The 72,089-nt window shown below is 42.0% G+C and overlaps 1 protein-coding gene across 1 annotated transcript; it reads right to left on the bottom strand.

Moving 5' to 3' along the window:
* Positions 1 to 26,251: 26,251 nt before the first annotated feature.
* On the bottom strand, positions 26,252 to 48,887 carry NPY (neuropeptide Y). Its single transcript, XM_048510482.1, has 5 exons — positions 48,642 to 48,887; positions 47,057 to 47,252; positions 41,713 to 41,764; positions 30,639 to 30,719; positions 26,252 to 26,725 (listed from the first exon to the last, which is right to left on the bottom strand). The coding sequence occupies exons 2-5, from the start codon at positions 47,250 to 47,252 to the stop codon at positions 26,701 to 26,703; spliced, it is 354 nt and encodes a 117-aa protein (XP_048366439.1). The 5' UTR covers positions 48,642 to 48,887; the 3' UTR covers positions 26,252 to 26,700.
* Positions 48,888 to 72,089: the final 23,202 nt, after the last annotated feature.

The raw sequence follows: 72,089 nt of genomic DNA on the forward strand, positions 1-72,089 counted from the left end.
CCAATCAGAATACTGTCTTTAGGGGGTGCAGAAGCCTGGCTTCTGCAGACATCAAAGAAGCAGCTACGGGAATCTTGCTTCTCTCCTCTCTACGAGAAAAAGCACTCCACATTACAGAAATCTGTTGTTTTAAGTTGCCTTTAGGATCATTTGATCAAAAGGCAGAACAGAAATCTTTGAATGAATACATATTTACTTTGAGGATAGTTTCAGAAAGTAGATGTGATGGGCTACAGTACAACAGCTAGATCCAAGTCCAGCAGCATCTTAGAAACCAACAGGATTTTTAGGGTATGAGTTTTAGAGCCTCAGAGCTCCCTTCAATCAGATTTCTGAAGCTCATAACCTGAAAATCCTATTGGTCTCTAAGGTGCTATTGGATTCAAGTGGGAACAATATATGATGGAATAAATTAAATTAAAATAATAAGTTAGGATTAGGGTTAAGACATGGGCAAGAGCTCGGGATTCCCTTAGTGTTACGTTGAGTTTAAGGGCGCAGTCTGAGAATAGGGCTATGGTCAGTTTTAGCTTTCGGATTTTTATAACAATTTTGGGAACAATATAGGACGGAATAAATTAAATAAAAATAATAAGGGTTAGGAGTTACTAACAGGGCTATGGTCAGTTTTAGCTTTCGGGTTTTTATAACAATTTTGGGAACAATATAGGACGGAATAAATTAAATAAAAATAAGAAGTTTGGGTTAAGACATGGGCAAGAGCTCAGGATTCCCTTAGTGTTACGTTGAGTTCTAGGGTGCAGTCTGAGAATAGGGCTATGGTCAGTTTTAGTTTTTGGGTTTTTGTAACTATTTTGGGAACAATATAGGACGGAATAAATTAAATAAAAATAATAAGTTAGGGTTAGGGTTAAAACATGGGTAAGGGCTCGGGCTTGCCTTAGTGTTACGTTGAGTTCTAGGGCGCAATCCAAGAATAGGGCTATGGTCAGTTTTAGCTTTCGGGTTTTTATAACAATTTTGGGAACATTATAGGACGGAATAAATTAAATAAAAATAATAAGTTAGGGTTAAGACATGGGCAAGGGCTCAGGATTCCCTTAGTGTTACGTTGAGTTCTAGGGCGCAGTCTGAGAATAGGGCTATGGTCAGTTTTAGTTTTTGGGTTTTTGTAACTATTTTGGGAACAATTAATGACTGAATAAATTAAATAAAAATAATAAGTTAGGGTTAGGGTTAAGACATGGGCAAGGGCTCGAGTTTACCGCAGTGTTACATTGAGTTCTAGGGCGCAGTCTGAGAATAGGGCTATGGTCAGTTTTAGCTTTCGGGTTTTTATAACAATTTTGGGAACAATTTATGATGGAATAAATTAAATAAAAATAATAAGTTAGGGTTAGGGTTAAGACATGGGCATGGGCTCGGGTTTGCCGCAGTGTTACATTGAGTTCTAGGGCGCAGTCTGAGAATAGGGCTATGGTCAGTTTTAGCTTTTGGGTTTTTATAACAATTTTGGGAACAATTAATGACTGAATAAATTAAATAAAAATAAGTTAGGGTTAGGGTTAAGACATGGGCAAAGGCTCGGGCTTGCCTTAGTGTTACGTTGAGTTCTAGGGCACAGTCAAAGAATAGGGCTATGGTCAGTTTTAGCTTTTGGGTTTCTATTACAATTTTGGAAACAATATATGAAGTAATAAATTAAATAATAAGTTACGGTTAGGGTTAAGACATGGGCAAGGGCTCGGGCTTGCCTTAGTGCTACGTTGAGTTCTAGGGCGCAATCCGAGAATAGGGCTATGGTCAGTTTTAGCTTTCAGGTTTCTATTACAATTTTGGGAACAATATATGACGGAATAAATTAAATAAAAATAATAAGTTAGGGTTAGGGTTAAGACATGGGCAAGTGCTTGGGCTTTCCTTACTGTTACATTGAGTTGTAGGTCGCAGGCCGAGAATAAGGCTATGGTCAGTTTTAGGTTTCGTGTTTTTGTTACAATTTTGGGAACAATTTATGATTGAATAAATTAAATAGAAATAGTAAATTAGGGATACCATTAAGGCACGGGCAGGGGTTAGGGTTAGGGTTTTCTGTCTCTTGAATCCTGACAGCCAATTAGTAGAAGCAAACAGCTTTGTCTCTCCATATGGTAGCAGCACTGTTTATCTATGGGGGTGGGGTTGTTAGTATATCCTTCTCAACATTACCTACAATTGATACAAGCAGAGCCTTTCCTCTGCCTTCCTAGTACACACACAGCCCCATATGTGGTAATAGCTCAAGTGAACAGTGCACAATTATGTAGAGTCAAAGCACGCTTCTGAAGCAATGATTATGGACATGCTGGCCGCTGAAGATGGATATGCTGCGCGCAAAAAATGCTGGTTGGGATAATCCTCTTCATTGGGAGTTCTTCCAATTCAGTAACATTCCTGTCACTCTTTTCTCTTCATTTCCTAACCTCTCTTACCTTTCAGGAGACTGACACAGTGAGATACCAGAATAACTGTCAGATCAGAAGACTCTTTCTGCAAAATGATGTTAATTTTTTTTTAATTTAGATGCAAAGCATTTCCTATATTTACAAATGGGATGTTGTTCACATCAAATCTTGGCAAATTTCTGACTGCACAGCCCTGTTGATGGGATAGTGTGCACAAATGTTACACAATTCCTTCACTGGTATTTGCTTCACCAACAGGTAACAGCACTTATATGTGTCAGTAACCTAGATTGAGGTGGGGTTGGGGAGCCTCAAAAGAATGGCAAGCTGTGGTAGATTATCCATGAGTTAGTTCTGGAATTTGTTTTAGAAATTCTCTACGTCAAAACAGTCTGCTAGAAATTTATCCATCCCTATGGATGGCATGCATGTTTGTCAGGCTCCTGATACACAAGGACAGAATATCTGATAAGGTCTTCTCTGTATACGTTATTTGTACTGTGTAAAAATGCAGTACTCAGAGCACTATAAGAAAACTACAAGCATACATATTAAACTCTGTTCAAGGCTGCATGAATGGAGAGGTAGGAGCTGCCAATCTCTAGGTGGTGGACCGCTGACAAACAGTGGTTTGATCATGACTGTAGAATGGCCAAAAGAAACTGGCTAAGACTATTCCATCAGTTCAAAGAGGGCGTGACTAAAAAAGAACTGGTAATGGAAGGGGGAAAAACTTATAAGGCCATGCTAAAATATAAGAAAAAAATGTCCATGCACAAAAAATGGCAATCTCTAATCAAGGCGGTAAGATCAAATGATTCTGCCACTTTTTGGAGATTAACAAGCCAGAATAATAATCTTAGTAAATTGGGCCTAGCTTATCCAATAACACTAACAGTCTGGGTGGAGCATTTTTCCAAACTTTTTACAAACCATCAGCCTTCTTTGGGACATTATATTTCACTGGATAACACACCTACATGGCCCCCGTCACCAAAGAAGAAGTCGCACTTATGATTTCCAAATTAAAAGCCAGGAAAGCCCCAGGGAATTACTATATATCCCCAGAGCTATTGAAAGTCAACATTGACTGGTGGGCTACAATCCTAGCTGAACTTTTCACCTATATTAACAATACAGGCTATATTCCAACAGATTGGAAAGAAGCCATAATAGTCCCTCTATTTAAAAAAGGGGTAATCACGGACCCAGCCAACTACAGGCCGATCAGCTTACTTAATGTTATAAGTAAGATATATACCAACTACCTGTGCACAAGGTTTCTGGCATGGCTTGAGGGAGAAAAGCTGTTAGGAGACGAACAGGCTGGCTTCCGAAAGGGATGATCAGCAATGGACCACTGCTTGATTCTAAACCATCTGATTGACAAATATGTTAAACTCCAAAGAGGCTCACTATATGCAACCTTTATCGACCTCAAGGCAGCCTTCGATAATGTGCCACGTGCCACGTGATCACCTATTGGCTAAACTAGCAAACACCAATACTGACAAACGTTTATTGCACATAATAATCCAACTGCATGAGAACACCTCTTTGCGAGTAAGGGTGACACAAGAGGGACATCTAACACCATCTATACCAGTACAGAAAGGGGTAAGGCAAGGATGCCTTCTAGCACCACATCTATTCAATTTTTATGTCAACTCCTTCAGGATAAGGACGTTCATGCTCCTACACTTTCTCAGGGGAAAAAACTACCCATTCTAATGTATGCGGACGATATTGTTGCCCTCTCACTAACCAAAGTAGGGATTAAGAGAGCCCTAAATGCAATAACCCAAAAATGTGCTGAGGAACATCTAATAATGAATTATTCTAAAACCAAAATAGTACATTTCAATGCCAGGTTCAAGAAGGAAAGATGGACAATCGAAGGGTATCCAATTGATCAGGTAAAATGCTTCAAATACTTGGGGGTAATTTTCCAGTATAATGGCAAACCTACAGCTCATATCCAATCCCTTATCCAATCTGCTCAAAAGAGCGCCCAAGCAATATTGAGATTCTACCATACCCAGGGGGGAGGATACATTCCAGCTGCTGTTAAATTGTTTACAGCAAAATCCATTTCACAATTAACATATGGAGCCCAACTAGGTAACATATCCAACTTTACATCTCTGGAAAAAGTTATAACAACATTCCTTAGATCTCTATTCAATACACCAAAATGTACGCCCAACACTGTATTGAGACATGAAGCAGGAATAGCTAAAGTGGAAACTATAGTCTGGAAGGGAGCCATCAAATATTGGATTAAAGTCCACCTACACCCCCAGGGCCTATTACCAGCATTTCTGTCAACATCACCATATCCAATCTGGTCGGAGAAGATTATTCTGAAGCTTAAACAGATTGGGCTAGACCCTATGCTGATGCTTGAATGGGACTTGCCCTCAGCTCTTAAGATGGTATATCAACGATTGGATGACATTGACTACCAAAATGATAATGCCTCATTTCCTGCTCTATATAGACCATTGAAATCTGGTAGTGGTACAGTAATGGCCCCCTACATTCAACATATTACCATAGCCAAATACCGATGGGCCTTTTCTAGAGCACGGTTTGACGCATTTCCATCATCTATGCTTATAGGCAGATTTGGGGAAATCCCTTGGCATTTGAGGAAATGTGTGTGTAATTCTGGGGACGTTGATTCTATGACACATATCCTGTTTCACTGAATGCTGCATCAGACAGAAAGAGAGCTCTTTATTTTACCTCTGCTTGTGCAACACAGCTTGACTCTATGGCACTATGCCTCACTGAACCCCTCCCCCTAACTTTGTTTTCTTTAGGCTTTACCTCCAAAATCGCTAGGTATTTCCCAACCCAGATCTGGCAACCAGTGGTGGGATTCAGCAGGTTCGCACCACTTCGGCAGAACTGGTTGTTAAATTATTTGATTCGCACCACTGCTGGCAATCCTATGCAGAGGTAAGTGTGGGCCAGGCAGTGCAACACCAATACACATATAGATATTTGTTCTCCTTGGATATAGCCCTTGTACAGGGCTTAAGGCTTTCTCCATAGCAAGGAATCTCTCAGCTAGCCATATCCAGACAATAGGTTTAATTGCCAGAGCAAATGTTTCTCTTACTAATAATAAAGTTTAGGATCGCTGGAGAACAGTGATTTGGTTTGATCTCAGGTAACAGAATTATATGACAATAGTTTAAAGCCACTTCTTTTGCTGAGTGTGACATTCCAAAGGATAAATTATGTAATTGAAATAACCAAGTGACCCTCTTTTCCAAGTGGTTAGTAACTGGCAAGTTTGGAGAGCCATTAATTATCTATTTGTCATCTCCGCCTACCGCTGAGGCGATGCATGGTAGATGATAGTATTAATGTGTAAGGGTAGGATGTTTAATTTGCATTTAGTGTTGCAGTGCCTCTTAATTTTTCCTCTTCACCCAGAAAGCCTCTAAAGATATTGCTGTGCTGTTCCAGAGACTGGCCCCACTAAAACTCCCCACAATCAGCTAATGAATGTTTCATCAAATTGTTCCCATTCAGAGCGGAATTATCCCCTGAAGTGCACTTGTTTCATACTGTTCTACATGTCACCTTTAATAATGAAATGACACGTGTGCTTGAAGCATGTAATTTGTATTTATCAAGGCTATTAGAACAGTGCTAGAAACCTGGAGAAGCAAGAACTCAAAAGAAAAAGTGATTCACTTAAGGCAAGACACAGGTGCCCCCTTATCAGTCTCTGCCTCAAGGTCAAACTAGACAGTGTCCTTGTGGCTGCCATGAGGACACAGTTCACATTTTAAGTGTTGTAAAAATATCACAAAGGACTGGAGGGAATCCTGACTGGGCTTGCAAAATGCCACTTTTATTTCCCCCCTTTGACTTTTCAAGCGCTGAAACAGCCATGTTGGGAGAGGAGCCATTTTGGCACCAGATAAATTCTTGGGGCGAGGGACAATGCCTCATCCCTCCCTCCCCCCCCCCACCACTTGGGGGGAGGGACAATGCCTCATCCCACCACATAGTAGTGCTGATCAGGATTGGACCTTCAAGGAATTTTTAAATAAAATGGTGGTGGTGTCCCCATGGTGACCATAAGAGCACTGTCATGTCTAGGTTAGGCCCTCTGTGGTGACACTTTGGCCTTCACAGAGCTCAGCTGCTGCTTCACAAAGGGAGGAAGCAAAGCGACATCTAGTGCTACAATCTGCCATGTTGTTCTCACACACATGATTGATCTATCTATATCTCACCCTTTTCCCAAGGATACAAGCTTGCACAAATGTCCCAGGCTCAGTTTCTCTCCCTTCGTCACTGGTTTGGGGGAACTGTCTTTAAAGATAATGGCGCCAAGTTTGCACAGAAAATTGTCCTCCCTCTAATGCAAAGATTCCCCAAGTTAGAATTGGACCATAGGATCGAATTCCATGGGCTCCTGAACAAGGTGCCCCCAGCTGTCTTCTTTTTTCCAAATCCCACAGTGTCCTGATGTGACATAAGTGCACTGGTGTGACACCAGCATGCTAGTTCCCACTCTTAATTTTAGTGAAGCTTTTGCCTTGCAGGGATTCTGATGGGCTATGCAGATTAATAGTCCTCTTGTTAAACAGAGCTACTGCCTGAAATATTGAAGAGTAACTATTAGAGTTATACAAGTGGAAATCCACAAGAAACTTACATAGATAGATGGGCAGTAGCTCCCCTCCACCCTTTCTCCATCCCCGCACCAGTGCACTGGGGCTTCATTCCCACCCACCTACACTCCCCTCTTCTCTCAACAACACTTCAAGGCATGCTCTCTCTCTCTCTCTCTCTCTCTCTCTCTCTCTCTCTCTCCGACCAGCACACCATGCCAGATGCACTCACTTTCACTCTCCCAGTGCTGTGCTGAACTTCACATGCTTTTTCTCGCTGTCTCTTTGTCTCAGTGGTATGTTGAGAATACTTTTTTTATTGGAGAGGGGAATGTTCCCCCAAATAAAGTATTGGTGCATCACTGAGACTGAAACAGAGAAAGAAAGAGTTTTTTTAAGGTGTTCAAAAATGATAGATTTTTCTGCAGACCTAGGAGGTACCTACCTATTTGAGGTGAATGTGCCCCCATCTGTGGATTTAAATATTCGTAGACAGGAGGGCACATGTGTGAGCTAGATATATAGATGTAACCTCACTCCTTGACATTCAGTAGTTGACTTTATAATAATCTTGCAGGAGCCCACAATTCCATATGTGTTTTGTTATTGAAGCAGTGGTTGGCTCTGCCTCCTGCTGCAGACATTTTGTGGTGGTTCCACCACATTGTGTTAGATTTTCAAAGAAGCCCACAGGCCCCCTGCTCTGAACACTACACCTGGGGTTACCAGCTCCAGCTTGGAAAATACCTGGAGATTTGGGGGGCTCGAGCCTAAGGAGGGTGGGATTTCAGGAGAGTAGGGATTTCACAGGGTATAATGCCATACAATCCATCTTCCAAATCCACCTTCTTTCTCCAGGTGAACTGACGTCTGTCACCTGGAGATTTCTTGTAATAGTGGGAGATCTCCAGCTGCCATCTGGACATTGGTAACCCTAACTACACCACACTTACCTAATCTCTAACCACTGTTCCACACATACACTGTGAGATGGGTCTAGTTAGAGTGACCAAGGTCTAACTTGGCCTAGAGTTTACTTTACCTTCCACCCACTGTGATAGATTTATTTCAGATACCTTCATGAATATTTATGGTTACCAACTGGCCTGGAGAAAAATGCTATGTCCCTTTAGAAGATGCTTTATGGGATGGCATTTACCAGGTGACGTTATTTATCTCTATATCATGAAAAGCTTCAATGACCCATTTCCACATATTAAACCTTTATTACAAGGGACAACACAAGTCATTTTTCTCCAGGTCGGTAGGCAACCTTTGTGAAATTCACTTTTCCTCCTCCAGGTTCTCTGGTCTTATTGCCTCATTAAGGTTATTGCTATTGAGGAACACTTTAAAAAATACTTATGAATAAAACTCCTACTCGCTATGTGCTTGATAATAGGCAATTTTTCAGAGATATAGTACTGCTCAAAAACTGGAATACAACAAAAAGCCTAGAGATGGAAACATGCAATTCTACATTTAGCCCATCCTGGCCAAATTGCTATAGATCCCAAATCTCACCCGAAGCCTTCGGGAATTTCCCAAGCTAGAGCTGGCAATCTTGCAATGACATGGTTCCTCAAATTTCTAGAATTATACTCGTGGCCTAAGGAGTCCTGTTTGTAGGCTTGCCTAGTCTCAAAGGACAAATTCCCTGCAAGGTATAGGACCCACTTAGGTGTTGTGAAGAGTGATAAGATGGTCCTCGTGGGTTATCACAAGTTTATTTACAGCTAACAATCAGACTAGTTAGAACTATAAACAACTACACAGAAGCTCTCAGTCTGGACTCCTCTAAATCTCCGTTACAACTGGTTTTTCCAGGTCTTTTTAACACTGTCCATCAATTCAAGCACTTGAAAGTACACATCCTCACATCTTCCCCCCTTTTGAATATATATTAAATTTTTAGAATTTTCTGAATAACAATATAAATAATTACTATATAAAGAGATTAATATTCTAACTTGAGGTGATGAGTGGACCTCAATGCTCCTCAATAGCACCAGGGATTATTCTACCCCATATTAGGTTGCTATTACCCTGTTTCCCCGAATATAAGACATCCCCTGAAAATAAGACGTAGTAGAAGTTTTGCTGAAGTGCGAAATATAAGGCATCCCCCAAAAGTAAGACGTAGGAAAGTTTTTGTTTGGAAGCATGCCCGACGAACAGAACACAGAAAAATAAGACATCCCCTGAAAATAAGACAGCGCATCTTTGGGAGCAAAAATTAATATAAGACACTGTCTCATTTTTGGGGAAACACGGTACTAACTATGTATAGCGCACGGGCGCTGAGGGGGGGGGTGCGCCGGCATAGTTTACGCAGGCTCACCCCCGCGGGACCATTTGCGTGGACGGTCCCGCTGGAAGCGGTGCCGGTGGCGTAGCCTTCGCACAGGCTGCGCCGCTGCTTACCTCCCGTCGCCTTCTGTCGCATTGTGGAGGCCAGAAACATGACCCCCTGGCCAGAGCGACGACCCTGGAGAATGAGGCCGGGGGGCATGTCTCCTGGCCTGCACAATGTGACAGAAGGTGATGGGAGGTAAGCAGCATTTGGGAGGGCGGGGGAGAAACGCCGGCTTCCACCCCGTGCCGTTCGCATGGCACCAAATGGAAGCCGGCGTTTGCAAAAAAAACCCTCGCTCCACGAGCGAGGTTCGAAAGCACCGTTTGGGCGGGAACCGAGCACCACTGCAGCAATTTGGCGGCAGCGGCTGTTCAAACAGTCCCCGCCAAAACGGTGTTTTATCGGCCCAACGCCGCCGCTTTTGGTCCATGCGGAAAGGGGCTCAGTCTCTAAAGCATGCAGGTTTTCTGCATTTGGTAGACAGCATGTGTGTTTTGGCAATCCTTTAGACACATAGGTCTGCTCCACACAGCCTAAATAAAACATCCTGAGGACACTAAAAAAGGTGTCCTGGGAAGACACGCCGCGCAGCTTTTTTCCCAAGACATCCTCAAGATGTCTTATTTTAGCTCAAGACATTTTTTAAGATCACTTCAAAGTGCACCTTTTCTCCCTAAGCTGCCTGCAAGACATCTCCTGCTCCAACCCCAAATCTCCTGGAATTTCTCAACCCATATTTTGCAGACTATTCATGCAGTGTACCATGCGTCACGGAGGACTACAGCTGGGAGGCAGAAATTGATGGAAATGGGCTCCACCATTACACTCACACAGGTGAGTCTATGGGTTCAAGTCACTACTAAGGTGATAAACATGGATGAATTCATTGGTTTTGTTTGTTTTACTAAAGTATCATGATAATACACTGTGTGCCAAACCTATCAATTTTTGTGGCCATGAAATCATGCAAAACTCCATCAAGCATCAAATGATGCTGCAAAAAAAGAGAGATCGTTAACAACAACAATATGAGCTCCATTTGTTCAAAAACAATTCCATATGAGTTTTGTTATTGAAGCATCAGGTATGAAAAAGGGGGGATATTCTCATGAAACAAACATTACAAGGTTGTTTGACATTGACTGTGCCTTCCACAATAGCTGAGCGAATTCAGTAAAAATGAATTAATTTTGCTTATGGCTATATAAATTATTTTTTAAAATCTTCTCTCTTTTTAGTCAAATTATATAGGCAATCATTTATTTCATGACTATGAGGGTGGTTTTCATAGGATCCTCCTCCCTTCTGTAGTATGCCATATTAAGAACAGTTAAAATGGAAGCCAGCAGATAAAACTATGCACTTTGGTAACTATTCCCGAACTGAGGGAACATGCGTAGTGGATGCAGGTCAGGTTAATAAATAGTAGACTTTATATTCTGTGTCTGAAAGAAGCATAACCCCTCGATAATAGACTAGGTGCTAGAACAGGGAGACACATGAACTCTTCTTGGAGGAATTTCAAAATATGTGGATATCTCCTTATTATTCCCAAGGATTCATTGCTTGTGTAGATCAAACCAAAGACATCCCCTATAAGCCAGTTATTGTTTTTAAACAGCACCTTGTAACGACAGGCCTGTCAGCTCAGTCATCTTCAATGGTGGTATATGTGAGCAGCTGCTGATTGCAAAATATCCCTCTTAGGCTCATTCCACACATGCAGAATAATGCACTTTCAAACTGCTTTCAGTGCTCTTTAAAGCTGTGCGGAATAGCAAAATCCATTTGCAAATAGTTGTGAAAGTGGTTTGAAAACGCATTATTTTGCGTGTGCGGAAGGGGCCTTAGTTTCATATATGCTGTCACTCTCTTTTTGCTTGCCCCGACCTCAACAATCTGCTGAATTTTAAATCAAACTGAAGTTTGCCAGATTGAAAGATTTCTGAATATGAACAAGTGTAAAATTTTCAGATCAGATTGGTTAAAGTAACTGTATTAAAGAACACGGCATTTTTAGCTTGGGTTAAATTAGTTATCCAAATTCACATTACAAGGAAACAATGGATTAAAGGCTGGGAAGACACAAAAGATCCTTGCCTTGAAACTTTACACCTCCCATGAATAATTTCCCTATTCACTGTCATTAGTCATGGTTCACTATTACTAATACAGACAACCATCCAGCAATGTGGGAATGGAAGGGAAGCCTTTCCATCTTGTAACAACATTTGCATTTGCCTCAGGCATGGCACAAGACCAGTGTTGTATAATGGTTAGAGAATCAAACTAGGATCTGAGAGATCTGGGGACAAATCTCTCTTTTCCATAAAAAGTTGCCTGGTGACTTTGGGCCAATTACTCAGCCTACCCGACCCCTGAGGATTGTTGTTGCGTTTTCTCCCATTGGAGAGAAAAATAGGATATAAATGTCTAATAGATAGAAAAAATTATAGCGTTTTTAATAACACTGGTGACCAAGCAACCGTGTGATGAGCTGTTAGACTTCTTTGCTGATAGTTCCTTACATTCTCTCACCATGCTATGCAGGAGCCAGAGCATATCACTTTGAATACATGCTAATTCCTTCTTAAACGGAAATGCCAATTTGATGCACCTTTAAGCTCCGTTTAAATCAGTGGCACAGGCATTTGCTTCTGAGCAAATGTGCATACATGTTTTCAATTATTTCCTTACAAGCAATGAGTGATTTTCGCAGTGCAAATGAAACTGATTATTGCTTGGTGTGTTTCCCCAGAAATGAAAACATAGGCATTCAGTTCATCAAGTTTTTGAAGCTTGAGGCTGGATTACAAATTAAATTTGTCTAATGCAAAAAATGAATTTTATATTCTAGCTATAGGGGTGGGGGGAGTTGACTGTAACTGAACATATTCATTTAAAAAAAGAAGGAAATGGTAGACTTTATTATCAAGAGTAGTTTAGAGAAATGTAAATACAGAGAGTGCAGAAACATTTCCTAAATCTAAACATTTAATTGCCAACAGTGAGGTGAATTTAAATGTTTGCGGAAGTTCAGAATAATATGTCTAAAACTCTGAATCAGAATCTCACAGAATGGAAGAAAGGGGCCAATACATGATGATCTGGTCGTCATCCTCTGCAAGAAACCTATACAAGTGGGCAGTGGCATAGCCACCACGGGGAAGTGGGGTGCACATCGCACCAGGCGCGCCCCTGGGCCCCCCAGCAAAAAGGTACTTTTGATATTTTTAGTGTTTTTACTTTGTTGGCTAGCAGGGGGTGCAGTTTTTAGGATAGTGGCACCAAAATTTCAGGATATCATCTGGCGACACTCCTGCTGATACCAGCCAAGTTTGGTGAAGTTTGGTTCAGGGGGTCCAATGTTATGGACCCCCAAAGTAGGTGTCTCATCCCCCATTGTTTCCAATGTGAGCTAATAATAGATGGGGCTACCTTTTGAGGGTCCATAACTTTTGACCCCCTTAACCAAACTTCACCAAACCTGGGAGGCATCATCAGGAAAATCTCCTAAAGATACCCTGAAATTTTTATGCTGCTAGCCTAAAAACTACACCCCTCAGGCCAAAAACTGAAAAAAACACTAAAAAATACAAAAAACACAAACGAACATGGAGGGGGGGGGGCAGCAAAACTCTGATTTTGCACCGGGCTGCATTTCCCCTAGCTACACCTCTACAAGTGGGGACCTGCTACAAACTTGTGGGGCAAAGAAATTTCCTCAGTTTTGTTTCTTCCTATCTTCCTCTCACTCTTTTTTCATCATGCCATCCATTCTCTTACTCTCTCCCCCATGTCTGTCATTGTCTCTGCCCTCCTACCCCATCACTTTTGTTCTGCCCCTCTCTTTCTCCCCCCTCCATTTCCCCCAGGACTCTCTTTCTCTGTTCCACTGCCAAGGCAAACCCCCTCCCCCCACCATCACTGCTCTTAGATGATTGCTTGGAGCTGCCGAGTCCACCAAAGCTTTCCCTCCCACTGCCAAAGTAGCCATTGAATTTCTGGATGCCCCCACAGCAGCAACTGCTAGGACCCTTAAAGGTAAGTACAATGTCTGCACATGTGCAGAAAACTCTTTGTTTGATTTGGTGGGGATTTAAACTCCACATGTTTTGTAACATTTTAGATTTTCAGATACCTGCAGATGGGGAGTAGTCCTGGGAAATCTATATATATAAAAATCTATCAGTGCGTTTTTCTGCTGACACGTAATCTCCCAAACTACTGGACCAATTGCTTTGAAATCTTCCCACAACGTCGCATTCGCGTACAGCCAGGTTTCCATACTGTTTCCACACCTCCTGTTGTGTACATGTCACAACTGTGCCAGTTATTGTGTACATGCCACACCTGTGACAGTTGGAACCACAGTTCTGTTCCGCAACAGCACCATCTGCTGGCCATCAAAGCAACACCCTCTGATACAAGGGAAACAACCATGCCTTCCTTGAAAACTGTTGCCATCTGGAGTGAAAAAGATGGGGCCCACCATCTGGACATGGCCCACCTGCCTTAGTGGAGGAAGGGGAAGGTGAGGGAGGGTCCGGGGTTTGCCGGACCAAACACTCTTAAATTTGAACACAACGTAGCTCATGCCTCCCAGTGTGTTTTAAGCTACTTACCTAGCTCATGTACCAAACTGGCCAAAGTAAACCATGATAGCAAGCTACGTTCCCCCCCCCCCCCACACACACACACACATAGGAACCGAAAGCCAAGTAGAAACGGATAACTTTTCATACACACATCTCTTAGGGGTGCATTTCAGTCGAACTGTGAGAGGTATTGTGTACCTGCCACACCTGTGACAGTTAGAACCATGGTATGGTTCTGCAACAGCGCCATCTAATGGACGTCAACAGGAACACACTTCGTCTGCAAGGGGAGTGAAAGGAACAGGGCTCGCCATCTGGAAATGGGCCACCCACCCTAACAGAGGAAGGGGAACGTTAAGGAGGGAGGGGGCGGGGTGCCATGCAAGGGAACAGGAGAGAGGGAGGGAAGTGAGGGGCCCCTTGCCCCTCCCCTCCCTTGCAAACATTGTGTTCGAACCGCTTTCCCTTTTCTTTCTTTTCCACTTCGCCAGACTGAAGCCACAGCAACGCGTGGCCGGGCACACTAGTAGTATATAGATGATTGATAATAAATGTCTTCCATGCATGATATTGTGACAACTCTGATGAGCATGGAACTCAAATATTCTGGCACAAAAAGAAAACCAGCAAAGGAAGGCAAAGGAAGGAAGGCAAAAACTGAACTTCTGGCTGAGTTAGATAAGACAGGCTATTTCAGCCCAAGTTTTGATGCAATTCTGAATACAATTCATCTTTTCTATGTAGATTTATATTAAACTTATGGGTACAGCACTGCAAACATACATCTTGTACAGCAAGTGTCATCTCTTTTTGTTTCTTATTGCTGGTTTGAAGGCACACCATCGTGTGAAAGTCCAAACTATAAATGCCAAAGGGTAACTTTTAACTTTTGATTGATGTCACCACTTGATTTGACAGATATTCTTGGCTCAAAAAAGCAGTTGCCTCAGTCTGCACATGACAGCTAAGATGCCATGAATAATATCCATTTTCTGCCATACAGTGCAATCCCAAAAAAAGCTACACCCTTCTAAGCCCATTGTCTTTCACAGACTTACAAAAGTATAACTGTTCAGAATTGTGCTGTTAGACTAGTTGATTTGGAATCTTGGTTAAAGCTTCAGGAATTTTGAGTAGAAACATGATAACAGAGCAGCTCCAAAGAAAAAGGAACTATCGATGCATTATAACTTGTGGCAAAAATTAATAACTATTGCTTATGCACTGATTTTATTATTTGCTTGACTATACTTTAAGGGATTAATTTAAATTACATTTTTAGCCTATGCTTAACACACACTTATTAAAGAAATTGTAACATTTTTAGCATGCCAAACTGAAAAGAAATTTCTGACGTTAAGACTATTTCCATCAAATCACAGTTGATCAATAAGGCAAAGATTATGTTTGAACATACTTACATGCATTGTTTGAGAGTAATTGTGCATATTCTTGCATGCCCACTTTTTAATTCTTTTGGGTACTAAGAACAAGTTGATTGTATTCAATTAAGCCACCAATCAAAACTGAGCAATTTGTATTCGGATCATTCTACCTGCAGTGGTACTCATGTCATGACTGCCAAGCCACATGTATTTCTTCTTTCACATACAAATATGGCTCTTCTGATGTGGCACTTGCCCATATTTTAGGGGAAAGAGCTAGGTCCTTGAGCAATGGGGCTTATGGTTGACAGGCAGTTTCTACACAGAAACAGCTGCCACCGGAGGAACAGGTAAACTGTGAACCTTCTTGAGATGCAGGAATGGAAGTAAATTTGGCTCTGTTGATTGATGGCAATAGCACATGGGCTGTTTGCAAGCCACCAAGTGAGTACCAGTATTCTATTATATGCACAAGTGGTTGCTGCCAAGGCATGTGTATGTTAAAATTAACCTCTAATGTGTAACATTATGACCATTTAAGTGTAATGAGAGAGCCCAAGAGATAGTGCTAATATACCTTGGGAAAGCACCTATCTCTGTTACCAAAGCAATAACCACATGATGTAACAGGGTTTCATTTCAGAAGGGTGGAACCGAAACACAGATTCTAAACAAAGGATAGATCTTATGCATTTCATGTGCTGCCTTGCTCAAATATTTGGGAAATGCAAGATTATTATAAAACCTTCCTACAGAAGGAGGAAATTCATTTGAATCTGGGTCATTTGTCACAGATTTTTGTCCTTACTGACATATGTATTCAAACATATATTCAAAATATATATTTAAAAGGCTGAAATAAATCGTCTTTTGCTGTCCTCATTATGCAAATAAATCACTTATAGTTCTCTCCATGGGACAGAGATAAACATATCTTACAGTGACATGCCTTTGAAGATACCAGCCACAGATATAAGTGAAACTTTAGGAGCAAAAACTACCAGACCATAACACACAGCCCAGAAAAACCACAATAGCCAGTTGATTCTGGCCATTAAATAGTGCTGTTTGACATCATACAAACTTCACAAGACACTTTTGGCTACATTTTTTTTCTTAGCAACATTATTTCCTGTGCAGGCCATCAGTGATCAAAGTGTATTTGTGGTGCAGGAAACATGTAATAAAATATGAGAATAATAATCATTTCAGCAGTTAATAACCTGAATTATTTCCATGCACTCTTCTTAAATGAACAGCTCAACACTAGCACAGAATGGTGAAAATGCTGCTCTTCTTGCATCCGTAAAAAATTGATTCTGTGAATTAGTACTATGCAATAATTTTAGTTCTCTCTTGACACTCATCTAAACGTGGCGAGAGGGATTTGTGTCAGCAAAGCTAAGAGCAATTCTGTAAGACTCTGTTAAAGACATCTGGTTCATCCTTTTTTGGCTGCTTTTATTGTTTGTTTATTTGATTAGCACCTGAGCAGCACACACAACAGGGCTGTGTATGAACATCCATGGGGGAAATACTGCCATTTGTACTGTACTGTAGTGTTTACAAAAGTGATCTGACATATGTTCAAGGTGTTCATGATCTGGACATTGAAAAACAGCTTTCCTACCTGCGGCCTGGAGCAAAAGCAAAAGCCAGGGTGAGTGTTTAAGCATCTCTAATTATGTTATACTAGCAGTAAAGCCCATTTTATGGTGAAATAAAATGGGCTCTAGATGGGGTGTGTGTGTTAATCTATGGTTATTGAATGAACTAAACCACCTGCCCCCACCTGGACAAGTTCCTCTCCTGCCTCCTTTGTCTCTGTGAGCAGGACTTTGGTGTGTCTGTTAGGGAGGTGTCAGGATGCCATTGTTGGGAGGGGGGAATTGTTGGGGATTGTTTTCACACTTGCAGGTGCTGCTTATCTGTTTCCCTGGCCTTGGAGCTTGGTGGCTGGGATGGGCCTTCAGGCTGGACTTTATTCTAACTGTCTTGGTTAACATATAGGGGTGGGTATTTGCTGCAAAATATTATCAACTGCTTTGGCGCCTTTACACCAGAACTGTCTTCTCCTGTCTCTTTCATGTCTTCAATAAAATCCTTGAACCCTTCAAGTGAGTTATTGTCTAAATGGGGGAAACTGACAGGACGGGGCTTGTGGCAGAGCCAGGCCCAGCTTGGGTTTGGGAGCCAGGGGAGGGTGGGCAGCCCACACAGGAGGTTGTTGCTAGTTGGGTGGGAGGTGGTTTGCAGCCACTGCTCTGCTGGGCCTGGCTTGGACCTGGGGGGTGGGAGAGGGCGAACAGGAGAATGGAGAGGCTTCTGGCTGGTGCAGCAGGGAAGGACGGCTTGCTGCTGCAGCCTGGCTTGTTCCTGGATAGTTGGGGGAAGTGGCAGGGGACTGATGAGGAATGCACTTCCCACCAATCTCCACACAGGACTCTGGAAGTTAGTCCTGAGCAGAGGCAAATCTATCAGGGGACCAGGGGTGCTCGTTGCACTGGGTGCATGCCTAGGGGTGGAAAATCGCCCCCCATGGCACCCCACTCCCCCACCCCAACACTTACCTTATTGAAACAGTACAGGCTGGAGAAGCGGCCTGTTTCCTTCAGGCTGAAAACTGCCTGGCGGGAACTACATTTCCCAAGAGACCTTGCGAGCCCCAAGGTCTCATGGAAAGTGTAGTTCCCACCAGGCCGTTTTTAGCCCGAAGAGAGCAGGCCGCTTTTCCAGGCTGAAGTAAGGTAAGTGTGGGGGTGTGGGGGGGGGCAGGGCACCGTGGGGGGGGGGAGCGGAAAACACAGTGTGAACCAGGCGCACTCTGGCCCAGCTATGCCTCTGGTCCTGAGTACCAATTCATGGGAAGTACAACATCGACTTGTTCCATTCCTTAGTGAATTATGTATAGAGATGTGACTAGCTTGTGGCAGAATGTGGACAGGAATCCATAGGTGCCTATCCAAATGCACATCTCTTAGAAAGTAATGTAGTATGGATGTATGCCTTCTCTGTTTGCAAAAGCATTTGGATTTGGATGTTCTCCATCCACAATCCACTGTGTTCTGTGGTGTGTGCAACTGAATGAATATTCCCATCTGCCCTCTGCTCCATTTAAAAAGGACTACCGTATATACCGGCGTACAAGACGACTGGGGGTATAAGACAATCCCCCCACTTTTCCAGTTAAAATATAGATTTCGGCACATACTCGCCATATAAGACTACCCCATGGCAGAGGCAGCGGCGACACTGTGTGGCCTCGGCCTCAGGAGAGGCAGGCCGATCGTCGCAGGGGCGGGACAGAGCCCCGGCGGCAGAGGCACCCCGGATAGCCTTCCTTGGCCTCGGCGGAGGCTGGCTGATTGTCCTGGGGGTGGGACAGAGCAGAAGCGGCAGCACCCCAGGCGGCCTTCCTTGGCCTCGGCCCGGAGGCCGACCATCGATCGTCACGGGAGGCCCGGAAGGACAGAGCAGCGGCGCGCACTCCCGGGTGGCCTTCCTCTGGCCTACCGGTGGAGAGCCAGCCGATTGACTTGCGAGGGACGGGACACGGATGTTTCCACGGAGGCTGCCTGGCTGGCTGGGGAAGAGGGAGAATGTCCCCTCTTCTCCCATTCCAGCTGCAGGCAGCCTCCGTGGAACGGCAGGGGGTGCCCCAGCCTGCACAGTCCTCGTGATGGAAGCTGCCAGCTGGAGCTCCTCTTGCAACGGAGGCTGCCTGGCTGGCTGGGGAAGAGAGGAGATCTCCTCGCCAGTCTCTTCCTCGCTCTGAATTTCTTAAAAGGGACAATTCCCCAAAGATTTGCTTAAAGGGGAAACTTTCCCCTTTAAGCAGTCTTTGGGGAATTGCCCTTTTAAGAAAATCATAGACAGAGGCTCAGGCTGACTGCCTGAAGGGCAACCTGGAGCCAGCCTGAGCCGAGGGGGATGTGTGGGGCCGGTGGCGGCGGCAGCGGCAGCGGCGGCGGGCAGGCGGGCAAGAGCCGCACAGCAAGCAGGAAAGAGCCTTGGGCTAGGCGGTGGCAAGTCCAAGCAGGGGATGGGGGGTGCCTGGCCTATAAGACGACCCCCGGCTTTTGTTAAGATTTTCCTGCATTAAAAAGTCGTCTTATAGGCCGGTATATACGGTATGCAGTGCTGGATCAGGGTAACTAGATCCATTCCTTCTTCTCCTAGCACTTACTGCCTTGCAAAAAAGCTTTTGCAAATGGGTGTGAAAAATTACCAAAAGAAGTGTGCATTTCTCAAGGGTGAAAATGAATCCATCTCTTTGCCATTTTATTTTAGTGCTAAGTACTACTTAAAATGTGTTCTCATTAATTCCATGAGTATGTCTTGCCCTTTGGATTACTGAATGTCTTTCCATTTCTACAGAGACCAGTAAAATTTACTCTTGTGCAATGCGGAATTGTAGGCTGAAGGTACATAAGCATTACTTTCCACTCGTGAATTTCATTACAGCCTGTAGGAAGAAAAAGAACTGTGAAAAGCTATATTCCCTTTGCAATAATGATGCAATGCAATTTATCAGGCATTTCTTGGATTCTATGGACTTGGATGGCACTGAAACAGTCTCATGGCACTTTAAAAACAAATATATTTGCATCAGCTAGAACACATCTAGCCAATGTATGAATAACATTCACTTGGCAGGTATGTTTAAATCCAATGTTTCAAATAATAGGGGGAAGAATTACAAAGATAGGAGGAAGATAGTTTCCCAGGACATTGATATGGATTAGTATCTTGACACATCTGTTCTCATATACATCTTAAAGGTGCAGAAGAAAGGCCTCCATTGGTTTTTTGGTCCCTTGTTGTGTACTAAGAATGGCCATACTTATAAAAAAAAAGCAGGGCTAACTTCTGTCACTATGTTTCAGAGCACAGATGTCTTTAACAGGAATTAAGGTTGGGATTAAGATCTAGCATCTACCTCTGTAGGATTTGTCAGGAGCTGTGCAGCTGTCCTTAAGATCACTTTCTATCCTCTTTAGATGGAAGAAAAACCGTGCAAATGAGATTAATCACATCAGGGCTCCCTTATTCATTATCTGCCACTTCTGCTGTCCCAATGCAGGTCTCCTTCTTTTCTAATTGCTGAGTGAAATGATCGTAATTTGATCATAACCAAATAATTGATTGAACAGGCTGCATAAACACTGATGGCACAATTGGACAATTGTGTGGTGATATGACAGTGCTTCCTTTCCACAGTTTGCATGCTCTTGCTAAGACACAAATGACTGGCAGGACTCCATGGAGAGGTGGAGAGGAGAAAGAGAAGCAAGGAGTCATTTTCACGGAGTCCTATGTTGCTCACCTGAAATTCCCTGGTACTTCACTAAGGGCATTTCCCCACTTATAGCCCCCTATGCCGCGTGCTACTCTCAGCGCGTGTCATTTCTGGCGCGCGCCCGGGCTTCCCCACGACCCCGCGCTCTGCGCAGCGTCATCAAAAGGCGCCATTTGGAACAGCGCCAGGAATGACGCGCGCTGAGGGGGTGCGACAGTGGCAGTGTCAGGGCGGCTGTGTTGTCGCCGCCCCTGTAGTGAGGAGTGCTGGGGGATCCTGCGCTACTTGCCTACAGTAGCGCGGGGCAGAAGGTAAGTGGGAAAATACCCCAGGATACTACTCACTAAGCTGCGTTTGTTGTAGAATGCAGATGTTTTCAGACAAATTAAGAGCTATGTCAAATTAATTCTTTGTTGTTAATGACAGGTGTTAATGAGTTTAGTAAAACCTGGGATTCCACATTCATTACAGTTGTTAACAGACTTAGCACCACTAGAGAGAAGGCTAGTTATTGAACGATTTCTGTACTCTTCTTGAGCACATCTGAATTTTACATGACATCATCCCATCCTGCACTTACTATGACTTTGTTTCTTCATAAATCCTGTGTGCTTGCATGTGCACACACTCCTGCCTTCTAAGGACTTGCCACATGCTTCTGACAACAGTGGGCTCTAAGCTATGATAGCTTGTGCTAGAATAAATACTGATGTCTTGAACGTGCTACAAGACTGCTGTCATTGACTAACACAGCCGCTCCTCTGACATTATGCATCCAGTGAAAAATCTACTGTGAATTATATCAGAAAATTCCCTGGGAGGTCTGTGCAAATGGAAGCATTCTGAATTGAGAAAAGAAAATTGTTTTAAAACTTTTATGTAAACCACGGGGAATATTTTTTGCAGGGAAGGGAATATAAAGACTGTGTAAATAAACAAGCACTTTAATTCTGGATTCTCTTTTCCTTTGGGGAGACATTGAATGGCAAGGTTTTTTCACAATTTACTCACGTTGTTATGGGCAGTAGTGAACAGATGCCTCTGAACTCTGCATAAGTGTAGTGCATTGAACAACCTCCCACTGCTATATGGAAAGAACACGTATAATTTATTCACTGCAGAAATACTGGGCAGATCTGGCCAATGGATGTTATTCTAACAGAAGGGAAAAGAGTCATAATCCAGCCATCCTTGGTGCCATTCCCTCCTCCCACTGGCAAATTCCTGGAGAATTGGGGGTGGAGCCTGCATGGCTTTTTGTCTGCAGGGCTTCTTCAACTTCCATCAACATGCTATATATCGTTGGATTTGGTTGAATACTCAACCTTTGTGCCATTTCTTCAAAACTGAGGAATAGTCAGGTTCTGACAGAACCCTGAAATGTGCCCTCTTCACACCTTGCAAAAATTCCATTGTGAAATTCCCCAGATATGGCAGGCACCATTGGCTTAAATGGTTTCAAAGAGGTTCATATAAATGGCAGCAACTGAGTACCAGAACATTTCAGGGTAGCAGTGCAGGAAAGCTGCTATCTTTGTGACCTTCCACAGCCATCTTGCTCAGCGTTGCTAGAAACAGAATCCTAGACTAAATTAATATTGATTTAAGCCAATAAAGCAATCCTCATGTTCCCATGACTGCACTAAAGAACGCAGTTCACATTAAGCCATTTGGCATTGCTAGATCAAGGCAAAAGCATGGATCACATGCTCAGCATTCCCAAGACTGTTGCTCTTGTTCATATTTTTTTTCTCCTAAAATGCTTTGTTTGGTTTTTGGAGTGGCCAGAATTTTTAGTACTAGTGGCTCCAACTTTGTGAAGTCTTTTAGTTGAACAAATGATGGAGCACATATTCCACAGAGAATTGCTTTATTGTTTCTCTTTATTGTCAATTGCACAACACAACATGCTTTACAGCCCTACAGATCTTAATTCACTTTGGCAGTCACCTGTGATGCATAAAATAAGGGATATCACACTAATATATTTTAGCACAGGGGTAGGGAACCTGCGGCTCTCCAGATGTTCAGGAACTACAATTCCCATCAGCCCCTACCAGCCAATTGGCCATGCTGACAGAGGCTGATGGGAATTGTAGTTCCTGAACATCTGGAGAGCCGCAGGTTCCCTACCCCTGTTTTAGCAGCTAAGAACTACGTTTTGTTTCATTTTGTAGGTGGCCAAATATCAGCCACTATATTTGATATGTTTCCCTCAGGGAAAAGAACTTCAGCACAATAATTAGTCTGAAACCTGTGTATAGATAATTGCTAGTAATAATCAAACATGGACACATTTCATGAGTGTACTCTGATGGGAAGATATTACTGGCTACCAAACAATTATGATGTATGTGATAATACATACAGGAACAAAAATTATTATCACATACATCTTTCATGCTGTTTCCTACATGGAAGTATTAATTTTGTAGGATACATATACTTGTGTGAACATCCTCCAAGATGTACAAACTTACACATTCTAGTCACATACACTATCAGGTTGATTGCTTGTTACAGTATTTACTCAAATGCAAAACTATTTTTTTCTCACAAGTATTCCATAAAATAAATAGGCTATCTTACACTCACATACAGGTTATAATTATATCTAACAATATTTTTTTGTAAGTGTATAACTTTTTAAGGGGGTTGTCTTGGATTCAGGGCTGTCTTTCTTTTGAGTAAAAGGGGGTAATATTGGCAGCATTCAACTTTTTCTATAACATAATTTCATAGGTATCTTCAGCAACCTACTAACCGGATGGTGGTAGTTCCTGTTTTTTGGGTTTTTCAAGTTTTTATTTAGGTCTGACCCCATTGTGTTAGGATGGAGACTCCCAACCTTCTTGGTTTTGCAGGAGGTTTTGGAATTTTGAGATATAACAATGGATACCATGACAAAATAGCTGCCATAGAGGCATAGTTAGGGGTTTTTCATTGGCTACTGATCTTACACTCTTTTAGGAGAATCATTACAAGACTAACAGATTCTCCTGAATTAGCCTCTTGACAAAACATGTAGGGCAATTTGGGAATATTAACTTATATATACATGAGTGTGAGTGTAAGATATATATATTTCCCAAATTGCCCTACATGTTTTGTCAAGAGGCTACTTCAGGAGAATCTGTTAGTCTTGTAATGGTTCTCCTAAATATATATATAAATATATATATTGGCCTTGGCTTATTTTTTTAAATCTCCTGTGACTGGTGAGGCTCTTTTATTTCTCCTTGTTATTTCACCCATTCTGGCCGATTCACAGATAAGGTGTTTTTTTAAAAAAAATTAAGGAGGCTGACTTTTCAGATTTGTTTGTTTTGCCAGGACACAAATAGGAAGAAGAAGTTGGTAATAGCATATCATTGCATGCACAAAAATTTGATTTTTGGTCTTAATGGGGGACCCAATTGCCCCAGTGCCACCCACATAATGTATAGGGCTAATTCTTGAATTACGGAGGCATGCAGGAGAATGAAGACAAAGTTAGTAGGGAAAAAGCCACATCATGAAGCTGTGCTCATTCTGACAAACCATTCACAGTGTTCCTATTACCACATTTGGTTTCCATTAGCCCAGCCCAGACTGTTGCTCCACCTTACCTTTCTTTCCCTATGACTGCAGAAACTGATGTATCACTAACCAAGCCAATGAAGGGCAGAAGACCAGGGTCAGCGAAAGCATTCAGGAATTCATAGGGGAGTGTATGGGTGTTTAAAGATGAAATATATGTCGGGAGACAACATTATGAAAGGGGAGCGTGTTGATGAGGAGCATTTTCTAAAAGCTGTTATTTACCATGGGTGTATAAGTTGGCTAACTCTCCCGAATGACCTGCTTTGCACTAGTTTTGAGTTCTCTGCCACAGACCATCATTGGGACCCAAGGGCCTGAGTGTTTGACTTCTTGAAAATTAGAAAGTTTTACATAATGGTTTCTAAGTTCTGTGTCTTCTAATAATGCATTATAATGCCTATATGATGAAGGCTGGGTTTAATTGCTTGAATTGTATACTTTTTCATTTTTGCATCATGCTTGTCATGAGCCAGTCCCTGGATGATGAGGGCTCTGACGTGGAGCCGGAAGACACCGTGGATCCAGAAGTGACTCCTTGTGAGGAGATGCAGGCAACAGAGCCAACCCAAGACCTGCCCTGCCAGCTGAGGCAGAGCCAGCTTCAAGCCCTTCCTTGCCAACCAAGGCAGAGCCTGATGCCGTGCAGCTGTGACAGCCAACTCAGGAGCCTCAGATGAGCAGAATAACAAGTCAGCTGCACAAAGGAGACAAAGACAGAGGCTGCAACTACAGTGTAAAAGGAGAAGTGCCCATATTGTTGCTCAGTATGGCAGAAGGCTCTGTAAGCTAGAGACGTTTGCATCTGAAAAGGACTAAGTCTCCACAGTAGCTTGGCCCCATTAGCAGGGGTCTCCTACTTAAGCCCTGCCTTGGGCTTGGTTCGGCCTAGATGCAATGAGACTGCTTCCTGGTAAGCTCCATGTACCATGTACCTTTGAACTACAGTATGGCTCTTAGCCTGCATGCCTATGCTTTGACTCTGGACTGTCTGACTTCACGTTGCTTTCCCAGCCTAAGCCTTTGACTCCTTGAGCTGCCTTGAATACCACCCTTTGCAGGTTTGCTCGACTGCCTGCCCCTCGCTCTTTAGCAAGGCCACAGCAAGCTTGAGCGAATATAGTCAAGTTTAGAATATGTACAGATCAGCTGTATTGGCTTGGTAAAACATACAGATGCGTTGCTCTTTAAAAGAAGATTAGTGAACACATGGAATGGCTGTGCTTCTTGGATGAACAGAGAATTTTCTGTCTTCATACCACCTGACTTTTTTCTCTGGCCATGAATAGCTGGATTCTGCTCCAATACAAGCATGATCAAGACCCTCTCCTCTAAGTTCAATACAATGGCTCCATCCTTTGACTTCTTGACTGGTTGTGTGTTTCCTGAACCCTCTGGCCCTGTGCCCAGGTACTACATGCCTGCCATTCATCCATTCAGAGTTGGCAGCTGCATGGGGTGGTCATTTGAAACTAGTTTTTATTAGTCTTCATGGTTTAGCATAAATTAGAAGAAGAAGAGTTTGGATTTATATCCCCCCTTTCTCAACTGCAGGAGACTCAAAGGGGCTGACAGTCTCCTTGCCCTTCCCCCTCACAACAAACACCCTGTGAGGTGGGTGGGGCTGAGAGAGCTCCAAAGAGCTGTGACTAGCCCAAGGTCACCCAGCTGGCCTGCGTGGGAGTGCACAGGCTAATCTGAATTCCCCAGATAAGCCTCCACAGCTCAGGCGGCAGAGCTGGGAATCAAACCCGGTTCCTCCAGATTAGATCCACGAGCTCTTAACCTCCTTTGCCACTGCGTAGGGGACCCCTGCTATATATTCTCATCACAGCACATGGAAATTTAGTCCACACCAAATAATAATTCTCACATTAGACATAACCTCCTACGCCATTAGTGGTGCATCATATTCACATTTCAAATTCTCAAAATGCTATTAGTGCAAATGTTATCTAGCAATAAAATAATAATCTATACGCTAATTAGTAAAATATGCACGTTCCACACAGTTTTATTTTTTATGGGCAATAATCATCATGAAACAAATAACTTGCTAAGAATCAAATATTAAAAGTCAGCCCAAAAGGCCAGATAAAACGTCAAATGGGTGCCACTTCGAACAGTTATTGAGTCGGTGCTATATTCATGCTGCTTTAGCCTAAAAGGAGATTGAACCTCAATTTGAATATAGCGCAAAACAAGCTTTTACCCATTATCGTTACTGGCCTTTCCCCCTCTAATTTAAAATGTTACCATTTAGAGTACACAAGTGATTTATTTAAATAAACATATGTACAAGAATAATGAAAGAAAGAAAAACTACAGAATTCAGTACAATGATTGCATGCACTGGGAGCTGAATCTCTGACCAGTCTTCTATCAATGAGTGATGGACTGAAACTAGGGAAAAGACTGAAGATGGGGGGTAGTTTCCATCACCACATTGTAGGATCTTCAAACCTGTAATGAATTAGGAAGGGGGAGAAAAAGACCATAATGGTGAATAAGAGAATCAAAGAGATTTTTAAGTAATTTATGTGGCAGAGGTCCCCAACATGGTCCCCTGGGTGCCATGGCCTTCACTGAAACCTCATAAGAACATAGAACATAAGAACTAGCCTGCTGGATCAGACCGGAGTCCATCTAGTCCAGCACTCTGCTACTCGCAGTGGCCCACCAGGTGCCTTTGGGAGCTCACATGCAGGATGTGAAAGCAATGGCCTGCTGCTGCTGCTGCTGCTCCTGAGCACCTGGTCTGCTAATGCATTTGCAATCTGAGATCAAGGAGGATCAAGATTGGTAGCCATAGATCGACTTCTCCTCCATAAATTTGTCCAAGCCCTTTTTAAAACTACCAAGCCCTTTTTAAAGCTAAACCTCCCTTGGTACGTGCCAAGCATTTTTAGATTGTGAGCAGTGGGGTCAAGTGGGGCTTTTGCCCAGCAAGGCTTCTGACATGGCATTGGAAATTTGATTGGTTGTTCAATTTTTAAAAAATGTTGCTTTGGCAGCAGCTGCCAGCCTGCCACCACTACACCAAGATCTTCACAGTGTAATGGAAGGTAAGCTGCAGCAGCCATTTTACGGTTGGCCCTGCTTTCTGCAGCAGCCATTTGGTGGAAGCCATTTTGTACTTGTGCCCACCATGCTGTGTCCGCAGGCTAAAAAATGTTGGGGACCCCTGCTATATATTCTCATCACAGCACAAGGAAAATTCAGTCCACACTAAATAATAATTCTCACGTTAGACATAAAGCCTGCATTAGCTAGGTTTTTTAATCCATAGCAATCATAAAACAAGGAGAGAATTCACACCAATTTATTCTCATGAAATTCATACTTCACCTGAACATGTAATTCTACATATGGTGGGCACAACATAAGCCCTCCATGTAAACATGATATATGGCCTGTACATATATGTAACCTGCATCAATATACACACACATGTAACATACATCCAAAACAAAGGCACAACAGAAGGCAAAAGCAATATAATAACAGAATGAACTGAAATACACAAGAAGGCACAGGAGAACAGGTAAGTCTCATAATGCGCAACACTGCAAGGTGAGTGTACAGAAAATTGAGATTCTCCATTATGATGGGATTTTTCATGTAAGAGAATCTTATGTGGTAGATTCTTCAAGGCCATAGGTGTTTCAAACAAGGTTAATAATGGGATAATGTGGGTTAATAATGTTAATAATAAGGTTAATAATGGGATAACTGGCCTGAACTACATTATCCCATTATTAACCTCCCAGAGGACAGAATAAGAATTCAAAATAACCACAACAGATTACAGAGTTGGGCCAAAATTAACAAAATGAATTTCAACAGGGAGAAGTGTAAGGTACTACACAAAGGCAGAAAAAATGAAATGCACAGATATAAGATGGTGCTTGGCAGATGCTGAATCTCAGCAATGTTCCCACTGTAGTACTCTAAGCGGCTGCTCAGCTCATTTAGGCAGTAAACCAGCCTAGCACACAAAACAGTGTGGATAGACAACTGCTCCTCTGTTAAGGTGTGTGGGGAGATTCTAAACAATCTAAGACCAGGGTATCTTTGCCCAAATGCATCTGCCAATTAGCTGAGGTCATTATGGGAATCCTTTCTTTGGTTGCCTCATGGACATTAATCTGCTGGAGAGAGGGCCTTTTCTGAATTGGTGTTCCAATTAGAAAACTCCCTCCAAAGGGGTGTTCACCTGACTCCATTCTTGCCAAAATTCAGGTGCCATGAGAAGTCTCCTATCCAGATTATTTTACTTTTGGGAAGCTAACCTCGCCCCATGTGCCTAGTTCTCTAAGAGAGGGTTAATAGTTTGCGACAACTTCCTTTTCCTTTTTTAAAAATGCTTTTGCGAATTTACATTTGCTGTTGTATTAGTGCTTCTGATTTGTTTTCTGTGTCTTTTTTCTTGAACATCCATTTGGGCTTATCAGATAAGTGGCATATAATATTTATGAATGCAATGTAATAAACACATGCCAGAGTATTACATGCTGGAAATTATAATGATTGCAGAGAATCAAAGCTGAATCTGAAAACTTACAACTCCAAAAGAATGCATAACAAAATGAGAAAGCATTTCTGCAATATTGTATCATGCTGACTCTAGTTGACTGCACATTGCTTTGAATGTTGCTGTACTGAAAATGGGAACTGTCATTTTGAAAGCAGTGAGAGCTGTTGCAGAAGGATGTTAAACTAATGGCTAACATTTATTATATTTATCTTAGGAAAAAGACATTTTAATATTTCATTAAGCAATAAGGCAGCCATTTACCACCATCAACCTTTGACCCTTATCTCCAACTCCCACTCTGATTCAAAAATCATTGTGAGTCTCAGACTCTGGAGTCAGAAAACACAGATACCCAACTCACTGGACTTAATTTGTGCCAAGGCTTCGCCAGAGGGCCTTGTACGATATGTCAGAAATCAGTCCTGGAATATATAACTAGGAAGAGATGAGAGATTCCTTAGCTGGATACATTTCTCTCACTGTTTGAGTGACAAAGGTCTAGTTCACGCAACGAACAAGGTGGAAAAATTGGTCCTGGATTATACCACTTTTGACTGCAGGATGGCAAGTGCATGAGGGAGTGTTCCCTTGCACAAAAACATGTTTCCCATAGAAAACAGTCAAAGATAGGAGTTGGCTTACACATTTCTAGGGCTGCCAACTCTAGGCTGAGACATTCCTGGAGATTTGTGAGTACAATCTGGAAAGAGCAGGGATTGGGGGACAGAGGGACCTGAGTGGGGTATGATTAAAAGTCATGCTAAAAATCTCTTGCCATGGAGATATTGGAAAGTGAAAGCAGGGCTTGAGGAATCAGGTGTGTACAAGAAATCTTGCTGCAATGGACATTCACCCTCATCACACAAGCAAGTACATTGGGCATAATTGGCCATAAAGATCTCCAGGTCATTGTTTTACTCTTTTTGTAGTAGAACTTCATTTTGTATCCCACTCTGCTTCAAAATGTCCACAAAATGTGTCCCCCCACCCCACCCCTGGGAATGCAGAAAGCTATAGCAGGAAGGGGGGAAGGCAAGTTCTCTCACAGTCCTTTGGATTCACCCTAATACTTGCCTGCTTCTGAAAAGGTGTGTGGCATTTTAAATTTGAGATGAAAAAGAGTAGAAAGAAGTCTGACTTTGATTTAACCTACAGATGCAATCTAGCTCATTGTAATCTAGCACAAGATCTACAACACTGGAATGAAATGAAAAAGAATTAAACATGTTTAGCCTCAGCAATATCTAACCTGCATTTATTCACCTAAAACTGTGTGTTAAAAAAGAATTTGTTCTAATTAGCAAACATTTAGTTCATATAAATGCAATACAATTGCATTTAGTTCATATAATTGCAATACTATTACAAAGTGGAAATTATCTACGTCATCTCATTGGTCACTTTGCTGTAGCTGTCTTGTTCACTTTGAAAACTTAAGTTTTGGAAGTCACTGAAATGCAGTATAGAAATTAGATTTCACACCACAGATCCAGACTGGGATGTGCTGTTTGAGGCAGCTAACATTTCTCAAAATAAAATTTAAATTTTATTTTTATAAGCATACTGAAAATGGTTAGCATAGATTAAAATGTTAAACATAGGGTGGAATCTCCCTAAAATTTATGTCGATGCAAGGGGAGGCAATTTTTGCCAGTCCTCTTTCCAGTGGCAGACCTCAGCTTCTTCCCCAAATTATTCCTGTGGGACCCAGTGAGAGGAAGGTATGTGTGAAGGGAAGTCATGCTTCTGAAGAAGGAAATCCTTCCAACCACCGAATCTGCAGGGAAAATCCAAACCACATCATTGAAAAGTATAATCATAAAATACTTTGATATTTACCTTGATCTAGGAATATTTTCTGTGCTTTCCCGCAACAAGAGATCAGAAATCAGTGTGTCCGGGCTGGATCGTTTTCCATACCTGTCAGTTGAGTTTTAAAAATTAGTTTAAATCTGTGATTGTTCCATCTTTTCATATACAGGACAACTAAAAGTCAGGCAGCCAAATGCTTTATGAAGTATTATCCTTCACTCACTCAAAGTATTTTCAGATGTTCTGTTTTTATGTAAGTTCAGTCGGATATTCACTGTGAACCTCCTGAATATAGGATCTGTACTAATAACTAGTTATTTGTGACATGGTCACAAAATTTAATAAGCATTGGTTCTATTTTACCTGTGTCACAATCAAGAAAATGATCCAAATTAGTCTTATGTGGCTAGGGTTGGGTAATCTGACAGTAGTGTTTGAGGATAAGAGGAAGCTCAGAGGAGATGTGAAGCCACTCTGCAATTTCTCTGCAATTTCTCTTTCCCCTAAATCCTATGGTATGTGATATAGCTGCAGGGTATGCGATGAACTCCTGCAGAAGTGCAGGGGTCTCTCTTGTCCTTTGCCCTAATACAAGTCTATTGCATGCCCTGCAATATCTACAGAGGAACCACAAAACGCAGCATTCAGACTTGTATTAAGGAGCACAAAAGACACTGTCAGCTTAACCATCCTTAAAAATCTGCAGTAGCAGAACATGTTCTAAACAAAACTAGACATAACATTCTATTTTAAAACACTGAAATTCTGGACAATTCGGAAGGTTACTATATCAGACTGCACAGGGAGGCCACTGAAATGCACAAACACCAAGACAACTTCAACAAGAAAGAGACTCTGAGAATTAACAAAGCTTGGCTACCAGTACTTAAAAATACCAGAATTAAAGGACAAGGGCATGCAAAATTCATAGACAATGGACTCCACCCAGACACAGGATTTGCATTCACCAATACTGATGCTGCAGGGAATGCAAATGTGACTACAAATGTAAATGGACTGATAACCCCACTCGCAATACTATGCATTCAACCACACCTTTGCATAACAAGTTCCACCCAAACACTTAATGATTGGTTCCCCACCCTGGGACATGGACAATATATTCCCCACTAAATATTCTCTTCTTACTAGACACAGTGTGTAACAGACACCTCTGAAGATGCCAGTCACAGATGCAGGCGAAACGTTAGGAACAAGATGTACAAGAATGGCCTTGCATAGTATACGAACATAAGAACAGCACTGCTGCATCAGACTAGTGGTTCCTCTAGTCCAGCATCCTGCTTCACACAGTGACCTAACAGTTACCCTGCATGGGCAAACAACAGGAGATGGAGGCCAAGGTCTTTCCCTGATGTTCAGAAGTTTGTTGCTTCTGCATGTGGAATTTCCCATTAACCACAATGACTAGTTTTCCATGAAGAAGACCAAATTTCCATGAAGTTTATTAAAGGAACTGTCCAAATGTTTACCTCCAGCCATGACACCAGGGTACCAATCACTTTTAGGCAAGACAGTGCCAGAGCAGGGTGCAGAAAACAAGCTCCAGGGGGTATTCTATATTTTAATATATTAATATTAGTTTGACCCATGATGAGAATTTTAGTCTTACTAATCTTTAGAGGATAATGAATGCAGTACTTTTAAGATTTGTTGTGCCGGCTGACAGGCTACAATGAAAGAACTTTAATCAAAACTGTATGGGACCCAAAGAAACATGCAAGCCATGTAACACACACTCCTCTGCTGTGTCTGGAACTACGAGAGGCAGAGGCAGTGGTGCAACTCACTTGCAGCTGAAGACCATGGCTACAGACAAGCTTGTGAGTTGGGCCATTGGAGGTGGGGGGATATGCTTTAACAGAGTGCTACAGAGTGTTGGCACTGGAGTGGGAGCTCCTGCCGAGCCCACTGAGATAAAAACTGAGATTGAGGCTCAGACTGGAATAGTAGAGATGAGCAGGACACCAGGTTTTTTTAGAGGCTAATACCCTTCAGCTATCAACCCCAACTGTGAGCTGGGACTTGGAGCCAAGGGATATCATTCCCATAGGCTGAAACAGTGAACTGTTAATGGCCTCAAAGATCTCCTGCAACCTCACAGAATACTTTGGCAATGGGAGTTTTGGATCATTGCCATAATTAGCTGCTGTTATTACTTAGAATCATAGAATCATAAAGTTGGAAGAGACCCCAAGAGCCATCAAGTCCAACCCCCTGCAATGCAGGCAGGGGGACATGGGAATACCCATGTCCCCAGGCTCACATATTTTGGTCATGTGACTGACATGTAACCCAGCCACCTGCCGTGGTGCCTCACCCCTCGTTCGACCTCCCTACAGCCCAGCTTCTGCCCTCCCCAGAGCCTGGGGAGAGCAAAAGCTGGCATCCAGGCCAGGGACATGCTTTTAAAAGCATGGAGGCTGGGGGCAGGGCTGCACCCACAGCCTGCACATAGGGTGGGCTCAGGGGGTTTGGCCCCATCCCCAGCCGCCACCCTTGGCCTCCGTGCTTTTAAAAACACATCCCTGGCCTTGAGGCTGGCTTCTGTCCTCCCCAGGCCCTGGTGAGTGCAGGAGCTGGGCTTCAGGAATGCGGGGTGGAGGGCAGCAGTGCTCCACTCTCCTGAACTTCCTGCAGCTTGACTTCTACCCTCCCCAGAGCCTGGGGAGAGCAGAAGCCGGCCTGCCGACCAGGGATGTCCTTTTAAAAGCACAGAGGCTGGGGGCAGGGGCTGGGGGCATGGCAGGGCAGGGCAGGGGCTGGGGGCATGGACCTGCCCCCTGAGCCCCGCCCCGGCCTCCGTGCCTTAAAAAACCATGTTTTCCAGCTTTCAGGCCTGCACGGAGGGTGGGGGTGAGTTAGGGTGCCATTTGCCCCCTATATGCCTCTGAATGCAGGAACACATAATCAAAGTAGCACAAACTGCAACCTTGCCTGTGAGTCTAGAGGGGGCTGGTTCACATATACGTTTGCAAAGGCTTGGACCACTTGGAGGAAACCGGCTTGACTTGACTTTTCTGATGCCCAAGGAATCTGACAGCTATTGACCATGTTACATCTACATTAGGACTACAAATTACAGAGTGTGACTCCCTCTGATGACTAATGAGGATTTAACATCTACCTGTTATATTAAAGTGACTCATTACATCAAAGTGACTCATTACATCAGAGACACATATTACAAACAGCTTGATGAAGGGGAAAAAAACAAAACAAAAATCAATACTCCTGTGCAGACTCTGGTAGGCATGGTACTGCTATATTCTGTGCACAAGTGTTTAATGTACACTAAATTAGGGAAGTCGATAGGGCTAATAACCTTAGTTTTCTAGTCCATTGGTTGAATGGCCTAGCTGAAGACTGGAAGTGACTGCCAGACAGCTGCCAGAACACCGGAATCCAATGGGTTCAGAGATTTATTGTTGCGCTACATTTGTGCACTTAATTAGTGGATAGGGATTAGTGTAGTTGCTAGGGATTTGTGTATTGTATTTGTATTGAGATTAGTAATGTATAGGCTGTTGCTGTAGGACGGGGGAGACTGCTGTACCATCTAAAAGGCCAATATGAGGCCAGGGGTTCCACTGCGAAACATCAGTTCCTCTTCAGCGTCTAATCATCCTGAACAAAGGTAATGTATATTTATAGTGAGTTTTGCCGGTGGCCACTGATGCACTTGTCCTCCATGGATTTTTCTAACCATTTAAACACACTCATGACCACTAGGATACGTTTCTAGTCAGCAAAGTTATTTTTTAAAAATATGGGTTTTATATCGTGATAGAATAAGCAAAAGATAAAGGAACACACATCATATTCAGCTAACCAGATTATGTCTCAATAATTCTCCATTTCAGAAAGACAAAGTATCAATTTCAAGAGAAGATGTTGAAGACAACCAGCTACATCATTAAATCTCCCCACAGAGTGATTTAATGAAGCATGACACTGAACACAAATGTTCTAGCTGGTGCGATCAGAGATTGGTTTCTGCTTCCTTTCTTCCGCGTATTTAGATACAGCCTGAGCTTCAACTGTAGAGTGAGTTAATATCCTTAAAGAAAATGCCTGGGCTTTGTATATTAGTTTACCAAATTAAAAATCTGATTTTGCAGCCCATTATGAGTCAAAATCCTTGCCGAAGTCAATTAATAGTACTTCTGGATGCTGTCTCTTATAATAAAGATGAGACTCAGCTGCAGTAAATATAATGGAATTCCAGCAAAATTGCTACCCACTCATGCTTCATTGCCATAAACCAGGACTCCAATTAAAGAAAAAAAATCAGCTCTAACATCATGAGACTGAGTTGCTTTGTTAGTTTGTGAGTCTCACTTTAAAGAATTTCTCAATAAAATTTATCTTTTTAATGGATGAAGATTGGATTCTTTGTTTGTCTTGTTCTGAAAACTTGAATTAATAGCTTTTGTTATGATGCATTTAATCTCTGGTTAGTACTCCATGGAAAAAAAATTAAGATTTGATAGGGCTGCTGTGTAGGTATTCCGATGGCCATCTTCCTTGTGTAGTAACTGCAGTCATCCAATAATATCCTGGGGGGTCCAAAACTTTTATTGCAAAGTAACTCGACATAACATGCTCTCCTCAGTTCTAAAAAGCAGAAACTCTTATGCAATGTGATCATCACTGTGTGGATTGATTCTTAACAGGTCTCTTTTGTATCTACATCCTGAATGAGGTAAAAAAAGTTGTTTACTTCTTTTGACCTACTATTCCTGTAACAGCGGATGAACTAATGTTCTATTATAAGAATTTTTTTGATGGGGTTGAAGATCTTGTTGTGTGAACTGGCAGAATATCAAACTAATTCTTAAATGGAGCCATAAAATCCCTCACACTAGAGCACTCCAGGAATCCCTAGAGCATGACAGTTAAATAACTGATTATGTCTGGGAAGGTAGGCAGCCATGTTGGTCCACACCAAAATCAAAAAATCAGAGCCATGTCATAATTTTTGTTATTTATTCAGGTTTGTACTTTTTTTAAACACTTGGCCTGATGAAGAGTTCAGAGGCTTGTGTAACCCCCATGCCCAGAATGGGTTGGCCCAGAATGGGTTGACCCAGTAAGGGGTGGAGACTCAGAGCAGCAAGAGGCTGCAGGAGAGAGCTCTTTGGAGAAGACAAGGGTACCAGACTCGGACCTTGATTTCTATAAGCCCTTAACACCTTTTTAAGGTAACTGAAATATTGTTGGGAACTACTGGGAAGGTAGTTGTTGTTTTTGCTATGTTGTAAATGTTGGAGTTTATTGTTTCAGGGTTTTCTTTTGTGGTTGTAATGGGTGAGAGTTCTCCTGGAGACCTTCATCATGTTGCAACCTGTTCATCAAGCCCTTGGAGTCTTCAGGAGCCAGCCCACTTGCAAAGAAGAATTTGGACTTGGCAATATCAGTAGACTGTAAATAGAAGGACTTGAAATGCAACCTGAACAGGACCTTGAATTGTAACGTTAAATGTTGATGTTTTAAAAGTGTTAATTGTAAAGAAAAGTAAACCATTTTGTTGTTTAAAAATTGTTGTTGCAACTCATTCCAAGTACTGCCCCACAGAACCCACAAGCTGAGGTTACACTTGCAGACTGTAATGTGTTATATCAGTTGACATAAATGATGAGTACCCTGACTTGGCTTGTCGAGGACAGCCTGAACTCATCAACTCTCAGAAGTTAAGCAGGGTCAGCCCTAACCAGTATTTGGATGCAAGACCAATACCAGTGCTGTAGTGCAAACGTAGGCAATGGCAAACCACCTCTAAATGTTTCTTACCTTGAAAACCACATGGGATTGCCATAATTCAGCTACAGCTTGACAGGAAAAAAAAAGTTAAGTGCACTCCAAACTCTACACATGTCTAAATGAATTTTGTACTTGTGGCATGTTCATGATCACTAAAAATGCAGAAGGAGAAGCAAGATCTCCTGCTGTCCTTGCCTACTGGTCTCCACATGTTTAGGCCGAGAGCCTAAGCATGTACAAGTCATATCAATCTGCAGTTTTTCTGCATGATCTGTCCCCTTCCCTTTTGTGTGTACATGGGCTTGTTTGAATATTGATTAAACTTTTGCACTAGGACTGGAGAGAGACATAAGATCAAAATCCCCATTCTCCATGAAATTCACTGAGAGGTCTTGGGCTAATCACTCTCTCATTAGCATATCCTTCCTGCCCTGTAATAAATAGATGACTGTGTGGTGCTCAAGGGCAAGCTTCATGGATGTGAACCACTAAACCTCCCATGTATTCATTCAATACACTAATATATGAACCAAGTTTTTGAGTTCACAACCAATGTAGAAAGCAAGATCATGCTGGACATCCAGCTTCTACTCATGTCCATTTCAGTATCTCCAATAGGAGGAGGCAGGAAGAAGGAAAATTACCAACAGGCATATGGAGAGCTGTCAGCTCCCTCCTCCCCGCCCCGACCACCAGGATTGGACCTTGGGGTGCAGGTAGGGTTACCAGATTCAGGTTGTGAAATTCATAGAAATTTGGAAATGCAGAGTGGGGAGGATAGGGACCTCTGTGGGGAACACAGAGTCCACCTCCAAAACAGCCATGGAAAAGTATTTCTGTAGTCTAAAGATGAGCTTTAATTCTGGGGGATGCTATTCCCCAGATCCCCCCTGGGGGCTGGCATCCCTAGTCTTATGAGGGACCAGGAGGGGCTAGACCTTTCTTCTCTCCAGCTGGAAAAACAGGGGGAGGAGGGAATGTGGAAGGGTACAGAGGGTGAGACCTTTTCCTTCTTCAGCCACTCCTCCTCTTCTCCAAGAGGAGATATGGGAGGCAGAAGGGTTGAATCTCTACTCTAGTTTGCTTCCAAATCTTTTGCATCTAGTTTCCCCCCAAATTATTCTTTCGTTGAGATAATTTACATCAAAATTTAATTGTCTTACTTCACTACATAAGAAATAATGCAAGGAGCAGATAAAACAGCTTGGTGTGATTAAATCCCATCTGGATTACAATTTCTAGGAATACAGGAGAGGCATTGCACCCTGCTCTCTGAGGGATTTTCATCCATCACACTTAAATTAGATTTTGCTTTTCATGTTTTGCCATGCAAATGTCAAACCTACACTAGCTATAATGTGTACTTTGCTTTAAAATGGTTATCTCATACTTTTCCCCTAGATTATTACAACCATTTACCTTTGATAGAACTGGTGAAAGAAAGGCTAAAAACGCTCACCATATCAATTCAAACATGGTCTCTAGTGTATATTGTGCGTGAGACACATGTCAGTCTTGTACCTGTTATGCTATTAATTCTTCCCTCTTTAGATCAGTGATCCTCAAGTTTTTTTAGCCTACTTTCAAAATTCTGAGAGATAGTGCATACCGGTAGTAAGTGCCATCCCAAAACCTAAGGACACCAGAGGATAAGAGAGAGAAAGGGGGATACAAAGAAATGAAAGAAAGCTCAGAGGGGAAGTAGGACAACGACTAGGGAATTAAAAAAAGGAAAGCTGGAATGGGGAATGAAGCATACTGATTAAGGAAACCCTGACTAAGGAAAGCCTCCTGATTCTCCAATGGCCAAAGTGCTATCACAGCCATGGAAAACTTTCATTTGAATAAGGGCAGCCAGTAACAAGCCATGCCCACTTTCTGAAAAGCTAAGTAGATACCAGGGGAAACACTGGTGAGTGCCATACAGGGGCAGATTGGCCAATAAAACCATCAGGAAAAGTCCAGGGGGCAATGATTTGGCACCCTGCCCTGGGCAGGATCACCCCAAGTCCAGGCAAGCAGCAGTAGCCCTCATCCATTGTGGCTGGGACTAGTCACTGCAACTGCTGGTGCCAAGCCAGCCTTGCCAGTCTGGAGCAGCAGCAGCTACAGAAAATGCCAAGCAGCCCCAGCCACCCAAAAACATCTGCTGCCACCACAAGCTCCAGCTGACCCAGCCTTGCTGGGGTAGCAGCCACCATGGCACGCCTGTTAATCCTCTGTTCTTTCCTTTGTTGAGGAGGCAGGAATGAGCTGGGGGGTGGGGTAGTGAGGCCCTCTCTGGGACTGTTTTTGCTTCCAGTCTAATACTGATGCAATTGTGCCCAGAGGCATCACACTGGGGCACCCTGCTCTACGACTTGATCCTATACAAATTATTTGGCTCCACTGAAATTAATTGCATTTACTTCTAAATGCAGGTATTAGTCTGGAGGGCAGGGGGAAGAGTTAAAATATTTGCTACATGTCATATAACCAAACAGCATCTGAAATAACAAACTCCCATGTGATTTATCCAAGTAAGCATGTGTTCATGAAGAACAACTTTGTTTGATGGCCTATATTTGATTAGCCTTTTCAGTTTTTATTATTTATTTTATTGCTGGCAGTAAGTTTTCCGTTTGGTAAGGCATCTTCTAACAAGAAGATACAATCATCTACCCTTCTAATTCAATTTCTTGGAATGTAAGTGTACAGGGCCAATGAAAACCTTATTATAACTATCTCATCTAATTTGAATAGTAAATCAATTAGGGGATGAGCAAAAAACTGAACTATGTTGTAATGACTTCTGAGGACTAAATGACACATCTAATAATAGTCTGGCTGGGCTCAGTTATTTTGGCATGTAAGTGAGGAGATGGTCTTCATATTTTCAATTTTAATGTTAATTCAGGAGTTAACTGTATGCAAGAACTTGTCTTGCCCATCACAGTATTATGGTTATATATTCTTTCCCCCAAACACTAATTCCTACTCAACTTTTATTATAAAATCATATTATGGGAGAGCCCAATGGGGGGGACCAAATGGGCTGTGGGAGCAGCACTGGGCTCTGCTGATGTATTTTCCCCCTCCTCTAGTTTAAGAGGCACCCCCACAAGTGGAGAGAACAAAGACACTGGCATCTGGGCACTCCACAGCTCTTCACATTGGGCATACATTTCCTTCAAGTTTGATCCTTGGTTATGCACACATTTTTGCCCTCTCCAGCAGTCACCTTGCCCTCAGAATAGAGAATCCCTTCTGCTTCTGAAACCTCTGGAATTGTGACTTTTTTTCTCCCTTCAGTGGGAAAGTGAAGGAGCACCATATGAGTTATGTTTTCTTTGGATTTTCTCACTCCTCCCCACTTTCCCCCACCCAAAACACAGCATTTCCTCCCACTCTTCGAGCCACCATTTCAGGAGAATCAGAGGGGCTTCTTTTCTTTTAATTTTAATTCTGCAGGTCTGTCACAGGACCGATAGACCTTATAACACCTGCCATATGTGTGTGATCTCACATGCAATGGAGATATCAATGCCTACAGTGCAGTGTGAGTAAGGTCAGTGCCAAACAATGCCTGGCAAACAAGAATGGGAAAAATCCTATCCTAGCTCATATCTCTTTAAGCAGATGTATTCTGATCCAGGGATGATTTATACCATTACAATGAAGATCCAGGTGCAAACCCAGCCGAGTGGATTGTACATGAGCTGTAGCTGACTAATCTGTTTCTTCTGAATAGCCTCAAGTGAGGTACTTGTTCATAGAAACACAGCATTATTTACATTGGCTTCAATTCACCCTTTCAATTGTTGAACTATATTAAAAACAAAAAATCCAATAATCTCTGGCAGTGCCTTTTGTCATCTTAAAAGCAAATATTATCTCAGCCCAAACTGCACAAAATGATTAAAAAACAAGCTTACCACATTTGGTACTAAAACTTAAAAGATTAGGGTTTAAATACATGTGAAAAAAAAGGGTAACCTTGAAATATGAATCCCAAATGTAGCATCAATCAACGAGCGTAAGGGCCACTTTCTCGAATAACTATTTCCCTACACAGACATTAAGTCTGTGCCCTCATGTTCTGTTCAGCAAACAAATGTTCTATTCAGACATTTCACCTTTTTCCAACCCTGAAAGTATGTCAACTTTCTGAGCAATTGAAATCCACATAAGGCTCCCGGTTCAGCATTCTCTTAGGGGTGTGTTTTTGCCAGCCAAAAGGACTGCATGCTTCTAGCTTGGAACTCAATCACAAACTATCCCAAATTGTGGTCATGAGTTTATCCTAAATACAAAACCTGCAGTTGCATAATATTTAGAAGAAGTTTATTTTTTGCATCATACACCTGTTAGCAGCTTCTTGTGTTTTACAGCATAATGACTTCAAGAACACAATATGATCTAAAAGGTCCCTGGTTCTAACCTCTCCTCTACCACTAACTCATTTAATGCCACTCAGCTTCAACCCCCTCATCTATAATGCAGAGATAATTACACTGGCTTATTCTCTAGCACTGTTATAAGGATTACAAGATTAACCATGGGCAGCACTTTGGACACTGAAAGCACCATGTAAGTGCTAAGTGTGATTTTTTTTATCAGAGGGTTGCTTCGCCTTTTCTTGAGCAGCCTGGATTTCATTAGGCTGAAGGCTGGCAGAAACAACAGATCTGTAGAAATGGAATCACCTCCCTTCTAGCATTTCTCTCAAGCTGTCAATGTTTCTTAATCTAGGAAGCACATTGTCTGGGCTAAGAATGTTTCCTGTTGTCAGCTTCTTGCGATAGCTTTAGAACTGAAGAAGAAGAGGAAACATGTACAATGAGGGGTCAAGTAGCATAAGTAAGAAGGAATGATATGTCACTACTCTGGACTATCTGTCCCAAGGTGGGGGACTACCACTAGCAACTGCAAACCACAAAACAAGAGGTCCCAAAAGAAACAAAGGAATATGAAAAAGAGCCATGTGTGTATTAGAATAACATAGACAATTTTTAAAAACACAAAAAATAAACAGCGTGTGCACACACACACACAAATAATAATTTTCCATATCCTTCCTTCCTTCCTTTTGCTTTCTTACCTCTTTTTTCAGAGATCCTCATTTGGATTTTGCCTTCCTCGTTGATCCTGTTGGTCCATCTGAAGCAGAACCAAGTAACTCAGGAACTGGGACTTCCCTTGAACAGTTTGCATTGGGTTTACTGATTCAGCCTGACTGATGCTTTTGAAACGTTCTACCATAGCAGTGGTGATGTCAGGCCTCCCAGACACCTTCAAGCAGTCAGCCCAGCCTGCACTGTTACTCGCTTTTTCTTACCCATTACACTGCAGGTAGAAAGGATTTGAGAACTGCACTCCATATTTTGGAGCTGCAAATAAAGAAACCTGTCTCTAGTCTGATTTTCCATACTCACAGACCCTCATTTATCAGGAGTAGCTGTCTCCTTTTGCTGCAAGGGACTGGTAGTTGTGGCACCTTTGTACTCAACAGATTTATGGCAGCTTTTGTAGTGCACAAGTTCTACTCAGGGAAAGCTTATGTCATTACAAATATGTTATTCTTTAAGACTTCTTTTGTTACTAAGCACTACTTTTCTATCCTGTGCAAATAACTGGTTGATATATCAGCCTTTTAATATTATTCAGATAAGTTAGGAGACTTTGGCCATGCCACTGCTTTTTGATCAGGTGCCCAAGTATGGTTACATTCTGAATGTTACTTTTGTCACAATCAATAGGGTTTTCAAGGTAAATGTTCAGAGGTGGTCTGCCACTGCTTGTCACTGCATAGCAGCCGGGGGCTTCCTTGGTGGTCTCCCATCCAAATATTAACCACAGACTATTCTGCTTAGTTTCTGAAGTCTGATAAGAGCAGGCTGGCCTTGGCTATCCAGGTCAGGGTTTTGCAACACTACTCAGCAGGAAGACATACACACAATGGCAAGTTGGCTGCCAGTACAGACTCACAGTTTAGCACTAGGAGAAAAGTGTGGTAACATCATCTGGAGGCTTTGTCCAGTTTGAGATGTCTGGTTCAGGCATTGTACAGACTTAGTCTTTACTTCTCAGTTGGGGGGAGTTGGAAAATGAATATCGGATAAATGGTTCCAATCCTAGATAATCTGCTAGCCTTTAGTAGGGCATATCTGGCAGGACGCTGTAACCTATTTGTCTGCTCACATCCACCAAGAGATGTATTGATTTTCTCAAATCTCACAACACGAATTATAAACAAGGTTAATGATCAAAGTTTTCTTCCTCCCACTCTTGAACGAGAGATGTTTCAGGCGTGAACAAAATAACAAAAAAGGTGATTTTCTTTTTTGCTAACATTTTACTAACTCTACAGTAGCAATCAAGAATTATTGTATTTCACCCAGTTCCTGTACAATTCCTCATTATTTAGTTCTCATGAAAAAACAAGGTAGCCTTTTGCGAGAGGAGACAGTCCCCCCCAATTCTAGTGGCACGTGTCCCATCTTCCGCAGCAGCTGCTTCGAAGGGGAGAACTTTATTCTTCCCCAAAGGATTACCAGAGCCCCCCTTCCCAGGTTTGGGCTATCTACTTGGACTCAATCTTAGCTAAATATGCTTTGGCAGCCATTTTAGCAGCTAGCAATGCCATGCTTTGGAGAAGGAAAGGTCAAGGTGCTCCTCAGGTTACGCTAATGAGAAACCAAAACGTTGGGTGGGAGACCAATTCACTTACGGGGCATCTACAAGCCTACCTATTGCGGGGGGGGGGGGGTTGAAAAGCCAGGCGTCTATCAAGATCTATTTGTAAATTCAAGCAGTAAGGTCAAGTCTTCCTGTGCACAAAATCTAACTAGTAGCACTCAACCAGGTGGGCTTAATGATTTTTACTGACTCTGTCCAAATTTTTCCTCCCACCCGATTTAGGCATGGGTGAAACCTCCACCATGCTGTCCACTCTGTCAAGATACAATCATAACCCCCCACCCCACCCCTTTCTAATTCAATCATAGTCAGAAAACCCACAGATTCTCATCCTGGATTCACCCTGAATTCCTGGATTTTGTAATGATTTCTCTGATATTCTTTTGTGTGGGCCCCTAAAACTACTGCTGTTTTGCCAGACAAAATCAAGCAGTCTCACAGAGGTCGCACTTTCCACTCTTCTGGAATCAACAAACTTTCTCACTGCTTCCTGGGGACCTTTGAAAGTTCTGTCCAAAGTCCTCTCACCTGAATCTCTGGATCATCTGAACAGACAGTGAGCTCTCTACCCAGCTCAGCAAACTGAGGACAGGTTCACTTCTATTCTATTCATGCCTTTTCAGTTGAAAACTCTCCATTTTGTTTCTTCATATCTTTCCTTCTCCGGACTGTTTCCACACAAATTATTCCCTGTGAGTCCAGTTCTTTAAAACTTTCAGGCTTTGGTCAGCTATCCAGACTTCTCTGGACTGCTTTCATTGTAGGTTCAGGGATTTTGCTTGGATTCCCTGCTTTTCCAGGATATGCTTTCCCCTCAATTTCAGTGCTGGAAATCATCTGATGGTGGGCCTTAGCCCTAGAAGTGTTCAGCTATCTTCAACCACAGCCTGATGGAACTCTCTGTCAATTCAGACCTGGGTCTTGAGGGATTTAGTTCAATTCCTCAGGTTTTCTAAGATGTTCCATCAGACTTATGATTGAGCAGTGGCGTAGCACCAACAGGACAGGGGGCATGACACCCTGGGTGTCGGTGCAGCATGGGCGTGGCTGGAGCGTGAGGGGTGTGGCAGAGGCATTCCGGGGGGGCAGTGCTGCAGCAGGGGCGCGGGGCGCACGCATGCCCCTGGCGCAGTTCCTCCTCACTCCGCCCCTGTGATTGAGGCATCAACAGTTACACCACTGCTAGTCTCCTCACCTTTTCCTACCTGTTATCTGTTATCTACTGCTACTATGTGATCAAGTTGGGTTGGGTAGGCTCAATGCTGTTAGGTTCATCCTCTAGGTCTGCTCAACCCAGGAAGGTACAATAACGTTATATCATCGTTTATATGTCTAGAGGTATATTTTTGTACATATTTTATATTGTAAGCCACCCTTAGCCCATCTTTGCAAAGAAAGGGCAGGTTATAAATTCAATAAAATAAAATGAAATTGTTTTGGTCAATTTCTACTCATTGGGTTGCTAGTGAGGAAGTCTTAGACCCTCAGGTATTTTGTTCTGACAATTCCTGAGTACCACCCCTATGTCATGTTGGCCCTACCTCTCCTTCCCCATCTTTCGCACTCAGGCCTCCCCCCACCCTTCCTCCAAAGTAGCCGTTGTTAGGAAAATGTTTGGTTTTCCCAATTTAATTTTTAAGTACACAGTAATTGCATTATTTCACTGCTTTTGTTGAGCTCAATTATTTCACAGCAGTGAAGGTGTACCTTTTGGATCTCAGCCTGAAAAGTATATTGCTGGTGGTGTATGGCCTGCTTTTAAAAGTTGGATACATCCTTTGAAATCACTGGTTGGTTTGCCTTTACAAGCAGAGGGAGGCTGTCCAGGTTTATGGTGAAGATTTACCGTTGTCTGTCTGCCTTGTTTGAAAATGTTTCATAAAGCAACAGCTCCCCACCCACCAGTTTTCATTGGACATTTATATTGCCCCCTCTTTTTTTTGCCAAAGGCATGCAATAACATTATTGCATCTGCACAAAAAAAGGGGGGAGCAAGAGCATTGTGCCACTGATGACACTAAGTGCCTTCCATGGGAAATCTCAATATTTGGAAGAGGTGGAGGATATAGAAGCTCCGATTTGAACCCATGGCTGTGAGTTCAGCTGAAAAAGTCTGCTGTGGGGAACAACAGCAGCCCACTCAGACCTGTGGCTTCTGATCTTGCTGCAAAGTAGAATAAAGCTGTGTGTGTCTCTCACACACTCATTTCTTCTGGCCTTGACTGCTGCAAAATTCCCACTGGGTCAGAGGCTTGGCTCTCTCTTATTTCCTCTTTCTCTGCTCTCAAGCAATTCTTCATATGCATGCCCCTCTGAACACAATGACTGCACTATTCTTATGCTTGAGCATTTTTTCAGTTGCTGGATTTCTATATTTCCACCAATAAATTCTAAACCTTGCTTTAGAAAAGACCTGGTTGTTTCGTGGCTACTGGTAGCCTATCAGAGCTTCCTTAGCCACTTTCCAGGTAAAGATCCCTAAATCACATGTTCTCCCCCACTCCCCTTTAATCGGTGAGTGTGTCAGTCTTCCAAGCTAGCCAAGCAATGGAAGCGGAAACAGCTTTCCCCTTGACACTGAGCTTAATTCTCCCAAACAAGTTCTGGTTCTGAGCAAGTGTCCCAAAACCAAGTTAGAGAGTGCACATGTGTAACACATGAAAGGAAGCATGTGTAACAAAAGTAGAGTGCATCCATCAGCATATAGTACTGTGTGTTTGAAGTATCGATATTGACAAAGTGTCTTCCTCTGCAGCAAGTCTGGTTTGTCAGTTTATCCTGACTCTCAATGGAAGAGAAAATTCTCTAACTTCCCTTCGTTTTATTTTCAAACTTTCAAAATAATATTTTATTTTCAAACTTTCAAAATGATGTCACCAGAGCGCCTAGAAAAGTTGGAATTATGTATGTTCACCAACAATGTAATTGATCACTGCTCCATCTCAGGTGAAAAAATAGTGCTGTAGTCAGTTCACACCGGGAAAGTTCATACAGTAAAAATGGCGATGTTAAAAATTCATGATAATCATTGCTGGATTCCAGGGGCTCACTAATGAGCATATGAAATCAATGCCAGAAACAACAGCTCAGATGGAAACACCTAAAGTTCTATGCATTTTCTGTGCTTTTATTGCACAGAAGAGAGAACCGGTTTTCCTGTTATTGTGAGAGTCAGCGTGGTGTATTCATACATCTTGGGATTTTATGCTATCTTTGTGCTATAGAAAGCCAATCCAGTTGCAAATGACTGCTATAGCACAACAATAGCACCATTTCCAGCAACATGTGGACGCAGTACTTGAGACATTCCCCCACTCCCCACTCTCAGCCTAACAGGGTAGCTGTAAAGGACAAAATTGGGCAGGGACTCACAGGCATTATCCTGGGCATTTGGAAGAAGTATAGGATTTTTTTAAAAAAAATCTAGCAAATAAATAAATAAAACCACATTGCTGGCAAGACTGAAGCTAGAAGACTTGTACACAATTGAGCTGAATGTAATGACTATGGCTCAATACAATACAATTTTTTAAAATGTATAAGTGAATTTGAGTTTCTTTTCCTTGCAAGATTACAAGCTCTCCAGGGAGGATGGTCAGTTTCATTCTATATAGCTACTACCCATGCATACATACCCAGGTTCAGTTTAAACTATCAGACAGTAGGCGATAGGAAAGATCTCCATCTAAAATCAGGGAGACGCACTGCCAGTCTGAACAGACAATACCAACATGGCTGGACCAAGGGTCTGATTCCAAATAAGGCAGCTCATGTGCATAGCTGCATTTGCATATATGTTAATGACTCTTGAAGACAGAACAGAGTGTGAGTCACATTGTTAGCCTGTGATTCTTAGCACTTTGGAGAAAGAGGGATAAGAAGGACCTTCAGAAATTTTAAAAAAAGGGCTTCCATTGCAGGATACAACCTTTACCCAAGCCTGCCCCCCCGCAGAATGTGGAAGCTCTTCTCCCAGGACCTACCTCTGCCGGTAGGATGGAGGGGTTGGATGTACGCCTCCTCAGTCAATGGCCAGTATCTGGCCATATCCTCTGCAGGCGCATCCTCTCCAGGACTGTCCGGTTTGGATGGATATGCTTCTGCCAGCGTCCCAAGACAGATCAGAAGGCACAGGGCAAGCGTCATCACTGACAGCCACAATCGCATGGTCCCCTGCATCTGTAGGACACAGCGAAGGATTTCTCATCACAATTCTTTAAAATATAGTGGGAGCACTTGCCCCTCGTTTTCAGAAAGTGCCCCTGAATCGCAGCACTGTCCCAAATGAAGTCTGGCCAAAGGTTTACAGAGCAATCCCAAACACAGTTGCACCCTTCTAAGTCCTTCTGAAGACTATGGACTTAGAATGGCAGACCTCTGTTGAAGACTAATGCTGCTAATTTCTTAAGGATGTCATCTGCCACAGACATAGCAGCAAAGTATCCTTGGCCGTGATTTCTTTAACAAAAGGACCCAGTTTCTCAACAGCATCGAATCCTGTCATCCCTTGAAAACCCAGGAATCTAATGCCACCAGGCAGTTGTGGGATTCAAATAATTTAACAACTGGTTGTTTACAAGCACCATTTTAACGACCGGTTCTGCTGAATCCCACCCCTGCCACCAGGGCTATTCTGGCTACTGAATGGAGAGAGACAAATACTCTGTTCATGTTCTAAGGCTCAGAATCGGTGTTCAAAGCAAGCTCAACCCCATTTCCCCTGCTTTCAGAATCAGCATCAGAATTTTTCATAATTCAACTTCCAGGAGGACTATAAATAACATAAATAGATAAAAATAAAAGGCTTTGTGGAGTGTGTATTGCTCTTCTGCTTCTACTTAGGGAAAAATAGTTCCATGAAGCTTAAAAGTGTGTATACTCTTTACACAAAGAGAAAAGGCTCCAGTAAACCGATTTTCCTTGATATATCTACACTTGACATACACTCATACACAAAGTCCTTCCAGATCTTGCCCGTGGGGCATTTTTTCAGAAGTCACCCCAAAGATTTCTGTTACTTTTTCCAATTACATTTTGAAAATCCCACTGAACTCCCTTTGGAGGAGGGAGATTGCATTTGTAAATAGCAGAGGAAAAGAGCAGAAGTAGAAAGGCATTGGTAAGGTTTACGTTTGTCATCTCGATTGGTGAGATTAAAGCCTTTTTTCCCCCAGAAGGACCTAGGTCGTGAAGAGGACACCGATCCCTGAAAAGCCAGGAAGGGGAAAGTCCCTTTTGGTAACGGAATCTCTTAGGAAGGGCTTGTCCGAGAACGGAGCTGCTAAACTTCACTTCTCCGTTGGGCTCAGCGTGTGTGTGTGTCTGTGGCGCTGCCTTTACTCGGAAGTAAGTCCGATGGAACTCCGCGGGAGTTCACAGCCAAAGTTGACGCCTGTCTGCCTGGAGGCTGAAGGCCAGACCCTGCAGGAGGCATCGTCCTAAAGGGGCCAAGAAAGGAAGGCGAGGGAAGCAGCGGGTGCCAAAGGACGCGCGGATCGCGCAGCGCACCCCGCAGCCCATGACCGGGTGCTGGAAGGCGGCGGAGGGCCGGGGCAGGAGGCGGCTTACCTCGCGTGCGGTCGTGGTGGCGCTCCTGTCCGGGGATCTGCTGCTGCTGCCGCCGCGTCCTCGGGAGGGATCGGCTCTCCAGTGTGGGGCTGCGCGCTGCGGCGAGGTGTTTTATGGCTTTCCCAGCAGGCAGGAGGGGCCTCGGGCGATCACGCTTCCCCGACTCCAGCGGCGCCCCCACCCCACCCCCCAATTCCCCGCCCGCGCCTTGCCCCGGGATTGGCATCAGCCGCTGCTCCGTCGCTTGACGCTGATATGGGGGGAGAGGAGAGCGGCTGAGCCTTCGTCAGCCAGACGCCCCGTCCCCCTCCCCTGACAAGTTTTTCAACAAAGAAGCAGCTGAAACCTGGCGGGTCCCCCCTCCCCCTCGAAGCCCTCCACCAATTCTCCCGCGGGCAAGCTCGCCTCCGATTCCTGCTCCCTGACCCCATCCAAGCCCCCCAAGCCAAGAAGATCTTCTGGGGACATATTGGGGCTCTGTTAACAAGGGACTGGGGGGAGATCTCAAGTGTATTATATCCCAGAGATGCAGCGTTATAAAAGTACACACGCACAACTGGTTGCAGACTTCAGACGGGTAATACGTTCTTTCTTTCCATTTCAAAGTTCAAACAATGTTAGGTACGCTTGACAAGGAGCGTTTGTTTTATTCAGTGCATCAGCTGTCTCTTCTGTCAGTTTTTATCTTGAAACAGAGAACACAAGCACCCCAAAGAAGCCCAATTTACACTGTCGTCCCACAGAACAGCTGTACCGGTTGTTTGGACCATTGAATCCTACCAAGGTTGGGGCATTCCAGCCATGGGACCCTTGGATTTCACACTATTATATTTATTTTGGACACAAACGTTAAGTTCCAGAAGGAGGTAAAGCAAGATTTTCATAATATGAACATGACAGCATGGATGTCCTTTCACTGACTCATCCATCAGATCCTTGATCAATGAAGACAATGGCTATGGATCCCTGATTCATGGGCATTTGGCCACAAGGTTATCTGGATCACTGTACACTTTGATAGCCACAGTTGGGTTTGGGTTCCCTGAAGTATGGTAGCTGGTTGTGTACAAGTTTGCATTTGCTAACCAGGGAAAATTGCAGTGCCTCAGAGCCAATTTCTACACCAGATAAATATGACATACGTAAGCAAGCCTGCATTGAAAGTGGCATGTAACATGTGGCCATAGCATATAAAACCATAGAGTTGGAAGGGGCCATACAGGCCACCAATCCAACACCCTATTCAATGAGGATCAGCCTGGAACATCCCTCACAAGTGTTCATCCACTCTGCCTTGACCACTGCCAGTGAGGGGGAGCTCCCAACCTCCCCCATTTTGGAGCAAGGAATCTCATCTTGGAGGAAGGAACTTCATAAGTTAGCTTAGTTTGCAGGAAGAATTTTTTGTTTATCCTTCCAGCTAATTTTGTAGATTTCATAGATTGCCGGAATGGGGAAATTTGTAAAACTGACACATCTTTTGTCATCTCTCTAGCCAAGCAGGGTCCTGTTTCCTGTACGCTCTTCAGCTCCAGGACATCTGTTTTGACACAAACCAATCAAAACATACCCTCTGTTCCCAAGGGAAGCACACCACACACTGGTACAATGACATTTTGAGATTTGCTTTGACTTGCTACATTGTTTTTCAGCCCTTTCCCAATGCTGAATTTGTTCTTTATACAGCTTCAGCACATTCCCTTGCTAAGATTAGTGAGCTTTAGAATGTGACCCTCATGATCTTCCTCCTGGGTGGTTTCAGGCAGTTTAGAACCTGTGAACTCAGAAGAGCATTTTGGTGCATGGAAATTCAGCTTACATCACGTGATGCTGAACACTTTTAAAATTGTATTGTGACCATGATGAAGCCTGTGCATTACTTCAGAGAAGGGGGAGGGCAACAGCAAGGAGAGAGACAGAAGGTGAAGAACAAAGAGATGGATGATAAGGTAGAGCACAAAAGAAAGAGAAGAAGGAATTATCCCCAGATTTACTGATTGGCAGCTAACCAGCAGGAGGGAGAGATGGTTGTATGTATTAGTTTAACCATCCAAAATCTTGGCTGCCAACATCAAGTCATTTAGTTGAACAAAAGCAAAACCTGCACTGCAGTGAATATACATTCAGATGACTGTCCTTAACCACACAGAATGCAAGGAGACTGAGTAATGGACAACACTTTTTAATATAATAGGTGAAAACACAATATCACATGACATGTGGTGGGCAAACTTTCAAGTTCACTAGACCCCTTCATCAGGCTGAATGTTACCACTTGTTTGTATTTGAAATGTTTGAACAGCCTAAGGTTGCAAGCCTGCATTCAATTACTTGAGAGTAAGTCTCACTGAAGTTGGTAGGGTTTAAGTACACATGAGTAAGACCAAACTATAATGCTGCAATCTTAACTAAGATTTCCTCAGTAGGATTTAGTTTTGAGTAAATAAGATTTCACTCAAAATCTTAAATCCTCCATACAATTAAAATCCCCCGTATAGTTTATACTATCAGAGCACCCTAACCTGCATGTGGTTTGTGCAAAAACAAATTAGATTCTGCTTCTAATTTTATGTCATTTTAAAGCTTCTAGTGAGATTTTTAACACTGGGATCATCTTAGAAAACCAATCCAATAATAATTTCTATTGATTTTAACAAGAAATAGATTTCTAGGTGTAACACAGACAGAACATTTAACATTAGTAGCAAAAGATTTTGTTGGGACTACATTTTCAGAAATTGTATCTCATCCCTAGCAACCTTCCCTGCCAAATTTTGGAAGATAGGCAAAAGCATCCCTAATTGAAATTAAACTTGAAAATTTCACCTTCTCAGCAGGCACAAGCAATCATGAGCAGGTGATTCCACCTTACCTAGGATGCTCAAGCAGCAGGTGGAATGGAGGAGGGGGAACCTAAATCCTGACCTGAATAGCCAAGCCTGCTTTTTTAAAAAAAGCTATCAATTTTCAATCTTTTGTTGGACGGGGAGGGGAGTGACCCGGAAGTGGGGGAAGGCAAGCCACACAGCAGGCAGTGGGGCACTTCCTCATGTGTAAACAAGGAAATGCAAGGAGACTCCCCTGCAAAAACACCGTGGGGCAAGGAGCATTGCAGGAAGCATTCCATACATAATGGGTCTTAGATTCAAGTTCAGCAAATACCTTAGAGACCAACGTGATTTTTCGGGTATAAGTTTCCAAAAGTCAAAGCTCCCTTTGTCAGATCTGTCTGTTCTTCTGCAGACCAACTTGGCTACCCTCTGAAACTAAAGTGTCTGTATTTGCTCCTCACTGTTACTTTAAATTTATGTTCCTGTCCCCTGTGTCCCAGTCTGCAGGGCAAGCAGTGTGCCTCCAGAACTACTAATACCACCTCAGGCCTTCACACAAACATTCTCTCATATCCTCTCATTACCACAGCTTCCCAGAGGCACTTGACTCAGCTTCCTGACCCTCCAGAACAGTGGTTCTCAACCTTCCTAATGCCGCAATCCTTTAATACAGTTCCTCATGTTGTGGTGACCCCCAACCCTAACACTTATCCATATTACAGATGGAGAACACTGATGCACAGAGTCTTAGGCGACCCCTGTGAAAGGGTCATTTGACCCCCAAAGGGGTCGCGGCCCACAGGGTGAGAACCACTGCTCCAGAAAACCCCCAATCTCCATGTTTCAGCAGCCATGGATCTTTGTGTCTATATTTCTATGCTTCCCAGTCTCTAGAGTTCTGCCTGCCCGCCAGTGCATGCAAACAACCCTTCTCTCTTGATGCAAGGCAGGCAGAGCAGATGCTTCTTGTAAAAGCTGGCAAGCCATAGCCCCAGCATCCTGCCCATATGAGCATCTATCTCCCTGCTCCCATATCCACAGCACAAGTAATCTGGAGGGAAGCCATAGCCTCTGACCAATCTACCTTGCTTGTCCACTTGCTTGTACCAGCAAGGTCCTTGTAGGAGTGAGAGAATAAAGCAACTTGTGCAAACAGAATCCATGCTTATCTTGAATTAGAAAGTCCTTCAAATGCTGATACAATGCAATGAGCGGTAGAAATCTGACATGCTATACATTGAAAAACTAATTGTGATTGTCAGGAAAATCAAATACGTTATTCTGATCGGATGACATCCCTGAGTCCATTTGTGCCAGATCACTCACTCCTGCTGCCCAGGAAAATGAAACTAAAGAGCAAGGCATCAGAGTGATGATCAGATCAGAAGGTTGCTTAAAGAATCAAGTATCATCAACAATTCTGTTCCAGTTTGGAACATAGCATTATTCAAAATGGGCACAGTTTGTTTCAGGGGTTGCTTAGTAGAAATCCAGCTCCACATCCTCACTTTTTTGCAGGATTGCAGCCTAGAATCTCTAGCAGCTTGATCTGCAGTTGAGTCCAGCTGAGGCATATCGGCTTTAAATTGTTTAATCTCAGCAGAGTAAACAAGAGCAAATCAGATCAAACCAAACAATTTGGGCTTAATTGGCCAGAGGATTGCACTCCAAGACAGAAATAAAGCTGCTCTTGGCATATGATCTTTTTGACTGGCAGCTGGCCTCTTACTCCCACACTGCAGTGTAGTAGTGCACTGCCGACCCAGCAGTGCCGTAGTAGAACGTTGGGACGCCAACGGACCTGCGGCCTTGCCGGGTTGTGATCGCGACCCCCCCCGGCCTCAATCCCCCCCATGAGTCACGTGGGTCGAACTGTCTGAGGCTCAATCACCGGCGCTTAGGGACAATGGTCTTGCCTGCCCAGGTGAGGATTAGGCTCAGACGCTGTGCGACGCCTCCTCTCCGTGACGTAGCCAGATTGAGACTGTCATGCATCACATGATGATCTCCCCGACTCCCTCCCGGCCTCCCTGAACTCCCCAGGTCCCTCCCTCTCCTACACTCGAGGATAGAGTAACAATAAAAGGTGCCAGGAACCGGCAGACGGGAGACTCGCTAGGAACACGGACCTCCGGTCTCCCGCTGCTGGCGATCTCCACCAGATGTTATCTCCACGTCTCGTCTCGTTCTTACGCTGACCGCGTGGGTCGACTACACTGCAGGTCAGCTCTGAAGGGATTGCTGACATTTTGAACATAATGCTGTGTGCCCTGATCATTGTTCCAGAGGCATGATACATGGTAAAAGCAGAAGGTAAGCAAATCAACAAAGTGCTCTGGACATAAATGCCCAGATGCCATTAGCAGTGTTTGGCTCTAGAACTCTTGCAACAATAACCTTCCTGAATTAACATTTTCCCCACAGCAGGTCCAGAAGATTCCTTCTGTCTGAGGCTGTACAGTGCATTAGTCTTTGTCGCTAACCGGCAAGGCCAATTGTGCCCCTCTCTAGCATCCAGAGTTGCCGATCTCCAGGTGAACATCTCCAGATGACCAAGAACAGTTCCCCTTGAGCAAATTGTTGCTTTGGAGGTTGGACTTTACAGCATTATACCCTGCTGTGATCCTTCCCCTCACTAAACCACACCTCCCCGAGCTCCACCCCAAAAATCTTCAGGTACTTCTTAACCCAGAGCTGGTAACTCTACTAGCCTTGGAGTTTTAAAACCAGATGTTGCAAGGTTCAGACCGAACTGTAAGACACATTGTCCAGGCCAGAAGTGGCTCCTTTAAGACCACAACACATTTTTAGGGGTACGTCTGAGCGCTAAAATAGACAAGACATCTGTGGGTTTAAAGCAAAGCACCTGGAGAGAATTACTGTGAAGAGGCAAGCAGCAGATAAGGCCAAGGATTACCCTGTCTTACCCACACTACCTTTTTGATGTAGAGAACCAGTGTGATATCACAATTAAGTGTTGGGCTAGGATCTTGGAGACCCAGGTTTGAATATCCCTCTGCCATGGAAGTTCTCTGGGTGATCTTGGGTCAATCACACACTCTCTCTGTCACATTCACCTAATTTACAGGTTTGTTGTAGAAATAAAATGCAGGAAGGGAGAACAATATTGAAGGCTCCTTTAGTTTCCTATTAAGGATTGAAGAAGGGTATTAATATCTAAATAAATTAATTGAAAAGTGACATGTATCCTAAAGATGCTCTGATTGAATTTCATGAAAACAACTCCAAGCTGATCTATAAATGGACATAGTGAGCTGCTGATCACTGAGTCTGATCAATAAGTACAGAAGTACAGGCTGTTTTTGCATGGCACAATTACACCAGGGTTGAACTGGAATGATATATACCAGGGCTATTTTATCCCAGTTTCTGCTTATGCATGGCTCCCCACTTCTGCCCAGGAGTAGATTATGACCAGTAGGAAATGCTCCAGTTTAATCCACACGAGCTGGACTTCTGTATTTACTTCGGAAGCATGTCCGAGCATGCCAGTGTACCACATTCTGATTCGCTGTTGTTTTTGAGTAGCAGCTTGAATGAACGTCAGGTAGGGAGATCAGACGGCTGGGCAGGAAAAATAAACTTGGTCTGCTCCCGATTGGTGTTTGTGTGTATGTGCTGTGGGAATGGAAGAAATTGATCTGTGTTTTTAATGGTTTGAAATGAGATTTTGCTGTCAGAGGGAGAAAACCAGTGAATAGGTCTGCTAAGTGATTTAAAATAAAAGCTTGTACTGAGGAAAATAGACCAAGTGATTGTTCTGATTGGCTGTTGCTTTTGAGTGGCAACTGCAAGCACCTGTGAGCTTGCCCGGTATCCTGCATTCTGACTGGCTGTTGTTTTTGAGTGACAGCTTGAATGAAGATCAGGTGGCTGGGCAGGAAAAATAAAGCAGTCCTGCTCTTGATTGGGTTTTGCATGGTATAGGCACAAGCAGGGTCACACCAGGACTTTTTTAAAGGACCTCCAAACTGTGGATTTTTGAAAATCCCAGGCTAAGGTAAATATCGTGGGGCAACTCCAAGGCAGACCCTCGGCAGCTTCAGGAATTGTGTGGAATTCCCAGATGTACAGGAATATTTTCCGTGCTCACCCTGGGATGTTTTGACCATGCAAAAATGGCCGCAGTGACAGCTATCTGAAGTCTTTTTCCTGGAGATTCTGGGGACAGACCTGCAAAGTACAGCCTCTCCCGTAAATATTATGCATGTCTTTGCTCTTTAAATAGGATTCCTGCCTCCAATTTGGATTTGGCTTGGATCCAAGAAGTCTTTTCCAGTTATATAAAAGTTGTGTTCTCCTGCCCATTTCAAGCCATTACTAAGAAAGTGCACAAGACAAGAGAACAGACTAGTGTTCTTTGCGTTTTACTATTTATATAGCTTTGAGGAAGATGTTCATATGAGTCAGGTGGACAGTTTAAAACATGGATATTCTGTACCTGCAATCACATTTTGTATCTTACTGTCACAGTTCAAAGATAGGGTCTAAATGATAAAGAGAGGCCACAGGGTATTGTTGTACTCATATCTACAAAGGCACATGAGGAGAGAGATAAAGAGATGATTTGATTTTTAAAAAAAAAATCTCACATGTGTATCATGATGCTACAACAATCTGCATTACGCCAATAGCAAAGTTAGAAAATTTTGTAATCTTATAACACAATACTGAATGCATTTATAAGTGCAATTTACTTCTGTAGCTCTCACTGCAAATAGGCATTCTTTGGATTGCAGACGCAGAAAGGCTTTATCCACTGATGTCTTACACCAGCAATATCCGGAAGAAGGAACAGCTGCTACGATTCTTTACACAAAGATAGTCGCCAATCATGCATTTACATGCAATGCAATTAGCATCTATCAGGCCACACAAATTTAATATCCACATTCCCAGGAATTATCATTCAAAATCTAAAGTTGTGTGTGTTTTCCACTGCTGTGACCATGTTTATAGGTTCAAAAACATATCCCCTGTCCATGTTCCTAGCCATACACACTGCCCAACATCGTCAAGGAAAAGGCAGGTGGGTAATGCGGGCATATGTGAACATGGGCAGTCAGGACACATCAAGAGGTAGGAAAGGATGCCCAGACATGTGGATTGGTGTGTGCAAAGACAGGCATGAATAGGAGCATGGTCAGAGTAGGGAAGAAGGGCCCCGGGCTCCCTCTGCCCAGCTTCCCCTCACCCCCAAAAAACCACCTGGAATCAGTCCTGCTCAGCACTATCCTAATACACACTCCAATGGAAAATGTAGGTGGGAACAGATACATATGAAGAGCAAGCAAAACTCTTTTTTTTAATTAATTTTTTTTATTAGTTTATTATAATAAATTCATACAAACATAAATTCATACAAACATACAAATAATAGTGATTTCATGCACACAAACAAATAATACTAATTTCATACAAATAGACTAACAGATATCCCTCCCCTCATTCCCATACATTATATCATTTACCTTACCTAATACCACCACCCCACCCACAGTGTTCTGACTTCCGCTTGGGTTCAGTTCGTCTTCTAATATTTTTCATCAGTTATTTAATTCTACGTCTAGTCAATACTTTAATCAACATTGCAGGCTTAACAAAAATAACTTATACTCTTCATTTTTCTTTAAAAAATTAATCAGTGGATCCCAGGTTGACACAAATTCATCAATTGTACTTGAACTTAACATTTTAGATAGTTTGTCATAAGAGGCAAATTCTAGAAGTTGATTCATCCACTCTTCTGTTGTTGGTATTGCAGGATTCTTCCATTTCTTTGCGAATTGGATTCTTCCAGCAACTGACATATATAAAAATAAAGTTTCAGATTTTTTCTCCATTTTTTTTCCATAATGTTTAAAAGAAACAATTCTGGCTTAAAGGGTATTTCTATTCCTAGTATCTTCATCATTATACAATGAATCTTATACCAGTATTTCTGGGCTTTTTCACAATTCCACCATAAATGCATAAAGGTACCTTTTTGATCACCACATTTCCAGCATTTATCGGAACATGTACTATACATTTTTGCCATTTTGCTTGGATACATATACCACCGGTGAAAATTTTTTAAATAGTTTTCTTTTAGCCTTATTGCTTTAGTGAATTTTTGTTTTGTAACCCAAACATCTTCCCAAATTTCCAGTGGTATTTCTCTATGTAGATCTTGTGCCCATTTAACCATTACAGTTTTTACTTGTTCATCGAATAGATCCATCTGTAAGATATCTTGGTATAGTTTACCAATAGTCCCTGCCTTTTGTTCCTTTAAATATTTCCATATTTTAGATTCTTCCCTCTCAAATCCTGTTTTCTTATCTACACTATATTTTGATTTAATCTGAATGTATGTGTACCATGGACATACTTGTTGGTTAATTTTTATCTCATCCCTGCCTTTTAAAATTATTTCGCCTTCCGATTTAGTCAGCAAATTTTTATACCTAAGCGTATCAATGTCACCTTCATATATAGCATTTATCAGGGAGGCTTCGTATGGCGATATCCATATTGGTGTTTTCCTTATGTTTTTCATTTTATATTCTTCCCAAGTTTTGAAGATTGCCTTCCTTATTACATGGTTTGTGAAGAGTTTAAATTCTTTTCCCTGGGATGACCAAATATAGAAGTGCCATCCAAATATTAAGTCAAACCCTTCTAAGTTCAATAATTCCTTATTTTCTAGTACCATCCATTCACGGAACCAGGTCAGTCCCGCAGCTTTATAGTATAACTCCATATTGGGTAGACCCAATCCTCCTCTACTAGCATGATCACACATTACTTTATAGCTAATTCTATGCCTGTTTTTCCCCCATATAAAGGTTAACAAATCTTTTCTGCATTTTTCAAAAAATTTCTTTGGTACCAGAACTTGTAGGTTTTGAAATAGGAAATTCATTTTTGCTAGTACGTACATTTTAATCAACGCTATTTTTCCCAAAAGAGATAGTTTTAAGCTTTTCCATATATTTAATTTTTCTTGTATGTGTTTCCATTGTAATTCGTAATTATTATTGAAAAGAGACATGTTATTTTTGGCCAACACTATTCCTAAATATTTCGTTTTTTTCACCAGTTCAAATTGTAATCTCTGAGATATTTCTATTTCTCTATGTTTATTTGTATTAAATATCATTAACTTGGTTTTATTTTTATTCACCTTTAAACCAGATATTTCACTAAATTCACTTATTTCTTTCTTAAAGGCATCTATCACTTTATTTGTGGGTTCTAAAAAAATAACCAGATCATCAGCATATGCTTTGATCTTATATTGCCATTTCCTGATTTTGATGCCTCGGATTTCTTTATTGTTATTGATCCTTAATATAAGTGGCTCTAACGCCAAAATAAAAAGGAGGGGAGACAGGGGACAACCCTGCCTTGAGCCTCTAGTTATTTCAAATGTATCTGATAGTTGTCCGTTAATTTTGAGTCTTGCTGTTTGCTCTTGATATATCGCTTTTATCCATTCCTGGAATTTATCACCTATATTGATTGATTTTAAAACAGATAGCATATATTGCCAATTTAGGCTATCAAATGCCTTTTCCAAATCTACATATATAATTGCTGCCCGTTGATCTAATTTTTTATATAGCAATTCTATAACGTTGATAATTGTTCTAATATTTGTTCTTATGTATCTGTTTGGCAGAAAACCATTTTGGTCTCCGCCAATAAGTTTATTCAGTACTATTTTTAGCCTATTCAATATAATTGCCGCAAACAGTTTATAATCGCAATTAAGGAGCGATATTGGTCGATAATTTTTTACATTTGTTAGATCAGAATCTTGTTTTGGGATTACTGTAATTATCCCTTCTTTCCAGGATTCTGGTACTTTACCTGCTTCTTTGATTTTGTTCATCACTGGTACTAGGGTAGTTGAAATTTCCTTCATAAAGATTTTATAGAATTCATTTGGAATTCCATCTGTACCAGGGGATTTATTTAATTTAGATTTTCCAATTGCATTTTCCAGTTCTGTCAACAATATTTCTTGATTCAGATGTTCCTGTGTTTCTTTATCTATTTTTGGAATTCCAAATTCATTTCCTAGAGGTGGACAATCTTTACTGCTTTCTTGTCTATATAATTTTTTGTAAAACTCTGTAAATTGGTTTGTTATATCTTCCTGCTTAGTGTAATTTATCCCTTCTCTAATTATTTTGTCAATTATCCTATTCTCAATTTGCTGTCTGATTTTCCATGACATCCATCTTCCCACTTTATTTGCTTGCTCAAAGTTTTTCAATTTTACAAATTTTAATTTTTTGTCCATCTCTGATGTATATAATGCAGTTAACTGATTTTGGGCGATATTTAACTCTTTCAGTAATTCTGCATCTCTTGTATTTAACTTAAGTTTATCTTCAATCTTTACAATTTTTTCTCTAATTTCTTTTTCTATTTTCGCCCTTTCTTTTTTCCAATTTGCATTTTCCTTAATAAATAAACCTCTAAGGTATGCTTTAAATGCATCCCAAATCGTATATATGTCCATCCCCTGTGTTTTATTAAATTCAAAGAATTCTATGATGTCTTTTTTAATTTTTTCAGTTATTTTCCCTTTCTTTAGCAGGTAGGTGTTTAATCTCCATAAATTCTTTTTTTTTAACTTCCTCAAAGACCATACCACTGGTTTATGATCCGAAAGTATTCCCGATTCAATAGTTACTTTTTCCATTTGCGTGCACATATCTTTTGTAACCCAGATCATATCGATCCTTGTGAACGTTCCATATTGTTTAGAGTGGTATGTGTAATCTTTGCTGTTACCATTAAACAGTCTCCATACGTCTCTCAACCCAAAATAATCAGTTAGCTGGAAAAAAGATTTTGGTAACTTACCTCCCCAGTTTTTATTAGTCGTATTTGAGCTTTTATCCCAATTTACCGACACTATGCCATTCATATCTCCCATCAGACAGATAGAAATGTCTGAAATATCTTCTAATTTCTCAGAGAGATCTTTATAAAAAATAGCTTTTTCTTCATTGGGGCCATAAATTCCAATGAGTAAGATTTTTTGTGTTTCCCACATTATTTCAACCCCTAAGAATCTCCCCTCCTTATCACTAAATCGCAACTTTGGGTTCAGATAATCCTTGATATAGAATACCACTCCCCGTTTCTTTTTGTCCATTGCTGAAATAAAACATCTTCCTAATTTTTCATTTTGCAGCAGATCCAAGTCCTTATCTCTAATATGCGTTTCCTGCAAACAAATAACATCAAATACATTTTTCTTTAAATAATAATAAATTTTCCTCCTTTTCTCTGGAGAGTTCATACCATTCACATTCCAAGAAATAAGTTTAGTCGTCATAATAAAGTATTTACACAACAATTTCTTATATCTTATATCTTATCACTATATATATATTTTTTTCACAAATCTTCCTTTCCCCTTAAAAACAGCAAGGGGTATAAAATAAAAGTGGGTCTCCTCTCAGTAACTTACTTGTTCTTCTTTTATGCAAGTTCTTCCTTAAATCTATCAAAGAAGTCCTGAGCTTGGCTAACTGATGTCAATTTGTGCATTTTGTCTTTTAATCTGAAACGGAGACCTTCGACCTCTTCCCATCTAAATGTTACCCCCTTGGCTTTGAGTACATCAGTCAGGAAGGTATAGCTTTTCCGTCTATTAAGGATCCAAAAAGGGATTTCTTTTAAAATTATGACATCTTTTGCATCAATTTGCATTTTTGCCTTTGAATTTTTCCTTAAGATTTCGTCCCTTGTTTGTTTCCTTGAGAAGATCACCAAAATATCTCCTTCTTTTCTGAGGGTGTCCATCTTTTTCTTAATTCTGATCACTCTGGCTATGTCATCTTCTATCATGTCCTCTTCCCAGTCCAAAAATTTTGCAATGCTTTTAATCATTAAGCTTTCTACTTTTTCCCCTTTCTCTTCTGGAATACCCTTAAATCTAAGCATATTTTCTTTTTGTCTTAGTTCCATCAATGCTTCCATTTTCACCAACCTTTCACTTTCATCTTCCAGATTGTTCACCTTTCCATCCAATTTTTTAATGATGGTGTCTTGATTATCTAGTCTTTGTTCTAGATTGTCCATTTTGCCTTCCAAATCTTTCAATTGGTTCAGGTCTTTTTTCATCATTTTTAAATCCTCATCAATCTTGTGAAAGTTATTTTCAAATGCTGTTAGTTTATTATCTAATCCATTAAGTTTGGCCAAGGTGTCTTTTTTCATTTCTGTCACTGCTTCTAGCAGTTGTTCCATTCTAGCCTCCATTCTAAGTTCCCCCTCTGATTTTTCTATTTTGTCTGGGATGCTGTTTTTCCTAGTTTTATGCATTCCTTGTTTCGTTTGTAAGGAGGTTCTACTTCGTTCTTTTCCCCCCTTGTTATTTATTCCAAAATATGGTGCCCACAAATCAATTTATCTTCGCTGTTACCGTTCAGCCTGCACAATTTCAGTTTCTTAGGCTGCAAAGTCTATGTTTTTCCATATGCATTCATTCATATAAATTCGTATAAATTCACTTAAATTCATTTAGTAAAGTCATTTAGTATTGCAGCCTCCGTTTATATTGTTGAAATGATTCAAATACCTCAAGTTGGTTTTAGTTGTTATAGTTGTTACGCTACACAGGATAGAGCCGTTGTCTCCTATCAACCCGTTAAGAATACATTCAAGCCCTTCCTGCTTGCCAAATCCCGTATCCAAAATCTCGCGCTGTTTCGCGGTCGTTAGTTCTTTTACTTATAAGTAGAATCTCTCTCTTTTATTTATTTCCCGCAATGTTCTCAGTCTTTTCCGTATTCCTTACCCACTCCGCATTATGCGTTTATCTTGTGTTCTCCAAGCTCCTCCGTTGTTTTAGGGTGTTGCTGGTTTGCAGGCTGCTTCGCTCGCCGCTTTGCTGATAGTCCGTTGGCTCACTGAGAGGAGTCCGGAAACCGCGCCGTGGGTTTTCGCGGCTTCTTTCTCCTCTCACTGGACGGGTTACAGAAAGGTATTTCCCCTTTCCTTTGCTCCCCCTATTCTAGGGGGGAAGCCCCCTCTACTCGCGTCGTTTTGGTGTTGACAACGAGTGGGGAAACTATATATTTTTTAGCTTACGCGGCGGCACCCGAGCGTTCTCGGTCTTCGCCCGCTTCCCTCGCAACCGGAAGTCCAAGAGCAAGCAAAACTCAAGTGGAGTTGCAGCCACCCCATTTAGCTTGGAATATCCATATCATATTATGGGGCTGCCAGAGAACTCTGATCCCCGTGATCTCTGAAGATTCTGGTCTGATAAAAACTAATGTGAGTTTATACAAATCACTACAAATTGCATGTGAAAGCTGGATGGTGACATTGAAAGTGTCATAGAGTTCAGTGGATGAGTGCATACATGCCCCCACCCTCCCCAGTTTGCTCAGATCTGCTTCTCTGCCTGGCAAGATATACCTAGCAGCACAATACCTGTGCTTAAACTCCCTTTAAGCACCACTGCTATTAATCTGAGAAAGATATCAGACTGATTTAGTAGGGCAGTTGTTTAGACTGGTGAAAGAATGACCCTCATGAGCTCAGTTATTCATTGCAAAACCATGAACTGTATTTTGCTCAATTGTCCTGTGGCAATGATGTAGCATTTGCACCATTGGCAGGACTTTTTCTATGTTCCATGATGCTCATGCTTTCTCTCAGATTCGGGAACTGCTCATCACATTAATATACCATATGAAGCAATGCTGCTGCTTCAGATTAGAATCAATTCATGTCTATAAAAGATGCATGACTGCAACCAATATTAGTTCACTTGCTCATCATAACAATCACATTAATATCATTAAGTGACCTTAGATTGCCCTTAGGACCATTTGTGGGCTGAGAGAAGATAGTCTGAGCAATAATAAGCCATTCAGAGCTCACGTGTGTATATAAAAGTATGAACATTGAGAAATCAGTTCATTTTCCAAGTGGCTGGCTATAATCTTCCAAAAGGAAATTTGAGTATCTGTGTAATATTAACACTGATGTACAGATATACACAGTATAGATCAAAGGTTCAAATGAATGGAGAAACAGAACATTTCTAAACCCTGTGATGCCACCAATAAGTGAATAAAAAGGAAGCTATTTATTTATCATACCCACTATAATTACATCTCATAATGAAGCTGAGGTTTCATTGGGTTAATTTATTCTTTGTGTACACATTTTCTTTCCCAGGATAGCTAATGAACGATGCAGTTTTCATTTAAAAAATATAAGAAAGACAGAAACAGTGTTCAATTGCTCTACAACAAAATGTAGTGTTATGCATCACAGATCCCAAAGTAATAGTCCCATTACTATCACTTGTTTTAAGTACAAGAACAAGACTGAGTTCTCATTCTTGATGAGAAGAGCATTTAAAATTGGGTAATTCAAGTTCCAAAGTGAAAAGAGGAACGCAGAAACTGACAATGGCAGGCATTCTCAGTGGATGTGTGACAGCTTTGCATGTTGGCAAAATTGATTTATTCTTTTGGAGCTAAAAAAATCATCTTGCTCAAACACAATATCCAAATGGTACAAGGTTTAGAAATTCAGTTCAGTAAACACAATGGGTTCTATGAAGTAGATGTTTGGACTCACCTGATCATGCTTGTTTGCCTCTTTCAGTTACAAAACTGAGTATCTGGGATTCTGGAAGAACCTGCTTGCACTTTTCCTATGGATAGCTTCATCCTGATGCTGCTGATGGATAGCGATAGAATATTGTGGGGCTTGAGGTCCAGCATTTATGCTCTCAATCCATGCCCATTCATTAAAGCATGAAAAGACCTTTGGTAAAGATCTCTTGCAAGTCATGCTTTTCCTCAACCAATTCTCTCTTATAATAGGGCTACTGATTCCCATTATAGTGAAACCTAGCAGACTTTTATTATTTAGTGATCTTTTACCTTAGGAAGAGAACACTGTTGTGTCCTTAATGCTAGGCATCAAAAATAAGGAGGCAACATAGTTTTAAACAGGAAAACACTTTAATATGTCAGGTTTTTTTCTCTGCATGGAGCTGTAGTAACAATTTCCCCTTTCTCTGTTCTTGCCCACACCTCACTGTTAGCAATTAGATGTCTACAAGACCAGCAATGGCATAGTGATTAAGAGCAGGTGTAATCTAATCTGGAGGAACCGGGTTTGATTCCCCACTCTGCCACTTGAGCTGTGGGGGTTTATCTGGGGAATTCAGATTAGCCTGTCCACTCCAACACATGCCATCTGGGTGACCTTGTCACAGTTCTTCTGAGCTCTCTCAGCCCCACCTACTTTACAGGGTGTTTGTTGTGAGGGGGGAAGGGAAAGGAGTTTGAAAGCCCCTTTGAGTCTCCTTACAGGAGAGAAAGGGGGGATATAAATCCAACACTACTACTACTACCACCACTACTACTACTACTTAAGCATAAGCATTTTATTGTCATTGTGCACGCACAACGAAATTTACAGCAGCATTCCTCGATGCACACAATTTCAGACTCATACATCATACTCATACAATTTCATACAATACATCATACTCATACAATTTCAGACTCATACCCCATCCTCACTTTCCCCTTCCTCCACCCATCCCTCCACAGCCCCAAACACATCAACACGAAGCCACGGAGTTTAGCATAGCCACAGCTCTAGAGTAGAAGCTGTCTCTAAGCCTCTTTGTCCTAGATTTGATAGTCCTGTATCGCCTACCAGATGGTAGCAGTTCAAAAAGGGAGTGTGCTGGATGAGACGGGTCCCTCAGAATATTTTGGGCTTTTTTTAGGCTTCGGGAATTATAGAGTTCTTCCAAGGAGGAGAGAGGGCAGCCGATAATCCTTTGTTCAGTAGTGATCACCCTTTGGAGCTCCTTCCTATCTGCCACTGTGCAACTGGAGAACCATACACAGATGCAGTAGGTTAAGACACTCTCTATAGTACAGCGGTAAAAGGACACCAGGAGTTTTCCATCCAGTTGTTGCTTCCTTAAAAGTCTCAGATAGTACAATCTTTGCTGGGCCTTCTTAACCACCACGGCAGTCTGTATGCCCCAGGTTAAGTCCTCTTTAATCATAACGCCCAGAAATTTAAAACTAGCCACCCGCTCTACTTGATCTCCATTTATAGTCAAGGGCTGAATTTCTGAACTATTCCTTCTATAGTCCACTATAAGCTCCTTTGTCTTGTTAGTATTAAGAACCAGGTTATTTTCCCTGCACCATGAGAGCAGTCGGTCCACCTCACTCCGATAGGCAGACTCATCCCCTCCAGAGATGAGCCCCACCACCGTTGTGTCATCAGCAAATTTGATAATGGTGTTACTATGATAGACAGGAGTACAATCATATGTATAAAGGGAGAACAATAAATATACTTCTACGTTAGGGAACATTCCTGCACTGTAGATTTAAATGTCTAAAAACTATTTTTGATAGTTTACAGAGCAAAAAAAAATCTTTACAATGAGTTCATGTATGCACAGGAGAGCTGTTTATGAAAACCTAGGGGAGCTCCTAGAATTGCCACAAAAAAGCAGCTTGATTCCATAGGGATTTTAAAATCCTCAATTTGGGAACTACCCCAAATCTATGACTTTGCCATTTTGGGATTGCCAGGCATCTGCAAGCAATATGACTGATGGCCAAACTCCCCAATATGTTTCTTCATGAGTTCCACCTGTGGTGCCCAATATTTTGTTACCACATATCAAGTCAACAGCAGAGAGTTCTAAGTAGCTTTATTTGCAGCGAAAGGTCCTCACATGGGCAGACTCCACTGGCTCATTACATACACATCATATTTATTCCCTTTCCCCAATTCCGCCACACCCTCTCCGTTCTCCCATTAGCTAAGGAAACTTGGTTACAACTTCCCAGTCTGCCTATTTGCATGTTGCTCCTTGATATGTGCCCCCCACCCTCGCCCCTCTCATATGTACATTAAAATGAAGGTTGTCTTTAGAGCAGGAGGAGAGAAGTTAATATGCATTAGCTCATTAAGCAGGCTCAGTTAACACTGCTTGCATAACTTTTGCCCTTTAGCCTATATACTCAACTCTAACTAGCTTCAGCCAGTTTTTATCTTGTCTAGCCACAAACATCTTCCCTATGACTCATTCCCCCATTCCTCGTAGAAAATGCATTTTTCATTTACTACATGCCAACACAATTTTGTTCATCTCAAAGTCAGATTGCAGCCTAATTCCCAAATGCATTGCACTAAATTCCCAAGTGCATTGCAGCCTAATTTATATGAATGTCCTGGTATGGGGGGGAGTGGGTTTTCACACACACACCCTACTTACTGTTTCTTTGACTCAAAACAGCCATGAAGGCATTGTTTATCGCATTGGGGCCATTTTGAGACAGTAAAACAGCATGGCAGGGGTGGCCAACCTATGGCACTCCAGATGTTCATGGACTACAATCCCCATCATTCCCTGTCAGCATGGCCAATTGGCTGGGGCTGATGGGAACTGTAGTCTGTGAACATCTGGAGCGCCATAGGTTGGCCACCCCTAGCAAAAGGGGAGACTTAAGCCCTTTTTTGGTGTCAATCCCTATGTTAATTGGGTCTCAACATGCTTGGGAACTGAAATACATTCATGGCTCTAGAAATGGGAAAGCAAACATAATTCACAATGAGATACACAATGAGCTTACTGTCTTAAGCATGAAATACCAAGCAACTCCTTGGTAATCGCCATCATTCACTTTTATGGACAAATCAATATACAAGGATATAAGAAGAACTACAGATCTTTCTGTTACCTTAAGGAAGTCCATGTGTTTCTTTTAGGGCTGTGCTCTGCATTTTAGGTAGGTGGTGTGTTCCTTGGGACGCAACATGGTATAATGGGGTTGATATTCTCATTGCTGTGCTCCGGAGGCTCATAACTGTTGAATTTGCCTCTTAGGGAATGTTATGATTTATCACTGTCTATATCTATAGTATCAGTAAATCCACTTGTAAACTGCCTTTTATTCTAACACTATTCCATCTTTGTAAAAAGGTCACTTCCAAATTTTCCATAATTTCCCATAAGATATCAGAGTACAAAGGAACTTTTACAAAAAGTAAATTGTTATTTAATTTATTGGACTGAATATATCTCCAACCTACTTGGATTTATTTTAATGAAGTTATACTGAGGAATGAACTAGTTCACGTTCTGCTAGCTCACAATATCCAAAGTAAACTATTCTTTGCTTTTAAACCCACTTATTTTAAATGGAAATCCTGTTTATTTCAGTGGAACAGTTCCAAAAATACAGGTGAGGACAGAGAGACAGAATGTTCTATCAACATTCAGACTTTTGAATTCAATGTGCACATGTGTTCTGACAGTTCTCAGGCTTCTATTTTGCAAAGTGCTTTATTGTTGCATATGGTGCTTGCCCCTTACAACTAAACTGTGTAGCAGTTCATGGTTATTACCATTTTATAGAACTTAGTAGGAGAATGATTTAGGCAAAGCCACGAAAAGGCTCCTGGTGGCTGCTTCAGCTCAGAGGAAGATCTTGGACTAGCACTGAGGAAGTTTTTGGCTCTATTGCTTTGTACAGCAGACGCTAAGGGCAACTAAGGAACTGTTTCTGAAATCCCTTCAGTTTACAAAGTAGTTTGCCATGCAGCATAGTAAGGAAGGGGGTTTTGATCCAGAAAAAAAATGAAATCATGGTTCATGAAACCAGTGTCATGTCCTTAATATCCTAGCCAAGGTGTTCATGGTGGCAGTGTAAAGCTGTATACGTTCCAGTGATTTTTAACTGCTTGAAAGTGTCTTTTTTCACTTTGCTATGTACAGTTTTATCTGCGCATTCTCCTGTGCCAACCACAATGTCTAGCTGGCAGAACTGTCTTAAGTGTGATAGTGTATCTATTTGATTTGCAGTAGCTTCTCAATACACTCTTAAGGCTCTACTGTTCAGTTAGAGATGTTAATGGTGATATTGACAAAGCTAATCCCTCAAGTTTTGTAGGCTAGTACTTAATTTATCCCACTGGATTTGCAGTGTCAAGCACCTTCATCCTAACTCACCTGTTTGCCACTGACTGACTTGATGAAAATGCCAATGCTTAACCCAGCTTGACTGGTCGGCTTTTGTTTTGTTACTCTAATCATTTCAGACATTTGTCTAAGGCATCAGATTTTTGTTTTTCATTATAGGAATCTAACACTTAATCTTCTAAAACAAATGTTTAGTTTATTATCATATTCCATCCATTCTTTCCCATATAGTAAGTCAGTTTCAGTCAGTTTTATTACGGCCATTAGGCCAGCAAAAAAGAGAAGAACAAGAAAAAGGAGGAACAATAAACAAAAGAAAAATCGAATTTGTACAGAAATCCACAATACAGAAATCCACACAAAAAATATCATCAGCTTGTAGCATTATCACGGTCACCCTCATGTGGTCAGGCTCTTGGTCCCAACATGATTCTTCTCTTACTATATGCCAGCATACAAAATTTAGCTACCTGCTGAGATATAAGAGAAACTCGGTTTTCCAGCAAAATTCTCACAAGAACTGAATCGGAATTAACTCTAGTTAAATTTCTGTACTGGATAAACAATGGATGAATTAAAGCCTCCCTTTCCCCTTTATGGAATTCACAATGCAATAAAATATGTAATACAGAGTCCACTTCCCCTGAGTTACAAACACATAGTCTCCTATGTCGTGGGATTTTTTGAAATCTGCCCATTAGATTGGCTGATGGAAAAGCGTCACAACGGGCCCTGGAAAAGGCCCAGCGGCATTTCGTAGATGTTATATTGGACAGGTAAGGGGCAGCCGAGATACCTGTCCAAGATTTTAATGGTTTATATAACACCGGTAACAAGGAGAAATCTGTTTGCATTTCAATATCATTGAGCCGTTGATAGACCAAGGCTGTTGCTCTGCAATGATCCAGTTCCAATAGTTGTACAGGATCCAAGCCACACTGTGTAAGTTTAAGTGTTATTTTTTCTAGCCAGCTTGGATATGGTGTTGCTGCCAGTAGCAAAGGCAATAAGCCCATGGGATGGGAAAGGACTTTAAGCCAGTTTCTAGAAAAGCAGACCTGACGTACCAAATTGTATCACATTACAGAATCCCTCCCCCCAAATTCACACTAGAAAATGTCATGAAATTTTTCTGCATATGTTTTTACTGTAAAAATAATAATTTCAGAGAAAAAAATTCTCCCCAAGGCAAATACCAGGAAACCTTAGGGAAACCGTGAGCAAGTTTGCTGAAATCCTCAAATCTCCGAAAATATCACTATGACACTTTTTTAAAAAATCCAGCACTAGTGGATACTAGAGTGTAGAGAGCCCTGGAGGCACTTTTCCCAGAATCCCTGTATCATTGGACCTGACTCACTCCAAAGCCCATGCAGGACGTGGAGGAGCACTGGGGAACTTGATCCTCAGCTGTGGCAGTACCATTTTGGTTGAAGAGTAAATTCATTCCCACCCCCTCAAAACAAAAAAGTTTGTTTTGCCTAGCAATCCCATGCATGTTTTTCCCTTTGTTGTTGTTTTGAGGGGAATATCTGTGAAGCTACGGCATCACAATTAGAGAAGCTGCAATAAGTACCACTATGAAACTGACAAGAGCTCCATGCGGCAGCTGGGGGGAAAGATCCATTTCTCTGACAAGCTTGTATTTTCCTGTGCTGTGGGAACACAAAATGCTAAAACAGCTTTTTTTTATAATGTCCTAAAGACATTATATTTATGTTGTGTGGAATCCACCATTTTTTTTCTATATAAGGCTGCCAACTTCCATGTGAGGCCTTGAGCTCTCTCGTTTTTACCACTGATCACTAGGCAATAGCTCTGATCCAGAAGGCACAAAGGACAGGAGCAGTGGCGGAGCTACAAGGGGACAGTAAAAACGGCCTGAGGAACTACAGTCTCCTGGGAAGGTCTCCTGGGTCTCCTGGGAAGTATAGTTCCCTTTTACTGTTTTTTTTTTTTTACTGTTTTTACTGAGGCTGTTTTTACTGAGAACAGGCCTTTTGCAGCCTGAAAAAGTTCTGAAAAAGGAAAGGAACTAAGGCAAGTGTGGGAGGGGGGTGCCGTGGGGGGGGCCATGGGGGGCGGAAAATATAGAATGCACACCGGGTGCAGTTTGGCCCAGCTACGCCTCTGTACAGGAGCAAAAGCTAGAAGAGGAAACTGTTGGGCTGAAACAAGCAAGAAGTGGAGCTGCAGAAGATACTCCTGAGAGAAAACTTAGATGACTGCAGATTAGCTCTACAGAATTTGGAAGAAAGATGAATCTGAAGTCTTTGGATTCTGCAGAAGCCCACAGGGGACAGATCTTACATTGCCATTATTTCCTAAGTTCAGAACTGGTGTACAATGCCGGCAAGAGAAGTTTTCCTGGACTTGGTGCCACTATTGCAACCATACTCAAATGTAATTGTTGATCAGCTGTACGGAACAGAAGACAGATGTGTAGGATGGGCACAATTCCATCATTCCCACAAAGAACTGGCTAATGTGATAGATAAACTGGTCTGTTAGCTTTATATGTGCAAATGTAAGAACTTGAAACCCAAAGTGGTAGAAATATTTGGATTTGCCAAGACATCAAGTATAAATCCCCATCTATAACACAATAGGGGATTTTCTCAATTACCTAAGAAAGGGAGAAAACAAATTACTTTACACCTACTGTTTTTACAGTTCCATGGTTTAAAACGTCTTGTTACTGGCATGCAGGTTTTAATTCAAGCCTTAGTCTTTTAATGTTTTTTTCAAATGAATCTCTTTATTGCTCAGAAGTCTCCAGGGGCTCATGGCAGCAGGGTAGCTAACATAGCCGGTGATGCGCTCTGAAAAAAAAATACATAAAAGGCAAGAAAGACAAAGTCCACCTAACAGGACTTGTCATGATTGACTTGGCCAGGGACCACTGAAATTCATTGTTGGAACAGGCCTCACTAGAATTATACCAGCAGGAAATGCAATCCAGATTCTTTCCTGAATATATACAGTGCAACCCAATTGAAGAGCCCCAGCATAATGCAAGCAGCTCTCTACAGCATCTGTATTTTGAAAAATAAATCTTGGACAGTATGAATTTTCATAGTGAGACTTCACTGGTTTGGAAGCTGAAACCGAGAGCTACCGGTACTTTAGTACATCTACTTTAGATCATTCCCCCCCTTTTAGCATTCCCGTGACATGTCACGAAGTGTTTTTGAACCTTCCTTCAACAATTCAGAAATACTTTATATTACAGAATTGGCAGTAAAGGCTGCTGCCATTTGAGAAACACAACTCCAGAACCTCCAAGGGTACTTGCTACCAGCTGCGTGTAGCACGGCCTGGTTGTGTACAGAGACAATTGCATTGATCTAACCAAGCATTTCTATATCTACATCTTAATGGGTAATTATCTGTTACTTGAAAAGCTACAAGAGCTCTTTATACTTTCCAATTATCTTTGAACTGTTGCCACACAGACAGTACATTTGCAAAGTGGACACTGCCTACCACTCTACCAGTCAGCAACTCTAAGCATGGTTTTGCCCAATGGAAAAATTTATACTGAGGCAGCTTGTGGTATGCGCTTTTCTCTGTCACATTGGTAAGCTTTCAATTGCA

Source organism: Sphaerodactylus townsendi, linkage group LG11 (genome assembly GCF_021028975.2).
Source record: "Sphaerodactylus townsendi isolate TG3544 linkage group LG11, MPM_Stown_v2.3, whole genome shotgun sequence".
Taxonomy (NCBI): Eukaryota; Metazoa; Chordata; class Lepidosauria; order Squamata; family Sphaerodactylidae; genus Sphaerodactylus; species Sphaerodactylus townsendi.

What these genes read in the sequence shown, in the direction of transcription:
- NPY (XM_048510482.1), bottom strand. Translation starts at nt 47,252, where the DNA reads ATGCAGGGGACCATGCGATTGTGGCTGTCAGTGATGACGCTTGCCCTG. An exon ending in CCTCCATCCTACCGGCAGAG is followed by an intron (nt 41,765 to 47,056) that starts GTAGGTCCTGGG and finishes CTTTATTTGCAG; the next exon opens with CTCCAAAATATGGAGTGCAG. An exon ending in TTCTACCTGCAGTGTAATGG is followed by an intron (nt 30,720 to 41,712) that starts GTAAGAAAAAGC and finishes CTCAACTGACAG; the next exon opens with GTATGGAAAACGATCCAGCC.